The sequence below is a fragment of the Gasterosteus aculeatus genome, chromosome 9 (genome assembly GCF_964276395.1).
Source record: "Gasterosteus aculeatus chromosome 9, fGasAcu3.hap1.1, whole genome shotgun sequence".
Taxonomy (NCBI): Eukaryota; Metazoa; Chordata; class Actinopteri; order Perciformes; family Gasterosteidae; genus Gasterosteus; species Gasterosteus aculeatus.
Genome location: NC_135696.1, coordinates 11577674 through 11649762, shown reverse-complemented (window position 1 = coordinate 11649762; position 72089 = coordinate 11577674). Strand labels below are relative to the sequence as shown.

General features: G+C 44.0%; 2 long non-coding RNA genes across 2 annotated transcripts; both read left to right on the top strand.

Annotated features, from left to right (window-relative positions):
* The first annotated feature begins 32550 nt into the window (after positions 1-32550).
* Positions 32551-33707, top strand: LOC144383410 (uncharacterized). Its single transcript, XR_013450774.1, has 2 exons — positions 32551-33051; positions 33124-33707. It is a non-coding gene; the product is annotated as an uncharacterized LOC144383410 (long non-coding RNA).
* Positions 33708-39011: 5304 nt separating this feature from the next.
* LOC144383409 (uncharacterized) lies at positions 39012-40528 on the top strand. Its single transcript, XR_013450773.1, has 2 exons — positions 39012-39872; positions 39945-40528. It is a non-coding gene; the product is annotated as an uncharacterized LOC144383409 (long non-coding RNA).
* The last annotated feature ends 31561 nt before the right edge of the window (positions 40529-72089 follow it).

Genomic DNA, 72089 nt, shown 5'->3' with positions numbered 1-72089 from the left:
TTCATTTGAAGAGGCCTATTTTGTTGGCATGGCGTTTTGATTAAGTTTGTAATGCTTCCTTGGACTCTGAAAGGGTTCATTCCAAATGGCAGTTGGACACCATTGGCTTAGCTGGAGGCGAAAAGGCAGGAAACAAACTATACTGGAAGGGATAACTTCATTTTATGTGTATCTTTGAATTCAGATTACTTCCTTTTGATTGTTGCTATGGCTTTTTGTCCCATAATGTGTGAACATGTACTTTTAATAATGAACTCTTCCAACTGATGCAACGATTTGTAATTCTTACATAATCCCACAATTCTTTAACATTGGGTCATTTTTTTTCCTTCCTCTTAGTTTATCTTCATCAGACCCCTCTGCAATGCGGCAAATGTGATCCAAAACGCTGATTAACACAGCATAACATGAAATAAAAATTCTGTTGAAAGGGTTGTTTTTATTTATTTGATTAAATTAAATTGAATAATTTTGGCCTTCAGAGCTGGTCTGTGAAGTTATTTTGTACAACAGTAAACTGGGTTTAGGAGCCTAACACCTTACAGTATTTAATACTGAAAGCAACGAAAGCAAGAAAAGCTTAAAGTCAGGATGTTGAGTTTGGACACAGCCAAATACACCCGGGGAGGTGCGCACACACACACACACACACACACACAAACTGATATATTAGCATTTGAACATTCCTCCAAGTTTCAACTTGTAGGCACCTAAATACAATGCTGAATGCTGGCCCCTGGGTCACATCTATAAATAGGAGCACATCAAAGGAGTTCATCTTACTAGACAAATCGGTAAGGCCAGTGGGCTCCTTGTCTCTCTCTCTCTCTCTCTCTCTCTCTCTCTCACAGTCCCATTTTGAGTTTTAGTTACGTATTTTTTTTATGTTGGGATGCAATCATATGTCTGTGTGGGGATGTAGGTGTCAGTAACTTTCTCCATCTTGAAATAGGCAGAAAAACCCTGAAGCAAAGTGTTGCTCCTTGCTGCCTTGCTGATTTATGCTACTTAGTTAGTGACAACAGGAGGTGGTAAGTAAATCAATCATACAATCAGTCAGCCGTTTGGAGTCTTTCGGTCTGTCAGTCAATCATTCCCCCTGTCACGTGTTAAGTCTCTCTCACTCTCTCATGGTATCTTTCTCCACGTTTCTCTCTGTCTCACTACCCCATACTCACACCCATCCAGTCACCCAACATACACACACACACCGGGTGTAATAAACAGCAGGGATTTTTGATAGCAGCTATTTTTAACAGGCTGTATCGTGGGTTTAGCAATTTTCTCTCCTCGGTAACCGTTACCATGCAGAGACTCTTGTTGTGAGGAGCAGTCCATGGCGGCCAATCATCTGTCTCCCTGCATGACGGATAGGCAGGCAAGGCACTTGGCGTGTTGGCTTGACATAGAGAAAGTGCTTGTGGTCGAGATGTGGAGACAGGACACAAAAACAGTCTGCCATATTTGTTTGCCAATTAGAGCACGTGTGTATATTATCTACACAGACTTTGTGAATAGTACTAATGTACTGTATTTGTAAAGGAGAATCTATACAGTGGCTGTAAAACAAGAGATGATAGCTTTTGAGCTTTCTGCAGTGGTGACAAAAGGAGAGGTGAGAGAAAGGTTGGGACACAACTGGTCCCAACAAGCCTAAATGTGAAAAATCCATAAGAGATCCATAAGAGAACTCATGTATGAAGAAGGGCAAGAATAGCCACTAATTTGGGAGGGAATTTTTTTCGTATGATATGATATATATATGAAGGATGTTGATCAAATTTTGGAGGCCAGGCCAATGTGACAACGTGTCCAAGCAAGCCAGAATGGAAGAAAGCCAGAATATACAGTAATGTATGCTGTTCCTTACTGATAATAAATTACTTCATTTCCCGGGATGTGGACACATTTGCCCACCTGGTGTTGTTGCAACCTGGGCGAGCTTGGGACAGTAAAAGTTACGCTGAGGCTGTTCTGTCCGTCTGTCTCTCTCCCCCTCTCCAACATATTTCCGAAACTGACATTTAATCAAAGCAAACAAATCACTCTGGAGATACGCCATCCATCCATGAGCCCAAATGTATTTATGGCTGACACACACACATATGCATGCACACAGACATAGCAATATTGCGGAATATCTCTCAGAGCACATCGAGGCTGTCAGGGGAATATGCTTATTTGCGGCGTCGTCCATTTCCTATTATTGGCTCCATCTCACAGCCCCCTGGGGTAACTGGGATGGATGCACTTGCATGTGTGGGTGTGGTAGGGTCTGTCTCGTAGTTATGGGATCCTCCTATATCTCTTGAATGTATGGTGATATAATTTGACAGACAAATTGAAATGGGTCAGAATTACTGTAGTTATTTACATGTCCTTCATTAAGGCAAATGTTGGTGTAGGCATGTGTAGCTGTGTGTGTGCATGGGTGTTGGCCTGTGTGAAATGTGGGTGTGGGCATTAGATAAGGAAAGAGAGACTTAAAGCGAGAGAGTGAGTACAAGTCAACAAAATTTTATTTTTTTAAATGGAAGTTTTCTGACAAGTTAAGCCGACTTAAAATGCAAACCAGGGGCCATATTGAATAAAGATGACGGATTTAGCTAGGTGATGTGTGTGAGGGAGGTCTGAACCGCAGGCAGTGTGGGGAAAGGGTTACGCTGGGGACAAAGAGAAAAATATGGGGGTATACAAATCTTATGTGCTTTTGGCACCGTTATAGGCAGTTAAGAACTATAATGGAATGTATTTACTTTTTGTATTAGACACACAAATACACCTCATGATACCTTTTTAATAGTTTGACTAAGGGAGCTGGCTCGTCTGTAAGTGGATAATCTAAGTGTATTATGAATTACTTTTCTGAAAATTGATTAAGCTAGAATGTAATTCATTCTTTTTGTCAGTCATCATTATCGGCGTGAAAGGACGGAGCCAGTAGACACATAGCTGGAGGGACTCGGCGGACAAACAGCGAGGCTTCCTCCCTCTGTGTTCCCACCCTCTCGTTTCTTTCCATTCTCTCGGGGGGGATTGCTTTGGGCCATTATTATGGTGGGATTAGCTCTTACCACCGTCTCACCCTCTTTTTGCCTTCCCTCTCCTGTGCTGTATTTTCTTCCTGTCGTTGTTTCTGTTCTCCTTGTCTCTCCTATCCAATTCTTTTTTCTCCCTTATCTTTAATTTAGCTTTTCTTCCCTTATTCGTATTCTCTCCCACTACTCTCAAATGTTATTTTTTCTCTTGTTTTCCTTTAATTTAATTTTTCCGTTTGCCTTATTTCATTTTTCCTTTCTTACTTGCTCATCTCCCTCTTTTCTCATCTTGGTCCTCCCATTTATACCTTTACATTAATCCTCATCTTTACATTAATTTTCCCTTGTTTAAGTTTCTCCCGTGTTCTCTTCCCCTTGTGAACTTCCCTTCCCTCCATGCAGCAGACTGAGATATTCCTCTCTTCCAGACGCCACCCCACCTCATCTCTTCCCCCTGCCTCCATCTACTCCTCCTTCCCTGTGCGTCCAGAGGGTGTCAGCCACAAGCGGTTACTCCCGTCCGTCCTGCTGTCCACCCGAGCATACCGTGGCACAGACACTGATCTCATTTGACAGCTCACTCATTATTTAAAGTCAGAACTGCTTTGTGCGTGTGTGTGTGGGTTTGTGTGAATGTGTTCGGGTATTTGGGGGTTGACTGGGCAATGGGTGTTTGAAGTTTGTATTTGCACGTCTGACTGCCTGAGTGTGTCTATGCCCTTCTTTATCAAGGGCCAATGAGGAGAAGAGGTGTAATGAAGGGAGCATTTGATAGGAACTATAGAACTGTATCAGTGTTCTAAGGGAAAGAAAGACACGGAGACGTGGTGTTGTTTGGCCAGAAAACCATGATTCTCATTGAAGCGAATCGAAGTCAAGAAGGGCAAAACAAGAGAAAAACATTAGTTCCACTATGCTTGTATAATTCGTTTATTCCCATTGAGCCTCGAAGCCACTTATCTGCCGAACTGCTTTGCACAAATGATGACTTCTTTGTTAGGTAAGGACAACGATGTGCACATGGGCTGCAAATGGCCGGACAGTCCACAGGAAGAGAAGCTACTCTTCTACTGTGAAAAGCTCTAACGTAGCACCACTAATTGTTCATGTAAACACTGTTGTTTTGCAACATTTGGAATGTTGCCAAAATAGATATTCCAAACCCACCTTGTTGGATTTTAAGCCAGGATCCCCAAATAAGTTTGTTCAATGTAAGTGAGCACTTAATCAAGTGTGGCGAGAGGTTGATATTGTAGCTTGCGCGCCCTTCTCGTTCACACACACCCACATACTCTGTTGCTCTCCCTGACTGTCCATCCATTTCCTTTTGCACATATATTCTCACTGACAACTCAAACAAAGAGCATTTGACTTTTGACTTCTGTTGGGCTGCCCACCACCAACTCCAATATAACCTAATAAATATCGGCCACAAGCGCAGCTCTGCGTACACACACACACACACACACACACACACACACCTCTATCAAGGTAGTAGAACTGGCTAAATTTACCTCAGGAGTGTAGCTTTCAGAGGCCAATGGGTAAAAATCAAAATTGAAGTGACCCTGAGCCAGTTTAAACGGACCTGGGTGGGGTGTAGAGGAAGAGATGAGGCCAACATGTAGCCGTCAGATGAAGAACGTCAACAACGAGCGGAGATAGGGTTGGAACCTTGTGGTTGGAATCTTCTCCAGGATTTGCCCTTACTTGAAGGTTGTAGGAATGATGGTAGCGTGTTTGCAATCAAAGCTCACGGCACATGCTCTCTCGCCCTCGCTCTCTGACACACTTTGACCTTTCTGTCCCTGTGAATACAAGATACACTATATCCAGCTGTGGCTTGTGGATGTAACAAGGTTGGAGAGAGCCAAACTTCTCCTCTGGCTCTAATACCTCCTATATTTGTTGGTGTGTGTGCACATATGTGAGGTTGAATCCAGTGTTTTGTTGTGTGAATGTGCAAGTGTAGCTCTCTCCGGGCTGCAATACACGTTGGGATATTTCAGACCTTGAATCGGTCTCCATTCATTTTGGCTGCAGGCAGCCTGAGGGTTGCTGCGCTCCTTTGACCGATGTTAAAGGGAGGAAATCTGGGAGCAGCAACTCCACGAGGAAACACAATTGAAGCCATGACTTTATTGTCACAAACGTGAAGTTCAACCAAAAATTAAATGAAGAAACTGGTGGACAGTCACTTTTATTCCAAATCAAGTCAAGGAAAGAGGGACTGGCAGAATTAATTAAACAAAAAATTGAAAATTGAAAAAAAAATGAAAATTATTTGTTTTTATACATATCCGGGAGAGCAAAGAAAAAAGTCAAATGAAAACAGGGAAGAAGGTATCACTTTACAATGGTAAATCACAGAACATTGCTTCCGTGATCTAACATTTTAGATATAAACTACAGGTTTAACAAAAAAGAAAAAACTTTTCCTCAAAAGTTAACAAAGGAGAAATCACCTGCATGAGGTGCAAAATGTTACAATTGGGCGAGGTTGCAATCAAACTGATTTTTACTTCATCACATCAGAATGCGATGTCCGCACAGCAATGAGCCTCCCGTCCCCCCCGACACAGGTTCGATCTGCCCAAGGGTTAACAGGTTGGCTCATTGGTTCTATTCAGCAGGATTTCTTTCTATGGATACGAATATGAAGGTTTAAATGTGAATGTCATGTCGGGAATGCAAGAAGCAAAGCTTTTAACCCCAGCCAGAATCCCTTTTGATTACATTTTTCACTGGAAGCTTGACTGTAATGGTGATGGGGACTCATTTAGAATATCTCTACATGCTTTTTGTAGCCAATGAATGTTTTATACAAATGAATCCTATACAGAGAACTTTCACACCCTGGATTTTGCTGAAAAACATCCTCTACTAATCTGTCCAACGGCAATTTTCTGCTTCCTCTTCTCACACAACCTCTCAGTGGCTTGCAATGGTGAAATATTGATAATGTTGTAGTATCGGTTTTTCAAGAACACTACGGATTACAGTCTCTTTTGAGATGATGTGAAACTGGGTCAACTTTGTGAAACAATCTAACCCTTCACCCACTTGCTTCATCAATAACAGTCACAACACCTTTACTAACCATTCAAAAAGTATTTAGTGAGTCCTTCACCTCTCCATAGATCAAGGTTCAATTCACGTCTTGTCAGGAAAAATACATGTTCAAACTATTTTTTAGTTACTGGAAAAACCTAGACATGAATTGCATTAATGTACCTAACTGATTTTTCTTCTAAATTCATTTGACATTTTGAAACTTTCTTTTTTGAAAGTGATTTAGATAAATAGAGACACCTCTGCTGTTCAGGGTCATATTGATCCGCTCACATCAGTCAGTCAGTCATCTTCTATACCGCTTATCTTCAGAGGGTCGCTGGAGTCAATCCCAGCTAATATTGGGGAGAGACAGGGGACACCCTGGACCGCCGCCAGTCAATCACAGCACAGAGGACTTTCTTGCTGCGAGGCAATGGTGCTAAACACTGCATCACTAAATCATATTTATGTCTACTTATAGTGCTAAGAAACAATGGCAAGGATCCCCAATTATGCACGTAAATGCTTTTCATACTGCTCATTCTACTTCTCCCACAAAACATGCCTCCCTGCATCATTTTTTCAATTACTTTGTTTTGAGTTTGGAATGACGAGCTCAAAAGATGACTCAATGTCTGTGACACAAGTCAGTGGCACCCTGATGGGCACCGTCTTCATTATACCCTCAACCGTCTTGGTGAATTGGGTGAGGGTGAACACCGTATCCTGCTTGGAGGAACAGTTATATCAGTTCCTACATTTGACGGTTTATAATCAGTACCATTATAACCTGAAATTACCTCAAAATGGTAGTGCGTGACCTGAACATCATCTTGGTAATATAAACCTGAATTATACCGGATAGAGTAGCTTTTTTTTGTCGATAACACCAATTAAGGCAAGCAGAAGAAGTCACATACAGAAAACGTACTTAAAATGTTAATAGTCTAAATCAGCTTTCTGCTAATGAATGTCACCCATTCACCTGAGATTGGCTGGAATACTGCAATCCACAAACACACTCTCACGCGGAAAAACACACATGCAGTACAGAGAAAAAGTATGAAAGATTGATACTTACACACAAGTCTAATCCTCTACACAGAAACACACACACACATACTGTTTGAGTGATAAACTCGGACACTATGAAAATTACAAGTGAGATCCATCCCAAGCCCGGCAGCTAACGCTGAAATCAATAATAATTTATCGGTAACTTTCTTTCTTTGATTTTTTTTTCAGGTAGAGAGAGAAGACAGGATGAAGAAAAGTGTGTGTGGCCTCGGAAGTTGATTAAAAACAGGTGTGGTGACAATCACATCAAAGTGATGGAAGCCTTGTGTGGTTGTGTAGCTTTACTGTGCGTGTGTGTGGGTGTGTGTGTGTGTGTGTGTGTGAGTATATGTGTGTGTGGTGTGAGAGGTGTGTGCGTCAATAGCTATTGATTGTTGATCATAATTCTCTGGGTGCAGCTCGGGCCTCTTCATCACAACAATTCACTGGAGTCCGCGTTGACTTATGGGTTGCAAACTTCTGTCAGCACTAACATGCTCTAAATAACAGAACAGAGAGAATTGATGGATGGATATTGGGAGAGTTGGAGGAAAGAAGGTGTAGAGGGGAATAAAGGAAATCCATTCCATAGAAGTTCATTTCAATCTCCAGCAGATTCCAGCAGTAACAGTGTGCAAGCGCTGTAATGCTGCCCAGCCACCGCCAGGGACCCGTGGCTTGTTTTAGTGCCAACTCTCCCAAAACCTTGGATTCTAGCGCCCTCCAATGACCGCTTCAAGTACTGCGAGAATGAAACAGCAGAATTTAAACAGCATCGTTGACAGCCTTTCACTCTTTTCCTGCGAGGAATCAAACCAAAACGTTGCTAAGGAAACACAGAGGCATTATATTAACAGCCCAACAACGAGAACCCCCGAGGTGGTTGACAGACATTATGGCAGTTTGCTGCTAAGATTGGCAGGGAATTGAGGGAGGGGGAAAAAAGAGGCGCATGCCATATACCATGGCTGACTTCTATAAATGAAAAATACAGCCAACACAGAGAAATATTTAACAAAGATTGATAAACGAGCAACAGATAGGTAAGCAAAAGGTATTTTGACAGCGTGCTAGACAGATAAAAAAAAAAGACATAGAAGATATTGGGAGTAAATACATGTAAAAAGCCAATTGGAAGATAGACTTGGAATAGACAAGAGAACAAACAGAAGAAGACAGGCAGATGAACACACACAACAAACAAATAGATGGAAAGGCAAGCTGACAAATAGGCAGACTAAGAGGACAAAGTGAATCCATAACCCATAAAGTATTCTTCCACGGTCAACATACATCCAATCCTCTGGCCACCTGGTTGGATTACTGGCTGTCGGAAACAAGCACACACACACAAACACACACACACACACACACACTGATTTCTGTTTCTTCAAACTACACTATCACTCTTAAGAAGTTGTCTTCCCGGCTTCTTTTGACTTCCCATTCATCGCCTCATGCCGTCCTCTGATTGTGAAGAAGAAGAAGTATTATTATGTTGCACATACAGGAAATTGTTCTCTGTATTTAATTCATCCCACACAGTGCGAGCAGTGGGCTGCCGTAAAGACGGCCGGGGAGCAGTTAGGGGTCCGGGGTTCGGACCGCCAACCCTGCGGCTCCCGGCGGACCCTCTCTACTCCACACGCCACCGTCGCCACGGTGTGTACAGTATGTGTGTGATGAATACAGTATTAGGGCTGTGTGATTAGAGGAATATAAAACAAAAGGTCAAGCTGCCAGAAAAACAGCCAAGTTCACAGAGCTCACAGGGCTGCAGAATACCAAAAATCCTCTGCTGCCATTGTACATTTATTTTTGGGTGTATGAGAGACTATATGTGTGTGTGCGTGTGCGTGTTTGAAAGAGTGAAACCTACACGTCTTAATGTAGTTTAATGTCTAATGGTGAATATATTGTGCACAGCTTCTTTATACTGTATTTTCCATACATTTGTGCACCAAAAACACACATTTCCTGTCCACTTCTTTACCGCCTGTGTTTACTCACTCAAATCGATTAACATGCTCCACATGTAAACGGAGGGATGGTAAGGGAGAGGAGATGAAAATGCGGTTAACACAGCATCCCCTGATAAATGCATAGACCCTTCATTATTCCGTAAATGAAAAAGAATGATTCCTTTCGATCCCTCCCATCCACTTCCCTTCCTTTACTCTGCCCTCACTTACTCCCCGGCCTGATAAAAGTTGCAGCGCCTTTCCCTCCCGTCTGTTTTTTCTCTTTTCTCATCCCTCTTCTGCGGTTCATCCTACTCCTCTCCTCTCACTCTTCTTCCTTCCCTTTCCTTTCTTTTCCCTCTCTCTCTCTCTGTCTACCCCTTTCCTTTATTTCTTCTTTATTCATCACTCCTATCTTCCAGAACACCCGTCTTCTCTTTCCTTCTATTTTAGCTTTCGTTACCCTCCTCCCGTCCACCCTCTATGTCACAGGGTATCATGGATAATTAGCCAGAAGTGGATTTGAACTCTCATTAGATTTTCAGCAGGAGTAGGAGATGCCTTCGTTCTTATTCCGCCAGTGTACCCCCTGTCCCCCTCCATCACCACATTTACTCCTTCCCCTCTTACCCCATCTTCTCCTTGCCCATCCTCTCCAAAGACAGCATAAGCCAGTCCTTGATTGGTAGTCCTGATTTTTCACTTCTTTCCTTTCTGCTTTGGTAAAAGGTTCAGCTTTTTTCACACTTTTTTGTCTGCAACTGTGGATAAACATTTCAGCACTTTGTGCATTAATAAATGTGTCATTTTACATGCCGCACATTTGTTGTATGCAAAGCTAAAATGTGCAATTGTGCGACAGCAATTAACTCGCCATTTAAACCTTCCTCTTTGTGTTGCTTTGGATATATTTTTGCTCCATCTGCCACCATTTAGTCTCGTGGCTGTATTTGGTGCTGCTGAACTTAACGTAAATTGACTCTCTGACTGAGAATGCACCTGCATTAGTCGACCTGATAATTGTGATTAATTATAGCCCCACACATATAACCTACGCCACAGTGTGTGCACATATAGGCACACGCACACACCTTTGGCAAGAATAAAGCAGTGAGCATAGCTCCATTTTACATGGTAACTCTGTGCTGGGTTTTTGTGCTGAAAAAGAATTGCCAGCATGTGCACACGAGCATTAAAAAAACATCATTTGGCGACACTAAATTTATTCCATTTATTCTCTAATACAAGCAATTCCTTGCTGATGAAAGCTGGCATTTTGTAATGCCTATTATGCAGGAAGGGCATTGTTGTTCCTTTCACTGAAGAGAGAGGCTCATTTTATTCAGAAAATATGGTATTATACTGCTGGTGTTCCATCCAAGGACTTTTATTTTCAGCTGTGCATTGTTCAACTTTTTTGCGGCGCAGTGATACTTACAGTTCCCCAACATTATGTTGGGATGGTTTCATTGTAAGACCTTTTGCAACAAAGCATCTCTGTGGCAGGTGAGTGAGAATTATAGGATCGATGGAAGAATACACACACTCAGTGCTGCCTTGTCTCTGCTGAATGCAAGGGAACAAATAGAAAATGGCACAATCCATGCTGATATTCATGATGTAATGAGTATAAAATTGCACATTTCATATCTCAAATATAAGGCACAATCGCACATGGAGTCTGTATTCTTTGATCCAAAGCATTATGGGTGCGTTTGCTTTGTTGCATTTTGTGTTTGCTTTGAGTGGGTCCAAACTGGCCGATTACGGGCTCGTAAACATAAGTCCCATGGATTCAATTATCTTTGCTGAACGGCTCTGGCTACTTACCACTTAGGAGATCGGAGGAGCATTGTTGGGTAAAAAAGAACTGTAGTTGTACATCTCGGGGAAATATTTAGAAATCATGCATGCTATATATTTTCATGAGACACTTTGAGGTGCAATACATTACAACACATACAGCTACCTGAATGCAGTAGTTACTGTGCTGTATGAAAACATAATAACAAACCCCTAAAACATTTTCAATTCAAGCTTTTCTGGTTGTTTTTTTTGCTGCATTTTACACACACATTCAAATTGTCACTCCAAAAAATTGAAAAACACTAGTAGGGTCCTTTTAACAATACTTTCATTGTTCCCATTCATCGCAGAAAGTATAAGACTGTAACAGCTCCATGTCTATGGTGTTTCTAACAACAAGCTCGATTCAAGCCACTCAGCGGGGCAAAAGGACAGTAGGCACACACACACACACACACACACACACACACACACACACACACACACATTGTTCCGAGGTTGTCTTTAGGTGAACGGACGAGATCAGAGACACTAAGGAGAACAGTGCAGGCTAACTGTCTAACTTGGCGCATGTCCAAACAAAGAGAGAGATGGTGATAGCCTCACTGCAGTAAGTCCGATCTGGGCTGCATGCCAGATAGATCTCTCACATGTGATTCTGCAGTGTTAACCTCGGCTGCACAGCAGGACCCCGGGCACCTCTTGGTGTATCGGAAGCAAGTGTGCGCCTTCAACAGCACATGCGCGTACGTCGACGGGCCTGAACCTCTCGGTGTGTATGTGTGTGAATTTGTAGAGTGGTGGCTGTAGGCCAGGGGCCGTTTTCATTGCCAGGGTTATAGATGGTATTAAACGCAGTTGAAATGGCGCTACCTGCTAAATGCCGCAGCCCATGCTCCATCTTCACTCGGTCTCCACTTTCTTTTGTACTGGACTTCAGCATCCCTGCGTTACCTTCATCCCTCTACCTGGGGTTTGTTCCCCTCAGACTGTACAGGGAAAACCTGTTTTGATTGGCTCGAGGGGAAAAAGCTATATGAGAACTTATTGTTGAAATCCACAGCGCCGATCTCTGCCTACACTGCTTAAGTGTAACAAAGCAAGATGGTGAACACTTTTAAATAAGGGCTGAACTAAATCTTACGTAAAATGCTAAATGTAATATCCAGAAAGAAAAGCAAAAGGCAGATTGCATACACTGCCTCCAAATTAGTTAGCAAATGAATCTTCATCTTAATTTTCTCTCATGCTGTACATTATTTCCTTTCCTCATTTCCCTTACTCAAACTTCAATTTCCTCAATTAGCCTTCTACCCTGACTCTACCTCCCTCTTTCCCTCCTTGGTCACTTACTTGTGCGTCAGATCTGTGTGCCCCCCATTTAATCACGCTTCTTTTTCTCCATCTTTTCTCCTCTCCCTGGTGTCCCTGCATCATTACAGACCTTACAACCCCCATTCTAAATCCACCGTTCTTCTCTCCCTCAGCTATTAGTATTATCCCAAACTTCTTTGCCAAGCTTAGCTGACAGAGTGTGTGTCTGTGTGTGTGTGTTTGGTCAAGAATGTAACTCATATTTCTACTCAAGTGGTTTCTGGTACAGACAGGTCAGGTTCACACATACAGTGGACCTAATAAAACTCAGCTCATAGCACATCCTGGTGCCCAAACTTACCCTATAAACATGTTCCTGCTTTATAATATATATGTTTGTTGGCCTGTGTCCCCATCTATAGTTGTTATGGCCTGTTTTATTAAAGAATCCAGTGGCAACATGAGTGTTAAACTGAAAGTTTCTTATATATTTCGATTGATATTAATCTGCTGAGCCAATCGATCGGGTACAGTGCTGAGCTCCTCTTGGAATATCAATTGCTCGTTTCAAAAATGGAGAGAGGGAGGGAGGGAGAGAGGACGAGGGGACACGAGACGGATCACCTGGCATCCATCCAAGAATGTTTAGATTTATTCCGAGTGGTCCCTAGGTATAGAGTGACTGTACTCGCTAATGAAATGGGAATAAATAGATGCCTTATTAGTTATCTGGTGATTCTACACTGATTCTTCATAAACAAGAGCAATCCTGAGCTCCTGCTAAGTAGTTATCAGGACTACGGGTTTAAAAAGGAAATTACCGCTGCTGTAGATGGGCCCAATGTAAAGGAGAGTCTAATAAGCAAGCTGTTGACTTGTAGACATGTAGGACTGCGTCATGCATTTAATGTTGGCATCACAGTAAATACCGTTTTGAGATCTGCGATTTTCGAAACATCAAAATGCAAATCTTCAAGCTACAGTCGAAGGCCTACCTGATCTCCCAGGGACCGACTTTAATATTTACAGTGCCGGTTTCTAACCAAAGATGGCTTCAGCCCAAAAACATCCCTTCAATATGTTGGTTCTTTGTGATGACCTAAGGCTTGCAAGCTGTTTTGTGCTTCAATTCTTAAAATCTGACATTATTTTACAAGCTTTCTGTTGGCCATACATTAAAGATAAAGGTCTTGTGCTCTCTGAAGTACAACAAAGCTCTCACACATCAATGGGCAGGGAAGCGTATGAGCGTGTGAGCGTGTGTGCTCACACACAAGGAAACACTCGTTATTCCTCAGCTTCTTTGACCGCAGGACGGCCGTAAAAACAGAGTATTGATTGTAAGGGAAGCAGAGAACTTTCAAACGCAACTGAATTGTGCCTCTGATAATGGGATCTTTTTAAGTTCCACTCGAGTAGAATGGCTTCCAGCGGCGTTCTGCCCAGCTACCTTACACTCTATTTTGCTTTTGTCTCTTTAAAATGATCCAACAGGCCTCCAGGAAAACTGAGCAAGACCCACTGTTGAGTTAGAGCTCCTAACCTTTGAGGAGTAGACATAAAGAATTGATGGTTTTGGTAAGTTAGATGACACTGGTGTACACTTTTATCATTTGTGGTCCTCATAGGAGCCGATGTCAGTATTTGAACCTGGCTTGTTCGGGAGGGACTGCCATCTTGCAGGAGGAGGTGCTGGTCCTGTTCTACTCCGCCATCATCCAAACTGTTGCATGTTCTTCCATCACTGTGTGGTTTGGATTCGCCACAAAACAGGACGGAAACCGACTACAACGGATCATCCGGTCTGCAGAGAGAATCATTGGCTCAAGTCTGCTTTCCACCGGGGACATGTACATCTCCAGAGTCTGTAAACGGGCAAGAATAACATATAAATATATATTCTTTAAATGATATATTCTTTGAATTCTTTAAATTTCCTGTTGTAAAAAAATGACATTAAATTTAATTTCAGATGTGATCACACACACACACCTTTAGTATTGAATGTACAGTATGTGGAAAGCAATGGAAAACAAGAGTTTTAGTCCATGTTTGCTGAAGCCCTCTCCTGTAGCCCCCCTCCTTTATGTGTTTTTAGAGGGCCCAGGGGAAGCCGCAGAGAGCAACATCTCTTAAGCTTCAGGGCAGTTGGAATTGTGCTGGAGGTTCCCTACAACAGATTTAGACTAAATATCTCTGGGTTCTTTTCTAGGGTAAACACTGCGAGAAATAGACCATTGCAGTTGTCACACAACCTTGGAGCTGTCACACGCTCCAAGGTTGTTCAACAAATAAATAGAAGCAGTTCTGATCCCTTGGCAAACCAAAGGAATATCAATGTCCACAGTTTTAACATCGCAACTTCCATTTATGTTCGCCTGGATGAGACTTTGCACCTCATACTGGCTAACTTTTACCTCAGTATAGGGTCATGTTAACTGCATGCCAGCCATAGAGAGCGCTTGTGATGTCATAGGCTTTGGGTCATCCAATTTAGGAGTGGGCCGCATCTCCCTTAGTGAGAAATAGAGGAAGGCTTTGAACTGTTGAAGAAATACGGTTGAGAATGACGGACGGGCTGCGCGAGCCCAATGCCTATGAAGTTAAATGGCCTCTCTTCCATAGATGTGGTGTTTATAGGAGCTTCCATGATTGCTTGCGCTTGAATACTTCAACCATTTTTCTCTTAAGTGTACGGCTTTAATCAAGTCAATTTAATCAATATTACCCCAAACCTTTTTCCTAACAATGGCCCTACGAAGCTATAGCAGCTGACAGACTCATCACTCTTTAGGGTGGCGAGCAGTGCACGTCTACCAGACAGCAGGCAATGATATATTTGTTTCAATCCATAATGTTATGCAGGTTGAGGGTGAAGCAAAATCAGGTGTCAAAATAGTCCCGATATGCTGACAGCGACAGAAAACAATGTTTCACTTCATGGTCATTTATATTGTGAGTTGCAAGTTACAATCCATCCAACTTCTTTGCTTGCTAGCTGTTTTCAGTGATTCCATGTACTTCTCCCAGTTTTATGTGAAATAGAACATGTTTACAGTATGCATGTGTGACTTTAAAGTATATGAATAAAGAAGTGAGTAGAAAAACACATTTGTCCATATGCACCACATGAATAATCAAAACAATCAACCGCGTAAAATCCGCTCCAACTCTTCCTCTCCAATTAGCATTATCAAGTAATGAGGAGAGAAGATGGAAGCCGTGACCCTCAACCATCTACAAATCACACATCACAGCCCAGTTTGTTCAGAGGGTTTTCACCTGGGGACGTTTCCAGAGTGCTCTAACTTCTGTTCTTTTTATCTTACGCTCTGTCTTCTTCCTCTTTTACACTCTCTCTCTTATACATCTCATATATATATATATATATATATATATATATATATATATATATATATATATATATATAATTATTTACCAAACATAGCATTGAGACATCCAGCATGATGTGTTTATTCACTCAAAATGATTTCCCTGGACACCGCAGAGCAAGCGTGCTGGGTTAATTGAATCTGGGCTTAATCTGTGCTTATCTACCGTTCTGTTTCCCCCATTCCCGCAGTCTCTAGACAGTTCCGTGCTGAGGCCCGGTAGGGAGTTGTAAGTTTAAGTGGTGTTAAATATTTACATGGGAGAAGGTATTAATTCAAATTCTACTGAAAAAAAAGTATCTTACCTCTCTGCTCCCCGTCATGGCTCCTGGAGGGGAGGGGGTTGGGGGGGGCGAGTGGTAGTGAGGCAGTCACAGAGATAGAACCGTGTGGATGAGCATGCAGGGTTTAAGCTTCTGGTTTGTATGTGTTTATAGAAACACAACAACTCAACACAGGGTTTGTCCAACACTATAATCCTACCTGTGAGGAATCTTTTTAATCAGCTTTTGAGCGGAGAAAAATACTCAAATTACAGAAATTGACAGGAGATTTTCTATTAACCCTTAACATTAAGATTATTAAAAAAACGACGCTTAAAGACTTATTTTTTCAAATCGTTCAGGAATATAGCGAGACGGCAAGTTTACTCCTCACCACCAGTTTGGAAGACTATTCCCAAGTGCCATGTTGAATAACTTCCACTCATCCCTCCACTAATGATTATTTCAAATAATTTAACTGCAATTATTATTTAAAACATAAGCCAATGTGGAAACATTTGAGATGCTCAAATTACTGATACAGAATATCCAACTGGCTGTGAAATGAGAGTTAGTATATTGTGACCCTACCTGCTGGACCAAACTAGACTAAAGGTCAAACCAGTAAGCGAAGGTGCAGCCAGTGGGCTCAAAGAACAGCATATACTCTTTACATCACATTCCCATGGTGATCAAGGAGCACGGGGACATAATTTATACATATATTTAGCAGCCTGCGTATTGTAGGTTTGCACACTTGAGAGAATGCTTGTGAATCAAGGTGGTATGGGTGAAAATAAGTAATCAAATTTCTCTTCCTGGAAATATGCAACTACCAGTGCTCCTGCTTAAAAAACATTATCTGTACTGCACAGTGTGACTTTGCACTGGCTCATGTTAAAAAGTGGTACCTTGTCTTGGCATTGCCTCTTGGCTCATATGTTTCTCAGCAGGTGGCAATAGATAAGCAATGAAAATGACCTTGCTGTCTGTAGATCTGTCTTTAGGTCACAAATCTCAAATAAAGTTCGTTAAACATTAAAATTATCATGTCTTATTTTCAATTTGAAATAATTGAATTTTGTGTGAATAGTTCTCATTTTAGGAATATGCTTTTATGTTACCTGCAAAAAGGACTTCTCCCCTCTTCTCCTCTCATCTTCAGCAGTGCAAAACAATGCTAGAAAAATCGTTGTCGCCTACCCATATACTGTACACTTGTAAACAAGATCTGACCAAAGTTGGAAAAATAGTTTTAGATTTTTAATTAAAGACATGTTTTGTTCTTTTGATTAACAAGCAAAGTTAATCATCTTACTACCCTACACGTTTATCTTGCATCCCCATAGTTGTCCCCTACTAGCAACCAGTAGGCTGCTTTGTAACATAAACTTCTCAGCCCGGCTTTTAGACTGGACAAATAGGAGCGAGAGGTCAGTACGAAAACAATACGGTTATTTATTATCCTGAAAAGAATCCCAGTAAGCAAGGGCGTAGGTTTGCATAGGGTCCCTAGGGACTAGTCATGACCAAAGTATGGGAAAGACCCGATTATCCCCATCCATACTTTTTTAATTTGAATTGCTTGTTGTCCATTATCTTTACTATGTTCGTTGCGTAGTAAAAGTACAGTTAAAATAGATTTCCAAGTTTTCCAATAGGTCCTTGAGCCCGCCGGACAAGATGCTGTCATTTGATTGGCTGAAGCGGCGGAGTCAGAAACACTCTGTGAATCATCCCTCGTAGAAAGAGAGCTGGTAGTCATACTTATATTTTGTTTGGTGTCAGGACTGATATTGTTGACCCTTTTGTGCTTTGTAGAAAATGCCACCAAAGAAAAGAGATATCCAAAGTTTTTTCACCACCCGCAGAGTAACGTTAAGTAACGTTAGCTATCAGAGGACAGGTCGTTAGCTGACGTTAATAACCTGATAGCCTTACAATGTCGCCCATTCTACAATGGAAGTTGCTCGTGTCGAGTACCTTATATATCCGCCAAATTCTTCTGTCCGAGTGTTGGGTACCCACCCTCCTGTGTGGAGCAAGTCACTTTTACTTGTATTAAATCTCTGGCGTCTGCAACCTTTGGACCGGTGCATTAGCAGCAGCTGGCCTTGTTGAAGCCAGCTAACGTACCCACATAATGGGACTATGCTAGTTTAGCCTGCAAGTTAGCAGGCTAGAAACTCAAAAGTGATATTAGTTGGCTGAATTAACGCTGAATTGTCAATTTTGGTAAAGTTTGCATTAGATGGGTGTTCAGACAGTGTTAGCCATAAGTGTTATGATTTACACTGGCTATTTCAGAATAAATGTAGGTAGTAAAATGGTGCTATAAATTGGCATGCCCAAGTTTATGCATTATACAATTAATTAATTAATACATTATTTCACTGCTCAGAAATCCAGTACAGATCATTTAGGCCTAGTACAGCTCCATAAAACCTGAACCAAATACCTTCATATTAAACATTCATTTCAGAATAATCAAATGCATTGCATGTACTTCTTAAAACTCAGAAATCCAGTGCAGACGTAGTGCAGGGTGAGAAAGCAGCAGCTGGACCATCAGGGCTTCAGGTGAGGTCTTACTCCTGGCATTTTGTTAAGAATCACCACGCATTAGAAATGAAATTGAAGCACGTTTGGGGAAGTTGTTAGACTGCTTGCATTTGCAGTTTAGGGGAAAGTTTAACCAACCGGAATTGGAAAAATTTGGATGACGCCATTGAGCCATACTTTGAATTTGACAGGGAGATTCATACATGCAGGAGGAAAGCACTTTTATAGTCTATTAAGTGCTGCAGAATAGATTGTTTTAATATGTTTGGTCTTGTTTGGCTGCATAACTGGGAAAAGGTTTATTTCTACTATATTTTGGATGTATGTACTGTTAGTGTATATTGGAATTTCAGCAGAAGGTTTTTTTAATCAATTTATTTTGTTAGTCATTATTATTATTTATTTGGTGCAGAATGGTGTTTTGTATTTAAACTAAGGTTTTATCACTGTAATTATATTCAAATCAGTGCCAAGTTACACAAATGTCAATATATGTTAATAAAGTGTGACTGTTCAACAGAATATCAACAAAGTAGTTTTTAGTAGTGTCCCTACCAATGTTGAGACCAAACCTACGCCCTCGCCAGTAAGGCAAACAAGGAAATGAGAGGAATCTGACTGTAAGAGTGAACATGTCCTACATAGGAATTTTACAGTAAAATAAAGAGAATAGAACCAAAAGCCACATCAAAAGAAGTGTGCTGAGAAAAGCATGCCTAAAAAAAGGACTGGCTTCTGCTAAGGTTTTTATGCATGGTGCACAAAGGGCTCTGGTCTGTCCCAACATGCTGATTAATTAACAATCAGGTCCCTGCAGCCGTGAAGAGAAAAAAACACACAGCAACAGCAAAGCTACCAAGCAAAAGGGCTCTAACATCAATAAAAACAGAGCTATTTGACTATCAATCGTTACTTTGATCAGAACAGGAAACTGCAGGAGGCAAGTAAGCTGTTCTAATTATCTTAATAATATTAGCAATCATTCTTTTTCGTTACCTGGCAACAATAAAATTAAATTAAAAAAAGATGTAGCAAACTGCAAAACAATTAGTGTCTGATCAGGGATCTATAGCGATATAAACTACTAAACCCATTCCAATTTTAACACAGCGAAACAACAAAAAACAATAGGAACTTTGTTGGTGATGTTAATATTTCAAACTTTTCCGTCTTTCAAACCATAACAAGGCGTGGGTTTATCTATTGCATTGAAATGGGCAGCATTATGACATTATGTCCTGTGTGCTTTGTTGGCAACCACCTTTAGCATACCTCTCCTTTCATCTCTCTTCAATAATAGATACAAATATATTGTAATTACGTTAGCTTTGTGGCCTGAGCTGCTTTACCTGAGCAGGATGTAATCCTAACATTCAGCAGGCAAATGTGTTTGTCTTATCCAAGATTGCGGGCACTGAATATTCAATTTGAATTGTAGAAAACTGTCTTCCGCATAAGTAACACTGGAATTTGATTAAAATAGGCACAGCTTGTGAGAGTGGTGGAATCCATTTTTTCATGTGTTGGTTGGTTGTTTATGTGTGAGACGTTATGTACGTCGGGTATGTGCTTGGATGTCTGTGTGTCTGGTGTGCCTGATGATTGAACAGCTGTCACTGCCGGCTGAGTGTGTGTACCAACCAGATGGGGAACACAGGGGTCAATGGCACTGACACATTGCCACCAGATGAGCCTGTTGTAAGTTCCATACCACATAAACACACACATATACACACATACACACGCCATTGACATCCCCCGTGGACCGTAAACAGATGGAAGTGAAGTGCCAATAACATTTTAAAATAGGTGTTACGGCTTCATAAATTGCCTCTTTTGTGAAGCAACATACGAGGGAATAAATATTTACATTTAATAAATATTTGTCATAAATATTTACATTTAATTTAATATCATGTCACAAAAAGCAGACGTTGATAACATACAATTATAACAATTGTAAAAAATAAAGATTTTACTTCATAGGTTTATACAAGTTTTCCTGATATTAATTCATTTAATAATTAAATTAGAATAAATAAAAAAACTACAGCAGTACTTAATTTGATTCCTTATATTTATATATTTTACAAAAGCTACTTAGATGTAAATGCAGAACTAATGAACTTGAACCAAATTGATTATACATAAATGCTCATATGATGTGTGCATGCCAGTTAGTGTTGTGTGTAGGTGTTAGAATGGGTCCTAGTCAGATGGTGCTTTGCAGTCTGCTACCTGTCCCTTGTGACTCATACCAGTTTCTGCTGTGTTAGAAAGTGTTAGAAATTAGTTAGTTAGTTAGAAGTTAGTTAAAATGTGTCCACACATGTATTTGAACGTATATTTATGTGGATCTGCATATGCAATACATGTGTTTGTTGTTTTTGTTTCTTTTTTGGGTGTTTGTCAGGAATCAGGAAACATTTATTGCCATAATATGTTAGACATACAAGGAATTTGACTTAACAGCGTGTATGCAGTTGCTCATTTTATTCACGTCTGCGTATATCAATGTCTGTTCTGTTGGAGTGTGTGCATCTGAAAGGATGTATCAGCCAGCAGAAGAATAGGAATAAAATCAACACTTGCTCTTGGTCCTCAATTGAAGAGCAGAGCTCTGTGCCCGGGGCAACAGCAGCTCCTCCTCTGGCCAGGAGCGCAGCTAAACCTTGCAGCTCCGCCGGTCCCCTCCGGGAGCGTTTAACACAACACCACGCTGATGGAGACCCAGGCCATATTGTTAGAGGGCGGAGAAGCAAAGTAAAATCAGCAGCAGTACTAAGTGGGGAAACTCTGTCGGCCTTCTGCTGTCATAGAATGTTGTTTAAAAAAAAGTTTTGCCGAAACGTTTACCTCTCCATATTGTCTCGTATACCGAACACTGATTGGTCCATTCTTTGGCTTACCACATACAAACACATTGCTTGAAGGCAGCAGGACATGTGAGGTGAATACACAGTAATCAGGAAGGAGCCTGGAGGAGACCAAGTAGGGGCCGTGTCCACAACACACACGCACACACAGTTTTCCCAGCTGCTCAGTGGCACTGTGTGCTTTTCTGCTGGTGTCACTGTGACCAGCTTGGTACTGCCAGCTTTAGGGAATGAGTCTCTTCTGGTGTGACACACAGAAACACACACAGACATAACTAGCAGGAGACCTAATAAAGGGTTCAGACATCTTTTTGCCAAATCCTTGGCCCAAAGTTGGCCCTTTGGCATGGCATGAATAATTTATGAATGCACACGGGGTGCCATCAAATAATAACAGAGTACTCAGACCCGAGCACACATGCACACACCTCCGCCCACACATTTACATGAGAGCCCCCACCCGTGAACTCCTGCCACGAGTGCAAAATGCCAGAGTTGAATAATTCTGTTTCTTTAGCATTTTTTAATTTGGGTGGATAACCGCAGGAAATAAAAACAATAAGTCAATACGGATGGACAAGGCAAACAATGAGATAAATATGATAGTATTCACGTACTATATTTATTAAAAGGTGCAATTACGCTGTTGTTAAAATGTAAGTAAAGTAATGTTTTGGGGGTTTACTTTTTAACTATTCCTATGTTGTGTAGGCCTATATTTGTAAAATGCATGTGATGCGAAAACACCTGTTACCACCAGTGTTGTAATCTTAAGTCAATTGGTCAAACTCACTTTAAACCTGCGCCACATCAGCATTATGGTTTCCCTCTAAGGGCCAGTAAAAACTCACCCACTGCCTTGTATATTGTTAAATAACTGTGCAACTCAACTGAATTTGATTATTGTTTATTTTAATGTAAAAATATCAGACACAAATTTATATTTGTTATAATGTAACAATCAATGGAAGCACATTTTTCTGTTATTATGACATTGTTTTGAGAAAAGATACAACTTTTAAAGTGAATAACAAAGACAAATGTCATGAAACAAGTATTAACTTAAAATAGTTAGTAATAATAATGGTTTTTTTTGTGACATATAATAGGGACTATTGTAAAACAAAAATTGTGAGCTTCCAAGGACATGTGTGACGTGTGAATGTGGCATTTTACTAAAACAAAGCCTTGCTGAAGGTATGCAACCATCAATGTTTTTTCTCTCCACACATTGCAGGTGCGCTGTCGCTAGTTCAACCCAGAAACATCTCCCAGAGTAAAATGATTTTACTTACGGACCTCTTAACTGCATCAAAACTAATATCTCTTTCGCCTTCCCATCTTTCATTAAATAGCCCTCTACATCAAAGGAGGCCGGCATTTTATAGGCCACATGATCAACATGTATTGTGGGAGATGAATTGTATGGCCACCGTTCCCCAGAAAGGAACATAGACTTTTAATTTTACGACCATCACATGCCTTTCCACTTCTTGCGGGGCACAAAATGGCCTTGAGTCTGACGTGTGAGCTAAGGCAACATGGACACACTTATTTGGCTGTTTTTAAGTTGTGTCGTATAGAAGAAGTATAGAAGATCATGCTAACAAAAACAAAAGTCACAAGATATCTGTGTTGCTGCTCCACAAGGAACAGCGTAAAGCTTTGGCTATTAGAGTTAGACATATAGTAAATATAAGAAGTGTGAGGATGTGGACATGGATGGTTAAGGGAAATAAAAGAGCAAAGGGAATAGCACAAATGAACAAACAAGCCGGTCGTCCGTGTCATCATTTAGAAGGGGTTAACCACGACTGAATAGACGGATGATGGAAAAACAGCCTGCTACCGGCAGCCAGCGAACCAGCCGCAGAGCCAGGGGGTGCGAATGAGCCAAGCCCAGGAGCTACAGCACAGACCCGGGTCAGTTTGCTCCAACCTCTCCCACTGATCTCCACCCAATTAGAATGGAGCTCCATCTGCTGCCTGGAGTGACACACACTCATTGACATCAACACAAAAACACACCCTCCATCTCATAGAATGGCCAACTTGCTCACACACACGTACACACATGTTCACCGCTTCCATTACCCGTAACAATTGCTCAGTGACAAGATAAGTGATAGCCTCGGCCAGCCTCCTGCCAATTATAGCCTAATGTGAAAGAGACAGATTCACGACTGCTCTCTCACTGTTTGGAGGGTGCAGCCGTGTGTGAGTGTGTGTGTGTTTGTGACTTTTAGAGAGCTTTCTCTGTTGAACACATCTGTGTCCAGGCTCAGACAGAAGGTTGTTCCTTTCTGTGTTGGCTGCAGGCTAGCTATCTCTCTCATGCTCTCTCTTTTCTCTCTCTCTCTCTCTCCTTCAAGCCCCCCACAATCGCTCCAGCAATCAATATTTAACAATACACCCCTTACCGAGAGGCAAAGGTGGCAGGGACGGAAGGGAGAAGGACAAAAGAGTCAAGGAAGTTGTACGTGTCCACAACAGTTTGTGATACTGAACTTTGATCTGAACAGGAGGAATTATTCCTCAATTGGAGTTTCTGCGATTACGAAGATTAAAAAAATTGGTGACAAACTGATAAATGACAAGACTTCCTCCCTGAGCTGTTTACAGGTCAAATCTGTATTACAGGCGAAACAAGTGAGGGATCACCCTTTTAATTTAAATAACTAACATGATTAACTTTTCACTTCCAGCAGTCTCATGTGAATTTGTATCAATTTAGTACAAATTGCAGATTTACCAGATAAAGCTCTTTGTTTTGACTTGAAGGCACACATAAATGGTCCAATCTTAATCCAAAGTGTTTAAAATAATGTTTTTATTGCAGCTGGTATTTTGATATATTATTATAAAGGGCTCACTTGTGTTATGTGTAACATTTTTTTTCTTCATGCCATGGCTGTAAAACTAAACACAAATGGACGTGGACAACAAGATGACCCTGGCCGTCATTGCAATAAGCGAATAAGAAGTGTGATGGGTAGAGCTCCCCCTCCCTCTACCTGTTTGGCCACACCCCTCTAATTAGCGATTCGCAACAGGTGAGGCCAAATTACTTCCTGGTTTCCTTTAAATATAGGCTTTGCCCCAGGTTTTCCCAGCACACTGGTCTCAGGAATGACTACAGCTAGTCAAGGACTGAGCGCTAAAGGAGACTAGTCATAGAGCTCCCACCCCATCTGCGCAGTACTCGCCATGTGTGGCTGTACAGTGTGCAATTTCCATGTATGCCTGTTTTTGAAGTAGAGCAGGGTTTTTATTGGTTTTGTTTAAATATGCTTCCTAGCGGTGCCATGATGGTCAGTGGAATTTTACATTGTGTATGACATTGCTTCTTTTTTGTAATAGGAACGGGGAAGTGATGTCTGCTTTTGGTGGTAGCTGAGCTCTAGCCACTGCTGTTTTTGCCCCCCCTTTTAGCAGATCTGTTATGGTTACCTTGTTTATGCTAGTATTTTGATTATGAATTGTTAGTAAAAAGACAAGTTGGTGTTTAATTTTTTTCTTTTGTAAACCAACTGGACTAGGTCCTATACTGAGGTCCTCTCAATATCAGTACAGGTGGGCTGGTCATAGATCTATAGGTGGTGGTTCACTAGGTGGAGGGCTTCCTCAGTTTTTTTTTTAGTTTATTTGGCATGTTTTCTATTTGTTCTAATTTGTTTGGTTTTTTTTGTCTTTGCACTGTGTGTGACTTTTCCTTTCTGGTGCCTGGTGGTGGGCCTTCCCCTTCACTCTCCCACTCCTTTAGACCTCCTTGATACAGTCAACTTGTGCTGGTAAAAACACTTCAGTATAGTGCCATCATTTTTTATCACAAAGAAGATATTTTTGTAATAAAAGCCTTATTTTTAAACTAAGACCGTTATCTAACTAATCTGAAGCTTGAATAAAACTGGACATTGTTCAAGAAAACTAGAAATCCACCTCTGCTCCCTTTCTTAAACAATGAAGAACCCAATATTCATATGTGGTATTCTCTGGGTGAAAGTCCCAGAGTGGCGTTGTCTCATTGCGGCCAGGCACATCAGTTGCCCCGGTCACAGAAGCAGTGAATTTCATTTCATAAAGGAATAATGTAACACTATGGGAAATATGCATATCCTGTGTCACGACCGAACAATGGACCTGAACCCGAACGCACGACTCAAGTTCAAAATCAAAGTTTATTAAACTTAAAAATCCCAAATTAATATCACTCTCGAAGGAGGAAAACCCTGCACTATATTTAAGAAAGAAAAATGATCTAGAAAAACGCTAGACTGAAAAAGAACCAGCAGCAAACAATACACACAGGGTAAGGGGATAGGTGGAAATAATCAGTGGCGGACAATCGGACCAGCGGGGAAAGCACACACTGGGAAGAAGCAAGTTGCCTGAAACGGTAACTAAAAAAACAGGAAACGTTAACTTAACGATGTTTCGTGGACATGACATTCAACAAAAAGTTGAAGATTGATACCACCCGATATTTGTCATGTTATAATATATAGCATATATCTGTCCATATGTCATTAAACACAGCATTCTCTAGATTTGGACAACTACTTGCCAAAGTTTGGTTGAAATATAATCTTTGATAGGGCTGAAATGACTATAAAATTGATAGAAGACAAAAAAGCTTTTCTTGGCCAAGAATGATGCTTTGGCTTTCTTTCTATTACAATGAAGGTTTGTCATTGCTTGTCAAGCAGAAATACTGCAACACTATTTGTTAAGAGATGCTGTTTTCATGCAGTGATTGAAACATACAACTAAAATTTGAATGCTGGCACTCAAAGTTTGGAAAAACATTTTAACAAGTACTTTGCAAATGTATTACAGGCTATTGGCAATGTAAAAGACTTTTACACATGAACTTGCTTCTTTTGTGAGTTTGGCAGGGACAAAGAAGTTGAATACAAACAAGGAACCAGCTGTGAGCTGAATAATGCTCTAAGAATCATTGTTGTTGTAATGATTCTGCCACCACCACTTGAGGTTTTCTTATCTTTATTGTTGTATGTTCCATCTCATCTTTCTTCTATTTAAATGTAACGCTGAAAATAATTGGCATTTTCTACTTTCACAATTGTATTCTGTTCATTATACAAACAATAATAAGACTCATTCTTGAGGGGGATTTTAAAATGATGAATATTGTTGAAATTGTAAATATGGCCCCCTCCTTGGCCGCGAAGCTATCATCAACTCAAAGGGTACAGCAAGTCGTCACAGGGACTTTAGCCGTATGGTTATGTCAATGGAAATCAGTTAAAAAATGTATTTCTAAATCCAAATTCATAACTTCTTAGCTATAATAAAAAGTGCGACAACAACCTTTTATAAATCAAATACGACCTCATGTAGCACATCGCATTATGTACCTGAGAGGTTAGAAGTCAATGTCCCACCTTCTTTTATTAAGGTCAACTGCTGACATTTTTAATTTCTGTTAGCAAAGCTGAGCTCATGATAAAATTATGACATGCTGAGGTATCGCAGGGGTTGATGCTACATGTCTTAATAATTAACGCAGGTGGAGGATTAATTGTAGAATGTCTCCTCTCTGTGGTATTTAAGAAATATGAAGGATGTTTGTCAGTTAGAAGGAGGATGAATAAATAAATAGATGGCGGTAACACAGAGGGCAGTGTATGTGTGTTGTTTATTCTCTGACATTCTGTCAGAGCTTCCCTGAAGAGAAGGAACCTGAGAATTGCCAATTTGTTTCCACTTCCAAAATGAAATGTGCCCTTGAGTTTATTTCAATGGTAAAGGGAGGAGGGATTTAAAGAATCTATGTCATTGCTTAAGTTATGAAGGCTTCTGATTCTAAAGCCACATGTGTTCCTCTGTTGGCTTCACATCAAGTCATGCTGCGTCTCTGCTACCTCACTCTGCTTTCCAGCTTCTCAAATTAATGAAATGTGGAGATATATTTCCCTTTTTAAATGACTCAAAATTCCTTCCAAAATTCAGTGGCTCTCCTGCTACATCAATCGCAATTGCTGACCCTCTGACCATCCGGCTACTTTGATTTAAACACCTTGTGTATTTCTATGGCCTCCACACTTAATGCTGAGAGCTTGTTTGAGAACAACGTGTTCTCTCAGTCCACATGAATTGAGCTAAGAAATATGTTGATGTGGCAGCTTCGCAGTGGTGTCAAGTATTGTTGGGAAAACTTAAATAATGTTTAGTCTTAGTCCCAGTAAATATTGCGTTAGAACGCTAGTATAGTCTTTGACCTCCCAGCAGAGAAGCCTTGAAGTATAATTGATGTGTGTTACCTCAACTAGACTGAGAGCTCGGCTTAATGCATGCTTTATGTGTATATGTCATCATTTAGAAGATGCAGACCTTTGACCTTGATGCATACTTATGTGTCATCTCAACTGTTTATTTCGGAGGCTGAGACGCAACTCGGCTCCTACTTAAGTATTCTTAATGAATGTCCTGTTAATACCGGGGTTGGTATGAAATCAAGTGTAAAGTGAGATAATTACTATTTCAATAACTAATGGGTAAAGCATCACCTTTTCTAAATAACCAGCCCAACACTGTATGTGAAACATACATCTTTGTTTTAATCCATAAAAAGTAGTTAACAAATTGTTGGAACTACCACACGGTACAACTGACTTTGGATCAAAAATATTTGTTTGTGGTATATACATGTATATCCATATGACTAACACCCTAACCACAGCACACATGGAAATATCAGAAGCTAATTGTGTCAACAACCTAATTATAATATATATACTGATAAATATGGATGGATTCTGTTGGGGTAATGAACGAGTAGGCGGATTTAAACACCTTAAATGTTGGGGATTTCCCTGTTGACCAATTAGTACATTTAGCAAACTTTGTAAGTGGCATTGGTGGAAAATAAATGAACCTGCCTCCCAAAGGGCCGTGCTGCCTATTTTCACAAATTCTGTAATTAATCAAATACTTAACAGTAGTAAACGAGTGAGGATTTAGGGACATTGGTAAACTTGATTCAGTCTATTTGTATTATTTAAACATGCAAATACAGCATGTGGGCTTCAAGGTAGGCTACTTGGTTATTATTTAAACATAAGAAATTAGACTTTAGCCATATAAATAGGTGGTGATAAGAATATGGCAGCAGGGCATAATGAAGTAAGCTAGTGTAGGTTTTTCAGGGTTAGCATCTAATATATAATGCTAGTAAAGTGCTAATAACTTACAGCTCAGTTATGTTTAAATCTGGTATGTTTCATTATTTAGTTTACAATACGTATTAAGATTAATTAACGTGGCTGTATAGATTCAGCATATTGAATATTTTGTCGACATTTTTTATTCAACTCGTAGACTTTGTGATACTGTTGCATAGTATTCATTATAGGACCCTCTCAAGAATATTGAGATACTGTTTGATCCTAAACTGACCCCTTTTCATGTAGCTTTCCAATTAGTGGTGGACACATTTTGAATAGAAAGAAGGCAGAAAGTCAAGTGGAACCTGTGGATTATTTGTTGACTATTCGTCACAGAGAACATTTGTTTATACACTGTTTAAACACTGATGCTTATTTGTAATGAGATTATGAGAGAGTTGCAAATGATTAATCAATTGTTACCATACCAATTATTGAAATAATAATAACAACGAGAAAAATCTCCAGTTGCTTTTGGAAGCTAGATGTACGTATAATTACGATCATCAAAGTCATTTAAATGAATTCTGAGGGGAACATGAATGTAGACATCTAATTCCATGGCAATCCATTCAATCTATTGATTTTGAGAAAGTCTTGACCACAAAGAACAAACACAAGGTGGTTGATTGATAGTTGACACTATTCATCAGATTAATACGTGTTACGTCCTTTTTGTTTTTCCTCTCCTCCCTTCTCCCAGATTGACATCCACCTGTGCAGACCATTCATGCTGCTCTACACAGTCCTAGCCAGCCAATTGGGTTGGGGCTCCACCATGAAGCAAAACAAACAACCTCCTTAGCCACGGAGTCCGTCCAACTTAAACTGTGCTCGCGGAGGGCGCGCTGCATGGTTAGGGACACCCCACCCCCCTGTTATAATCTGTTTGCCCCCTTTCCCTATAGGAGGCGCTACAGGAGCCTCCGTTCCAGGACCAGCAGGCTCAAAAAGAGCTTCTTTTCCTCTGGTGGCATTCTATTAAACGCTGCACCACGCTGACAGCCGCCCACACTCCACCTACCACCACCATTTTAGATGTTTTTTGGTCTGCACGGTGACACCGATACGTTTGTAGGTTTGTGCCAGGAGGTTGAAGACAGTGTGGGGGTCAGGGGTGCGCTTTGCATTGGGCTGTGCATGTAGTCGTTTTTGTCTAAAGATACTAGGTTTATTACAAGGAGATACAATATCCGGGGACTATGAATAGGAGTAGAATCGTCGTCGCTACATTTAATCAAAAGAACAGATGTGAAATTCATCGGGAACATTAAAAGGAAATAATAATTGTAAATCTGTGTCCTGGATTATTTTAGATTATCTGGATTATTTTATCTAAATCAGTAAAGTAGAGCTGTAGCAAAACATCAGACTTGGTAGTTGAGCATACAAAATTTAAATATTGTGGAAGGCCACTAATCCCAGACAAGAAACCCAACTCTTCAATACTTAATACAATTTAAAAACGTGGTTACAAGCCATCACTTCAATTTCATCAGATTTATTAGCCGAGCATGAGTTTACACAGTACATGTGCTGCTGTTTTTGAAGTTTCAGTTTTTTATTGTGCATTTGGATGTGTCTGGATATGTGTATGTTTTGTACGAATATGTGGGTTTGCTTCACCGTTCTTTACCTCAAAACCTATATAACCTTTTGTAGACACTGATGACACTGACTATAATGTAGTGGTAAGATATGAGCCAGCCCCCACAGCCAGTGTTTGACAAGCTAACATACACGCGTCGATTCCCAGGCTGATAGAGTGCATCAGTGTGTGTATAACCTGCTGCTGTGTAGCGGATCCATGCGCCTCTAAATCCGGTCTGAATATGGAATAGCTGCTGAATATTTCACATCCTACTTCTGGCATCCTCCCTCATCTCATAAATCATTGTTTATGGATCATTTACTTTATGTATCCTCTAAGCGCCTCTGTACGTCTGTGTGTGTGTGTGAGAGAGAAAAAGACAAAAGCTCTTTTGTCTAGCTTGGTGTTTACACAATGGCAAGAAATACACTGATGTTTTGCAAGCATGCAACAATGATAAGAAGAAACACACACAAACACAAACACAAACACTAAGTGACATCATTCACTTCTGTCCTTCAGAAACAATGGGTGTCTTTTCAGGATCAATACGATGCTGACTGCACCAGCTTTATAGAACTACTCCAGACTGGAAAGCACCCAATAAATGAAAATACACTCTGCCAAACGAAGATCTCACACCTAAAGATTGCTAAGTAATACAAATGCTGTTTGGTAGTCTCATTCAGGATTTACTCTGTGTGGGTGTGAGTATGTGTGTGTGTGTGTGTGTGTGTGTGTGCGTCTGTGTGTGCGTGCGCGCGCATCCCAATGCGGATCACAAGGCCGTTCTGTTTAGTGAGCTGTCAGACATTTGGCCAGGGTCAGAGCCCGGGGGACTGACACGGGGGAGGAAAAGGAAGAGAGGGGTGAGAGGTCTGGAGGGAAACCGGTGAACTGTACAGATAGACACTGCGAAAGGACTCGCAATGGCCTTCGGCAGCGCAAAGAAAACAGAGAGAGGGAGTGAGAGCGAAGGAGAGGCTTTATAAGAGACCCAAATCCTGGAAGCGGTGAGCTGTTGAATACCAAGAAGAGGTTCCTTCCCCATAGAATTGCGCTGTCCGTACACACGGCCCCTAAGACACGTCTCCAAGCTCCCTTCATGATGTTGTTAAGGCCTTGATCCCCCATGTTTACTGCCCTAACCCAGTAACGCTCAACTTCCAGAACAGCTTTCTCTTTTGTCCAAACTGACTTTATTTTTATTTCATGGCGTCTCTGCATTGCTCCGTGTCCCTTGCTTGTCCTCCAAGAGGGAATAATAATAATGGTTTTTGATTGAATAGACAGAGGGGTAAATGTGAGCGAATAAAAAAAAAAAACATAGTCTTCAATCGGGGAGGGAAGAGGAGCTTGTGTGTTCTGTGCCGTACTTTTTGTGTCCGGGCCAAACTGAGGCCAGTGTAAGCATGCAAAATGGATATTGAAAAACAATAGATGTATATTGTCCACTGTCAGCGAGATTAGAAAAGCAATATCCCATTGTGGGATACATGCACTGCTGCTGGAGACAGAGGGAGAGAGAGTGTATTGGTGGTGGGAGAGGGGAGGAGGAGGAAACAGGGAGACGGAGGAGCAGAATGCAGGTAAGTGACTGCAAATGCCTGAGGGGCGATTGAATGGATGGGGGGGGGGGGGGGGGGGGTGGCAAGAACAATACAAAAAGATAGAGAAAATAGAGAAATAAACTGCATTCTTTCAAGCAAGGTTGAATAAATTTAACCCGAGCATCAGGAATAAGGCCTCCGTTCTTGCTGCTGCTCTGCAAACAATTCATCCCAGCTGTCCAGGAGGTCCGCCCGTGTGAAAGGAAATCACAGAGTCCAGGTGACTTCACACATTTCATCAATAAAACATTAGCCAGCTCAAAACTTCTCCAGGGACACACTGCCAAGTGAGCTTAATAAATGGAAATTCATTGTTTACCATTTGACATTTCCATTTAATTTCTCGCTAGCCCGTTGTGGTAAGCATAAAGCCACAACACCCGTGGTGAAATGGCAATCTGCACCAAAGAATGCAGTGTGGTGGTGAATCACTTGAAGAAAAGGTGGCGGCCTGAGGATATCCTCAAACATCATAGTCTGTGTGATTCACCAGCAAGAAAAATTAAATACTCTTGATGTGTTTTTGGAGGTGTGATTGTAATTTGTACGTAGGCCTCTTGGCTTCTTCATTAATTGAATAGGCTTCAAATAGTTTAATTCATTATTTTTGTTGTGTTCAAAAATGAAGAAACTCCGGATGAATAAAATACATTTTGGATCAACAAGTTATAAAGTTTAATGATGTAAACAGCATTCTGCTAAATGTGAACATCTCCGCTACGGATTTGCCCGTTTCTACAATCCACCGGAGACACTGATCACCAAGTAGCCGTTTCTCGTTTCCACTCACGTATCCCGATGCACACATGTATATATACACACATACATGTGTGTGTGACAGAGTGGCTCAGTCCACTTCAATTTACCTGTCTAGTGGGTTGGCTAACTCAGGTGGCTTGCCACCTATGCACCTCCAATCACGGTGGGATACCCAGCTGCAAACAATTATTCCCCGTCGTTGTGATCACAGGGCGGGGCTCTCCCCTGGAGAGTATATGTTTCAGTACACCTACCTGTGGTGGGTCTTCCTCTCCGCTTCTCGGGGGTATAATGGTTGCTTGGGGGCTCCTGTGAGACTCACCTGGTCGTGGCATTCGTGGGCTTTGGGTAAGTTAGGGTAATATCATTTGTTGGGCATTGTTTGGTGGTAGCTGATGCGCCTGTCTGCATAGTCAGCCGTGGTTTGGAGGTTGCGGCTGAGGGAGCGTGCCTGCAGGAAGCTGGTGTGGCAACTTCCCATTCTGTGCCATCAACGGTACTCACCAGCTTGTCGGCTGAGTTGGCTTGAAAGAGCGTGGTTCTCCAGCCTGGTGTATTCAAGTGTGACACCATATCCCGACGGTAGGCTGTCTCATCTGTACTGTGATTGCAGTTGCTCTGGCCAGCTGTTTTAAGCGATGTGTTAATTTGCAGCCAAGCGGCACTGGCCTGATGCACGGCTGACCAGCGGATCACCTGCGGAGGCAAGCCCCACAAGATATTGCGGAAACCCCCCTCCACTGCTGTTCTGTCTGAACTCGTTTTGTGAATTAATCATTCTTTTCTTTGTTTTTGTTTGAGTGTGTGGGCCCCGTGGCCGATATTTTGTGTTTATTAATTGTTTTCTTTCTTTATTTAAGGAACAGGAGTTTCTTGGGCTGCTGGTAAGAGTGGTTGACTGAGCCTGGTGGTGGCGGTCCCCTTCGTTTGATTGATATTACTTCATCATATATTCAGCTGTGTGGTTTTCTTTTATTTTGTTTGGTTTTCTTTGCTGTGACATTAGGGACCGTCCACCCCCACCTTTTTCTCAGAAGTCATCTCTGCCAGCGAGCCCTCAGTCTTCTGTCCCCTTTTCCTGGTTTGATTTATTTCTTTTTGTAACATGGATGACTTTTAAGCATTTTTCATTGTTTTGGTCTAATCGTGTATCAATTTATAGACCATATCACTAGTCTCGAGACTGTCTTTTAAGAACGATGTACTCATAAATAAACGTATAATTTTGTATAATGGAATCACGTCTAGTGCCGGTGTTGTTCGAATCTGTGTCCTGTTGCTGACCATAATTAGGTGCTCCATGTCATTAATTCCGGGGGTGAAATTCCCACGGTGGCGTTGCTCGTATATTAAGATTATTTGGTCGTCCTCCCGACATTGCTACAAACTTGGCGTTGCTGGCAGGACAACACTTTGAGCCGGACGTGTATTCCTTTTCTTGTTGTAAATAAATATATATATTATCATTTTTATTATTATTATTATTATTTTTTTTGTTATTTGTGTGAGTGGTTGTAGAGACAGAACAGCAGTGGATTAATTTGGCTTAACTATTGGATTTCTAAAATTTGCCTAGCAGGTTCTGCTCCTGTCCCTCTCTGGTACCATGGAAGAGGAACTGCAACAGCTCAGAGACCTTGTTATACAGCTGAAGGCAGACAATGAGCAGCTGCGCCGGGAAACGGATGCTTCGCAGGCTGGCCCAAGCTCAATCACACCAACCCTTTCAGCTCCGGTGAGTGGTGCTCCCTTAGCCGAGACTAGTGCTACCATAACCGAGCGACTGGTCGTGGTGCCACGAGACCGGCGGTGTCCAATATTTAATGGAAAAACCGGTATAGGTGTGGATGACTGGGCAGAGGAAATTCAAGCCTGCATGCGCACTCGCCGCTTGACAGCTGCTGATCAGGCCCACTTCATATTTGATCATTTAGAGGGAGAGGCAAGGAACGAGATCAAATATCGTACTAGCACTGAACAAGCGGACCCGGTCCAGATTCTTGCCGTCCTGAGAGAATTGTATGGTTGCACTCGGTCATATATAGTTTTACAGCAAGCCTTCTTCGCTAGGACACAACAGCAAGGAGAAACCTTGCAGGAGTTCTCCTTGGCCCTGATGGCCCTGATGGAGCAGGTTAAGCAGAGGGCACCTGATGGTCTGCTTAATTCGGCCGTTCTTCTTCGAGACCAATTTGTGGAACATGTCCTTGACGGGGCCCTTCGTAGGGAACTGAAACAGTTGGTCCGTCGTCAGCCGTACGTCACCCTGATAGAAGTGCGTGCAGAAGCTATCCGCTGGGAACGAGAGGGACTCCCAGGTGGCGTTAGAGAGCGAAGTCATTCTCTTCCAGCCGTGTACGGTCTACAGTATGGAGTACAGAGTAGTCCTCGTCTACCGCTGGTTCCTGCAACAAGCTCAGAATTGGGAGAGCTGAAGGAACTGTTGAAACAACAGCAGCAACAACTCAACCAGCTCACCCAGACGGTGGCCTCCCTGCAGACTTCCTCTTTTCCGCCTCACCCTCGTCGTACGGGCCCTGTAATATGTCGTAGGTGTCAGCGGCCAGGCCATTTTGCCAGGGAGTGTCATAGCCGACAAGCTCCCGCTCATGCTGGTTCGGCACTTGGTTTAAGTACAAGTATGCCAAGACCTTCCGCTCCTGCTTCCCATTCGGAAAACTGAAACCCTCTGAGTTCACGAGTCACAGCTCAGGTGGGGAGTCAATCGACTCAACGGGAGAGGCCGTGGGTAAACTAGTGTCATCTTGTCCCCAACTCAATCTTTTGATGGGAGGCATTAAGGTCCCATGCTTGGTGGATACTGGATCCATGGTATCCACTATAATAGAGAGTTTCTTTTTGGCGCATTTTTCATCTTGGGGCCAGGAGCGCCTACAATCTTGTCATTGGCTTCAACTTCGAGCGGCCAATGGCTTGGCAATTCCATACATCGGCTACCTTGAGCTGGATGTGACGTTGTGTGACCAGGTGTTTCAGGGTTGCGGGATACTGGTGGTGCGAGACCCTCCTGGGGGGTCGTCTTCAGTCCCCGGAATCCTGGGGATGAACGTCATCCGACGCTGTTACCAAGAGCTCTTTGGAGCACATGGCACTGGGCTCTTCACGTTGCCGGTAGTTAACCAGGCCCCTGATTCAGTTCTTGAAGCCCTACAGCAATGCCACCAGTCAACCACCCAACAATCCAGGGACCTCTCTGGAATGGTGAGAGTTCGAGGCCCACAGGCAGTACGCCTGCCTGGTGGGGTCATGCAGTTCATCGCGAGCACCTGTCCAGAACAGCCCTCGAGTCCAGTGGTGCTATTTGAGCCCAGGGCATCTGGGCTTCCGGCAGGGCTCCTTGCATCCCCCTGCCTTATCAAAGTTGTCCGAGGTACAGTGTACATCCCTGTAGTTAACGTAGGGACTACTGAAGTCCTCCTCTACCCACGCACCACACTGGGCAGTCTTGGTAGTGCCAAAGTAGTCAGTTTACCCACTGGGGTTACTGAAGTGAGATCAACCATGGCTACAGTTTCCTCTTGCACGGCTGGTGGCCCTGTGCAGAGTGGTATAGAGGAGGTAGACTTAACAGCTTTGGTTGACCAAGACGAAGTTGATGCTCGGCACCTTCTGCGCCAGTATAGCTCTGTCTTTTCGGCACATGTGGGTGACTTGGGGTGCACCGAGCTTATTTCTCATAACATACCATTGCTTGACGATGTCCCGGTGCGACAACGATACAGGCGCATCCCTCCATCGGAGTATGAGGAGGCAAAGGCCCATATTAATCAACTTCTGGAGGCCAAGGTGATTAAGGAGAGCAGCAGCCCCTATGCTTCACCTATTGTTCTGGTTAGGAAAAAGGATGGCAGTCTACGCCTGTGCGTGGACTACCGGCTCCTTAATAGTAAGACCAGGAAGGATGCTTTTCCCCTCCCTCGTATAGAGGAGAGTCTTGATGCCCTCTCTGGTGCCTGTTGGTTCTCAACTTTGGATTTGGCCAGTGGGTATAACCAAGTTCCAGTGGCGGAACAGGATAAGCCTAAAACGGCCTTCTGCACACCCTTTGGCCTTTTTGAATGGAACCGGATGCCTTTTGGGCTGTGTAACGCCCCAAGTACATTTCAACGGCTAATGCAGAGGATGTTCGGAGCTCAACATTGCCAGTCCCTTCTCTTATATCTCGACGACATTGTTGTGTTCTCGTCTTCCTTCACTCAACATCTCCAACGTCTGGACGTTGTTTTGAGTCGCCTACAGAAGGAAGGATTAAAGGTCAATTTGGGGAAGTGCTCATTCTTTCAGAAAGAAGTTCGCTATCTTGGGCATGTTATTTCGGCGAATGGTGTTTCCACCGACCCGACAAAGATTGAGGCAGTTTCTAAGTGGCAGCGTCCCCGCCATGTTTCAGAGCTGCGTTCTTTTCTGGGGTTTGCAAGCTATTACAGACGCTTTGTAGAGGGATTTGCCCAGTTGGCAGCCCCTCTTCATAAGCTAGTGGCAGAAAAAGCGGGTACCAAGTCCAAACGACGCCAGAAACAAGATCTTGGTTCGGAATGGACATCTCTGTGTGATGAGAGCTTTGAGGCTTTGAAGGCCAAGTTGGTTTCAGCCCCAGTTTTGGCATATGCAGACTTTTCTTGCCCTTTTATTCTGGAGATTGACGCAAGTCACAATGGCCTAGGGGCTGTCCTGTCCCAAGAGCAAGAAGGTAGCATTAGGCCAGTGGCCTATGCCAGTCGAGGCCTTCGGCCCACTGAAAGAAATATGGACAATTATAGTTCAATGAAATTGGAGTTTCTCGCCCTGAAATGGGCTATGACCGAGAAGTTTCGGGAATACCTGTTGGGCCACAAGTGTGTTATCTTCACTGATAACAACCCGTTAAGTCACCTGCAATCTGCCAAATTGGGGGCCACAGAACATCGGTGGGCTGCACAACTGGCTGCTTTCAATTTTGAAATTAAATATCGATCTGGCCGGAGCAATAGAAATGCTGATGCACTTTCTCGGCAGTACGTTTCGGACCATGGCTTATTTGAACAGGCTCTACCAGGCACATCAGTCCCAGCTGTACTTCAGCAAGCTACTCATTCGGACTCGCTACCCTCAGCATCTCAGGCGGTGATATCTGCTCTTCCGTCCTACTCGTGTGTGGACATTCATGCGATGCAGAATGGTGATCCCCTCTTAGAGGAGGTTATGGTTTTTTGGAGGCGGCAGGTTCCACCGACCCTGGAGGAAAGGCGAGAGTTGTCCAAGCCAGCCTTGGCATTGTTGCGACAGTGGGACCGCCTGGTTGAGACAGATGGTATTCTGTACCGCAGAGTGTTCCGATCAAATGGTGGAGAAGAGAACCTCCAGCTGATCTTGCCAGCTTGTCTAAAGCAGGAGACACTGAGGCAGCTCCACCAAGCGCACGGACATCAAGGAATCGATCGAACAACTGAATTGGTTCGAGAACGGTGCTACTGGCCAGGGATGTGCTCGGACATAAAGCAGTGGGTCCAAGAATGTGAGCGGTGTCAGGTCGCAAAGGATTCTGGACCAGTCATTCACAGCTTTATGGGGCACCTGTTGGCAGCCCGTCCAAACCAGATTGTTGCCATGGACTTCACGATCTTGGAGTCTTCCAGCACTGGCATGGAAAATGTCCTCGTAATGACTGACGTGTTCAGTAAGTACACAGTGGCTGTCCCAACTCGGGATCAGCGTGCTTCCACCGCGGCTCAAGTCTTGTTGAACGAATGGTTTTTTAAGTTTGGGGTACCGAGCCGCATCCACTCCGACCAAGGCCGCAGTTTTGAGAGTGCCTTGATACGGCAACTTTGTTGTTTGTATGGGGTAGAGAAATCCCGCACTACCCCATACCATCCTGCAGGGAACGGACAGTGTGAGCGGTTCAATCGAACCCTACACAACCTCCTGCGCACGCTTCCAGTTTCACGAAAGCATGACTGGACGTCATGTCTTCCGCAGGTCCTGTTCTGTTATAACACCACGCCCTACCAGGTAACAGGGGAATCTCCGTTCTTCCTGATGTTCGGCCGCGACCCTGGGCTTCCTGTTGACTTTTTGTTGGGTCGGGTCCGCGACCCTGTACCCGGGAAAGTACAGGATTGGGTGGTCGAGCATCAGGCCAGACTTAGAATGGCTTTTGAGGGGGCGCATGATCGTCTGTTGGCAGCGGCTGGTCGCCGCAAGGAGCGGTATGACCAGCGGGTCCATGATGAACCATTGCGGGTGGGACAGCTTGTCTATATGAGAGACAACAGTGTCAGGGGCCGTCATAAAATCCACAACATTTGGAGTTCTGTGGTATATCAGGTGCTTAGAGCGCCTCATGGCGAGGGTCCGGTGTATACTATTGCACCGGTAGACAATTTGGAGAGATTGAGGAATGTGCACCGCAACATGTTGAAGGCTCAAGTGGGGCCTGCTACGGTGGCCCTTCCCGTTCCTTCACCACCGTTACCAACAGTAACGGAGGGTAACTCCTCCAGCGATGATGATCTGTGGGTCATGGTCTCAAACCACTGGAACCGGCTACCCAACTACTAGGGGACCCGCTGTGGCGAAGGACTTGCCTGTCCTTGATGCGCCTCTGGCAAAGGGCCCGGCCGACACACTAGTTACTTGTCCATCTCCATCAGAACCGGTCGGTGTCTGTCAACCCGCTGTTCGTCGGACTGGTCGGTCCACTGCTGGCAGGCACCCTAACGTCCATCATCTTCCACGGCCTGCTGGTTGCTTTGACAATAACCCTGTTGAACCGCCGAGGGCTGTGTCCAATGTTCAGGTGGCCTTCCATCGGCCTTGGTGTTAACCTCTAGACCTTTCCCCCCCCGTCCCGTAGGTTCATCGCCGGGGCGACGATGCAAAAGCTGGGGGTAAATGTGACAGAGTGGCTCAGTCCACTTCAATTTACCTGTCTAGTGGGTTGGCTAACTCAGGTGGCTTGCCACCTATGCACCTCCAATCACGGTGGGATACCCAGCTGCAAACAATTATTCCCCGTCGTTGTGATCACAGGGCGGGGCTCTCCCCTGGAGAGTATATGTTTCAGTACACCTACCTGTGGTGGGTCTTCCTCTCCGCTTCTCGGGGGTATAATGGTTGCTTGGGGGCTCCTGTGAGACTCACCTGGTCGTGGCATTCGTGGGCTTTGGGTAAGTTAGGGTAATATCATTTGTTGGGCATTGTTTGGTGGTAGCTGATGCGCCTGTCTGCATAGTCAGCCGTGGTTTGGAGGTTGCGGCTGAGGGAGCGTGCCTGCAGGAAGCTGGTGTGGCAACTTCCCATTCTGTGCCATCAACGGTACTCACCAGCTTGTCGGCTGAGTTGGCTTGAAAGAGCGTGGTTCTCCAGCCTGGTGTATTCAAGTGTGACACCATATCCCGACGGTAGGCTGTCTCATCTGTACTGTGATTGCAGTTGCTCTGGCCAGCTGTTTTAAGCGATGTGTTAATTTGCAGCCAAGCGGCACTGGCCTGATGCACGGCTGACCAGCGGATCACCTGCGGAGGCAAGCCCCACAAGATATTGCGGAAACCCCCCTCCACTGCTGTTCTGTCTGAACTCGTTTTGTGAATTAATCATTCTTTTCTTTGTTTTTGTTTGAGTGTGTGGGCCCCGTGGCCGATATTTTGTGTTTATTAATTGTTTTCTTTCTTTATTTAAGGAACAGGAGTTTCTTGGGCTGCTGGTAAGAGTGGTTGACTGAGCCTGGTGGTGGCGGTCCCCTTCGTTTGATTGATATTACTTCATCATATATTCAGCTGTGTGGTTTTCTTTTATTTTGTTTGGTTTTCTTTGCTGTGACATTAGGGACCGTCCACCCCCACCTTTTTCTCAGAAGTCATCTCTGCCAGCGAGCCCTCAGTCTTCTGTCCCCTTTTCCTGGTTTGATTTATTTCTTTTTGTAACATGGATGACTTTTAAGCATTTTTCATTGTTTTGGTCTAATCGTGTATCAATTTATAGACCATATCACTAGTCTCGAGACTGTCTTTTAAGAACGATGTACTCATAAATAAACGTATAATTTTGTATAATGGAATCACGTCTAGTGCCGGTGTTGTTCGAATCTGTGTCCTGTTGCTGACCATAATTAGGTGCTCCATGTCATTAATTCCGGGGGTGAAATTCCCACGGTGGCGTTGCTCGTATATTAAGATTATTTGGTCGTCCTCCCGACATTGCTACAAACTTGGCGTTGCTGGCAGGACAACACTTTGAGCCGGACGTGTATTCCTTTTCTTGTTGTAAATAAATATATATATTATCATTTTTATTATTATTATTATTATTTTTTTTGTTATTTGTGTGAGTGGTTGTAGAGACAGAACAGCAGTGGATTAATTTGGCTTAACTATTGGATTTCTAAAATTTGCCTAGCAGGTTCTGCTCCTGTCCCTCTCTGGTACCATGGAAGAGGAACTGCAACAGCTCAGAGACCTTGTTATACAGCTGAAGGCAGACAATGAGCAGCTGCGCCGGGAAACGGATGCTTCGCAGGCTGGCCCAAGCTCAATCACACCAACCCTTTCAGCTCCGGTGAGTGGTGCTCCCTTAGCCGAGACTAGTGCTACCATAACCGAGCGACTGGTCGTGGTGCCACGAGACCGGCGGTGTCCAATATTTAATGGAAAAACCGGTATAGGTGTGGATGACTGGGCAGAGGAAATTCAAGCCTGCATGCGCACTCGCCGCTTGACAGCTGCTGATCAGGCCCACTTCATATTTGATCATTTAGAGGGAGAGGCAAGGAACGAGATCAAATATCGTACTAGCACTGAACAAGCGGACCCGGTCAGATTCTTGCCGTCCTGAGAGAATTGTATGGTTGCACTCGGTCATATATAGTTTTACAGCAAGCCTTCTTCGCTAGGACACAACAGCAAGGAGAAACCTTGCAGGAGTTCTCCTTGGCCCTGATGGCCCTGATGGAGCAGGTTAAGCAGAGGGCACCTGATGGTCTGCTTAATTCGGCCGTTCTTCTTCGAGACCAATTTGTGGAACATGTCCTTGACGGGGCCCTTCGTAGGGAACTGAAACAGTTGGTCCGTCGTCAGCCGTACGTCACCCTGATAGAAGTGCGTGCAGAAGCTATCCGCTGGGAACGAGAGGGACTCCCAGGTGGCGTTAGAGAGCGAAGTCATTCTCTTCCAGCCGTGTACGGTCTACAGTATGGAGTACAGAGTAGTCCTCGTCTACCGCTGGTTCCTGCAACAAGCTCAGAATTGGGAGAGCTGAAGGAACTGTTGAAACAACAGCAGCAACAACTCAACCAGCTCACCCAGACGGTGGCCTCCCTGCAGACTTCCTCTTTTCCGCCTCACCCTCGTCGTACGGGCCCTGTAATATGTCGTAGGTGTCAGCGGCCAGGCCATTTTGCCAGGGAGTGTCATAGCCGACAAGCTCCCGCTCATGCTGGTTCGGCACTTGGTTTAAGTACAAGTATGCCAAGACCTTCCGCTCCTGCTTCCCATTCGGAAAACTGAAACCCTCTGAGTTCACGAGTCACAGCTCAGGTGGGGAGTCAATCGACTCAACGGGAGAGGCCGTGGGTAAACTAGTGTCATCTTGTCCCCAACTCAATCTTTTGATGGGAGGCATTAAGGTCCCATGCTTGGTGGATACTGGATCCATGGTATCCACTATAATAGAGAGTTTCTTTTTGGCGCATTTTTCATCTTGGGGCCAGGAGCGCCTACAATCTTGTCATTGGCTTCAACTTCGAGCGGCCAATGGCTTGGCAATTCCATACATCGGCTACCTTGAGCTGGATGTGACGTTGTGTGACCAGGTGTTTCAGGGTTGCGGGATACTGGTGGTGCGAGACCCTCCTGGGGGGTCGTCTTCAGTCCCCGGAATCCTGGGGATGAACGTCATCCGACGCTGTTACCAAGAGCTCTTTGGAGCACATGGCACTGGGCTCTTCACGTTGCCGGTAGTTAACCAGGCCCCTGATTCAGTTCTTGAAGCCCTACAGCAATGCCACCAGTCAACCACCCAACAATCCAGGGACCTCTCTGGAATGGTGAGAGTTCGAGGCCCACAGGCAGTACGCCTGCCTGGTGGGGTCATGCAGTTCATCGCGAGCACCTGTCCAGAACAGCCCTCGAGTCCAGTGGTGCTATTTGAGCCCAGGGCATCTGGGCTTCCGGCAGGGCTCCTTGCATCCCCCTGCCTTATCAAAGTTGTCCGAGGTACAGTGTACATCCCTGTAGTTAACGTAGGGACTACTGAAGTCCTCCTCTACCCACGCACCACACTGGGCAGTCTTGGTAGTGCCAAAGTAGTCAGTTTACCCACTGGGGTTACTGAAGTGAGATCAACCATGGCTACAGTTTCCTCTTGCACGGCTGGTGGCCCTGTGCAGAGTGGTATAGAGGAGGTAGACTTAACAGCTTTGGTTGACCAAGACGAAGTTGATGCTCGGCACCTTCTGCGCCAGTATAGCTCTGTCTTTTCGGCACATGTGGGTGACTTGGGGTGCACCGAGCTTATTTCTCATAACATACCATTGCTTGACGATGTCCCGGTGCGACAACGATACAGGCGCATCCCTCCATCGGAGTATGAGGAGGCAAAGGCCCATATTAATCAACTTCTGGAGGCCAAGGTGATTAAGGAGAGCAGCAGCCCCTATGCTTCACCTATTGTTCTGGTTAGGAAAAAGGATGGCAGTCTACGCCTGTGCGTGGACTACCGGCTCCTTAATAGTAAGACCAGGAAGGATGCTTTTCCCCTCCCTCGTATAGAGGAGAGTCTTGATGCCCTCTCTGGTGCCTGTTGGTTCTCAACTTTGGATTTGGCCAGTGGGTATAACCAAGTTCCAGTGGCGGAACAGGATAAGCCTAAAACGGCCTTCTGCACACCCTTTGGCCTTTTTGAATGGAACCGGATGCCTTTTGGGCTGTGTAACGCCCCAAGTACATTTCAACGGCTAATGCAGAGGATGTTCGGAGCTCAACATTGCCAGTCCCTTCTCTTATATCTCGACGACATTGTTGTGTTCTCGTCTTCCTTCACTCAACATCTCCAACGTCTGGACGTTGTTTTGAGTCGCCTACAGAAGGAAGGATTAAAGGTCAATTTGGGGAAGTGCTCATTCTTTCAGAAAGAAGTTCGCTATCTTGGGCATGTTATTTCGGCGAATGGTGTTTCCACCGACCCGACAAAGATTGAGGCAGTTTCTAAGTGGCAGCGTCCCCGCCATGTTTCAGAGCTGCGTTCTTTTCTGGGGTTTGCAAGCTATTACAGACGCTTTGTAGAGGGATTTGCCCAGTTGGCAGCCCCTCTTCATAAGCTAGTGGCAGAAAAAGCGGGTACCAAGTCCAAACGACGCCAGAAACAAGATCTTGGTTCGGAATGGACATCTCTGTGTGATGAGAGCTTTGAGGCTTTGAAGGCCAAGTTGGTTTCAGCCCCAGTTTTGGCATATGCAGACTTTTCTTGCCCTTTTATTCTGGAGATTGACGCAAGTCACAATGGCCTAGGGGCTGTCCTGTCCCAAGAGCAAGAAGGTAGCATTAGGCCAGTGGCCTATGCCAGTCGAGGCCTTCGGCCCACTGAAAGAAATATGGACAATTATAGTTCAATGAAATTGGAGTTTCTCGCCCTGAAATGGGCTATGACCGAGAAGTTTCGGGAATACCTGTTGGGCCACAAGTGTGTTATCTTCACTGATAACAACCCGTTAAGTCACCTGCAATCTGCCAAATTGGGGGCCACAGAACATCGGTGGGCTGCACAACTGGCTGCTTTCAATTTTGAAATTAAATATCGATCTGGCCGGAGCAATAGAAATGCTGATGCACTTTCTCGGCAGTACGTTTCGGACCATGGCTTATTTGAACAGGCTCTACCAGGCACATCAGTCCCAGCTGTACTTCAGCAAGCTACTCATTCGGACTCGCTACCCTCAGCATCTCAGGCGGTGATATCTGCTCTTCCGTCCTACTCGTGTGTGGACATTCATGCGATGCAGAATGGTGATCCCCTCTTAGAGGAGGTTATGGTTTTTTGGAGGCGGCAGGTTCCACCGACCCTGGAGGAAAGGCGAGAGTTGTCCAAGCCAGCCTTGGCATTGTTGCGACAGTGGGACCGCCTGGTTGAGACAGATGGTATTCTGTACCGCAGAGTGTTCCGATCAAATGGTGGAGAAGAGAACCTCCAGCTGATCTTGCCAGCTTGTCTAAAGCAGGAGACACTGAGGCAGCTCCACCAAGCGCACGGACATCAAGGAATCGATCGAACAACTGAATTGGTTCGAGAACGGTGCTACTGGCCAGGGATGTGCTCGGACATAAAGCAGTGGGTCCAAGAATGTGAGCGGTGTCAGGTCGCAAAGGATTCTGGACCAGTCATTCACAGCTTTATGGGGCACCTGTTGGCAGCCCGTCCAAACCAGATTGTTGCCATGGACTTCACGATCTTGGAGTCTTCCAGCACTGGCATGGAAAATGTCCTCGTAATGACTGACGTGTTCAGTAAGTACACAGTGGCTGTCCCAACTCGGGATCAGCGTGCTTCCACCGCGGCTCAAGTCTTGTTGAACGAATGGTTTTTTAAGTTTGGGGTACCGAGCCGCATCCACTCCGACCAAGGCCGCAGTTTTGAGAGTGCCTTGATACGGCAACTTTGTTGTTTGTATGGGGTAGAGAAATCCCGCACTACCCCATACCATCCTGCAGGGAACGGACAGTGTGAGCGGTTCAATCGAACCCTACACAACCTCCTGCGCACGCTTCCAGTTTCACGAAAGCATGACTGGACGTCATGTCTTCCGCAGGTCCTGTTCTGTTATAACACCACGCCCCACCAGGTAACAGGGGAATCTCCGTTCTTCCTGATGTTCGGCCGCGACCCTGGGCTTCCTGTTGACTTTTTGTTGGGTCGGGTCCGCGACCCTGTACCCGGGAAAGTACAGGATTGGGTGGTCGAGCATCAGGCCAGACTTAGAATGGCTTTTGAGGGGGCGCATGATCGTCTGTTGGCAGCGGCTGGTCGCCGCAAGGAGCGGTATGACCAGCGGGTCCATGATGAACCATTGCGGGTGGGACAGCTTGTCTATATGAGAGACAACAGTGTCAGGGGCCGTCATAAAATCCACAACATTTGGAGTTCTGTGGTATATCAGGTGCTTAGAGCGCCTCATGGCGAGGGTCCGGTGTATACTATTGCACCGGTAGACAATTTGGAGAGATTGAGGAATGTGCACCGCAACATGTTGAAGGCTCAAGTGGGGCCTGCTACGGTGGCCCTTCCCGTTCCTTCACCACCGTTACCAACAGTAACGGAGGGTAACTCCTCCAGCGATGATGATCTGTGGGTCATGGTCTCTGAAACCACTGGAACCGGCTACCCAACTACTAGGGGACCCGCTGTGGCGAAGGACTTGCCTGTCCTTGATGCGCCTCTGGCAAAGGGCCCGGCCGACACACTAGTTACTTGTCCATCTCCATCAGAACCGGTCGGTGTCTGTCAACCCGCTGTTCGTCGGACTGGTCGGTCCACTGCTGGCAGGCACCCTAACGTCCATCATCTTCCACGGCCTGCTGGTTGCTTTGACAATAACCCTGTTGAACCGCCGAGGGCTGTGTCCAATGTTCAGGTGGCCTTCCATCGGCCTTGGTGTTAACCTCTAGACCTTTCCCCCCCCGTCCCGTAGGTTCATCGCCGGGGCGACGATGCAAAAGCTGGGGGTAAATGTGACAGAGTGGCTCAGTCCACTTCAATTTACCTGTCTAGTGGGTTGGCTAACTCAGGTGGCTTGCCACCTATGCACCTCCAATCACGGTGGGATACCCAGCTGCAAACAATTATTCCCCGTCGTTGTGATCACAGGGCGGGGCTCTCCCCTGGAGAGTATATGTTTCAGTACACCTACCTGTGGTGGGTCTTCCTCTCCGCTTCTCGGGGGTATAATGGTTGCTTGGGGGCTCCTGTGAGACTCACCTGGTCGTGGCATTCGTGGGCTTTGGGTAAGTTAGGGTAATATCATTTGTTGGGCATTGTTTGGTGGTAGCTGATGCGCCTGTCTGCATAGTCAGCCGTGGTTTGGAGGTTGCGGCTGAGGGAGCGTGCCTGCAGGAAGCTGGTGTGGCAACTTCCCATTCTGTGCCATCAACGGTACTCACCAGCTTGTCGGCTGAGTTGGCTTGAAAGAGCGTGGTTCTCCAGCCTGGTGTATTCAAGTGTGACACCATATCCCGACGGTAGGCTGTCTCATCTGTACTGTGATTGCAGTTGCTCTGGCCAGCTGTTTTAAGCGATGTGTTAATTTGCAGCCAAGCGGCACTGGCCTGATGCACGGCTGACCAGCGGATCACCTGCGGAGGCAAGCCCCACAAGATATTGCGGAAACCCCCCTCCACTGCTGTTCTGTCTGAACTCGTTTTGTGAATTAATCATTCTTTTCTTTGTTTTTGTTTGAGTGTGTGGGCCCCGTGGCCGATATTTTGTGTTTATTAATTGTTTTCTTTCTTTATTTAAGGAACAGGAGTTTCTTGGGCTGCTGGTAAGAGTGGTTGACTGAGCCTGGTGGTGGCGGTCCCCTTCGTTTGATTGATATTACTTCATCATATATTCAGCTGTGTGGTTTTCTTTTATTTTGTTTGGTTTTCTTTGCTGTGACATTAGGGACCGTCCACCCCCACCTTTTTCTCAGAAGTCATCTCTGCCAGCGAGCCCTCAGTCTTCTGTCCCCTTTTCCTGGTTTGATTTATTTCTTTTTGTAACATGGATGACTTTTAAGCATTTTTCATTGTTTTGGTCTAATCGTGTATCAATTTATAGACCATATCACTAGTCTCGAGACTGTCTTTTAAGAACGATGTACTCATAAATAAACGTATAATTTTGTATAATGGAATCACGTCTAGTGCCGGTGTTGTTCGAATCTGTGTCCTGTTGCTGACCATAATTAGGTGCTCCATGTCATTAATTCCGGGGGTGAAATTCCCACGGTGGCGTTGCTCGTATATTAAGATTATTTGGTCGTCCTCCCGACATTGCTACAAACTTGGCGTTGCTGGCAGGACAACACTTTGAGCCGGACGTGTATTCCTTTTCTTGTTGTAAATAAATATATATATTATCATTTTTATTATTATTATTATTATTTTTTTTGTTATTTGTGTGAGTGGTTGTAGAGACAGAACAGCAGTGGATTAATTTGGCTTAACTATTGGATTTCTAAAATTTGCCTAGCAGGTTCTGCTCCTGTCCCTCTCTGGTACCATGGAAGAGGAACTGCAACAGCTCAGAGACCTTGTTATACAGCTGAAGGCAGACAATGAGCAGCTGCGCCGGGAAACGGATGCTTCGCAGGCTGGCCCAAGCTCAATCACACCAACCCTTTCAGCTCCGGTGAGTGGTGCTCCCTTAGCCGAGACTAGTGCTACCATAACCGAGCGACTGGTCGTGGTGCCACGAGACCGGCGGTGTCCAATATTTAATGGAAAAACCGGTATAGGTGTGGATGACTGGGCAGAGGAAATTCAAGCCTGCATGCGCACTCGCCGCTTGACAGCTGCTGATCAGGCCCACTTCATATTTGATCATTTAGAGGGAGAGGCAAGGAACGAGATCAAATATCGTACTAGCACTGAACAAGCGGACCCGGTCCAGATTCTTGCCGTCCTGAGAGAATTGTATGGTTGCACTCGGTCATATATAGTTTTACAGCAAGCCTTCTTCGCTAGGACACAACAGCAAGGAGAAACCTTGCAGGAGTTCTCCTTGGCCCTGATGGCCCTGATGGAGCAGGTTAAGCAGAGGGCACCTGATGGTCTGCTTAATTCGGCCGTTCTTCTTCGAGACCAATTTGTGGAACATGTCCTTGACGGGGCCCTTCGTAGGGAACTGAAACAGTTGGTCCGTCGTCAGCCGTACGTCACCCTGATAGAAGTGCGTGCAGAAGCTATCCGCTGGGAACGAGAGGGACTCCCAGGTGGCGTTAGAGAGCGAAGTCATTCTCTTCCAGCCGTGTACGGTCTACAGTATGGAGTACAGAGTAGTCCTCGTCTACCGCTGGTTCCTGCAACAAGCTCAGAATTGGGAGAGCTGAAGGAACTGTTGAAACAACAGCAGCAACAACTCAACCAGCTCACCCAGACGGTGGCCTCCCTGCAGACTTCCTCTTTTCCGCCTCACCCTCGTCGTACGGGCCCTGTAATATGTCGTAGGTGTCAGCGGCCAGGCCATTTTGCCAGGGAGTGTCATAGCCGACAAGCTCCCGCTCATGCTGGTTCGGCACTTGGTTTAAGTACAAGTATGCCAAGACCTTCCGCTCCTGCTTCCCATTCGGAAAACTGAAACCCTCTGAGTTCACGAGTCACAGCTCAGGTGGGGAGTCAATCGACTCAACGGGAGAGGCCGTGGGTAAACTAGTGTCATCTTGTCCCCAACTCAATCTTTTGATGGGAGGCATTAAGGTCCCATGCTTGGTGGATACTGGATCCATGGTATCCACTATAATAGAGAGTTTCTTTTTGGCGCATTTTTCATCTTGGGGCCAGGAGCGCCTACAATCTTGTCATTGGCTTCAACTTCGAGCGGCCAATGGCTTGGCAATTCCATACATCGGCTACCTTGAGCTGGATGTGACGTTGTGTGACCAGGTGTTTCAGGGTTGCGGGATACTGGTGGTGCGAGACCCTCCTGGGGGGTCGTCTTCAGTCCCCGGAATCCTGGGGATGAACGTCATCCGACGCTGTTACCAAGAGCTCTTTGGAGCACATGGCACTGGGCTCTTCACGTTGCCGGTAGTTAACCAGGCCCCTGATTCAGTTCTTGAAGCCCTACAGCAATGCCACCAGTCAACCACCCAACAATCCAGGGACCTCTCTGGAATGGTGAGAGTTCGAGGCCCACAGGCAGTACGCCTGCCTGGTGGGGTCATGCAGTTCATCGCGAGCACCTGTCCAGAACAGCCCTCGAGTCCAGTGGTGCTATTTGAGCCCAGGGCATCTGGGCTTCCGGCAGGGCTCCTTGCATCCCCCTGCCTTATCAAAGTTGTCCGAGGTACAGTGTACATCCCTGTAGTTAACGTAGGGACTACTGAAGTCCTCCTCTACCCACGCACCACACTGGGCAGTCTTGGTAGTGCCAAAGTAGTCAGTTTACCCACTGGGGTTACTGAAGTGAGATCAACCATGGCTACAGTTTCCTCTTGCACGGCTGGTGGCCCTGTGCAGAGTGGTATAGAGGAGGTAGACTTAACAGCTTTGGTTGACCAAGACGAAGTTGATGCTCGGCACCTTCTGCGCCAGTATAGCTCTGTCTTTTCGGCACATGTGGGTGACTTGGGGTGCACCGAGCTTATTTCTCATAACATACCATTGCTTGACGATGTCCCGGTGCGACAACGATACAGGCGCATCCCTCCATCGGAGTATGAGGAGGCAAAGGCCCATATTAATCAACTTCTGGAGGCCAAGGTGATTAAGGAGAGCAGCAGCCCCTATGCTTCACCTATTGTTCTGGTTAGGAAAAAGGATGGCAGTCTACGCCTGTGCGTGGACTACCGGCTCCTTAATAGTAAGACCAGGAAGGATGCTTTTCCCCTCCCTCGTATAGAGGAGAGTCTTGATGCCCTCTCTGGTGCCTGTTGGTTCTCAACTTTGGATTTGGCCAGTGGGTATAACCAAGTTCCAGTGGCGGAACAGGATAAGCCTAAAACGGCCTTCTGCACACCCTTTGGCCTTTTTGAATGGAACCGGATGCCTTTTGGGCTGTGTAACGCCCCAAGTACATTTCAACGGCTAATGCAGAGGATGTTCGGAGCTCAACATTGCCAGTCCCTTCTCTTATATCTCGACGACATTGTTGTGTTCTCGTCTTCCTTCACTCAACATCTCCAACGTCTGGACGTTGTTTTGAGTCGCCTACAGAAGGAAGGATTAAAGGTCAATTTGGGGAAGTGCTCATTCTTTCAGAAAGAAGTTCGCTATCTTGGGCATGTTATTTCGGCGAATGGTGTTTCCACCGACCCGACAAAGATTGAGGCAGTTTCTAAGTGGCAGCGTCCCCGCCATGTTTCAGAGCTGCGTTCTTTTCTGGGGTTTGCAAGCTATTACAGACGCTTTGTAGAGGGATTTGCCCAGTTGGCAGCCCCTCTTCATAAGCTAGTGGCAGAAAAAGCGGGTACCAAGTCCAAACGACGCCAGAAACAAGATCTTGGTTCGGAATGGACATCTCTGTGTGATGAGAGCTTTGAGGCTTTGAAGGCCAAGTTGGTTTCAGCCCCAGTTTTGGCATATGCAGACTTTTCTTGCCCTTTTATTCTGGAGATTGACGCAAGTCACAATGGCCTAGGGGCTGTCCTGTCCCAAGAGCAAGAAGGTAGCATTAGGCCAGTGGCCTATGCCAGTCGAGGCCTTCGGCCCACTGAAAGAAATATGGACAATTATAGTTCAATGAAATTGGAGTTTCTCGCCCTGAAATGGGCTATGACCGAGAAGTTTCGGGAATACCTGTTGGGCCACAAGTGTGTTATCTTCACTGATAACAACCCGTTAAGTCACCTGCAATCTGCCAAATTGGGGGCCACAGAACATCGGTGGGCTGCACAACTGGCTGCTTTCAATTTTGAAATTAAATATCGATCTGGCCGGAGCAATAGAAATGCTGATGCACTTTCTCGGCAGTACGTTTCGGACCATGGCTTATTTGAACAGGCTCTACCAGGCACATCAGTCCCAGCTGTACTTCAGCAAGCTACTCATTCGGACTCGCTACCCTCAGCATCTCAGGCGGTGATATCTGCTCTTCCGTCCTACTCGTGTGTGGACATTCATGCGATGCAGAATGGTGATCCCCTCTTAGAGGAGGTTATGGTTTTTTGGAGGCGGCAGGTTCCACCGACCCTGGAGGAAAGGCGAGAGTTGTCCAAGCCAGCCTTGGCATTGTTGCGACAGTGGGACCGCCTGGTTGAGACAGATGGTATTCTGTACCGCAGAGTGTTCCGATCAAATGGTGGAGAAGAGAACCTCCAGCTGATCTTGCCAGCTTGTCTAAAGCAGGAGACACTGAGGCAGCTCCACCAAGCGCACGGACATCAAGGAATCGATCGAACAACTGAATTGGTTCGAGAACGGTGCTACTGGCCAGGGATGTGCTCGGACATAAAGCAGTGGGTCCAAGAATGTGAGCGGTGTCAGGTCGCAAAGGATTCTGGACCAGTCATTCACAGCTTTATGGGGCACCTGTTGGCAGCCCGTCCAAACCAGATTGTTGCCATGGACTTCACGATCTTGGAGTCTTCCAGCACTGGCATGGAAAATGTCCTCGTAATGACTGACGTGTTCAGTAAGTACACAGTGGCTGTCCCAACTCGGGATCAGCGTGCTTCCACCGCGGCTCAAGTCTTGTTGAACGAATGGTTTTTTAAGTTTGGGGTACCGAGCCGCATCCACTCCGACCAAGGCCGCAGTTTTGAGAGTGCCTTGATACGGCAACTTTGTTGTTTGTATGGGGTAGAGAAATCCCGCACTACCCCATACCATCCTGCAGGGAACGGACAGTGTGAGCGGTTCAATCGAACCCTACACAACCTCCTGCGCACGCTTCCAGTTTCACGAAAGCATGACTGGACGTCATGTCTTCCGCAGGTCCTGTTCTGTTATAACACCACGCCCCACCAGGTAACAGGGGAATCTCCGTTCTTCCTGATGTTCGGCCGCGACCCTGGGCTTCCTGTTGACTTTTTGTTGGGTCGGGTCCGCGACCCTGTACCCGGGAAAGTACAGGATTGGGTGGTCGAGCATCAGGCCAGACTTAGAATGGCTTTTGAGGGGGCGCATGATCGTCTGTTGGCAGCGGCTGGTCGCCGCAAGGAGCGGTATGACCAGCGGGTCCATGATGAACCATTGCGGGTGGGACAGCTTGTCTATATGAGAGACAACAGTGTCAGGGGCCGTCATAAAATCCACAACATTTGGAGTTCTGTGGTATATCAGGTGCTTAGAGCGCCTCATGGCGAGGGTCCGGTGTATACTATTGCACCGGTAGACAATTTGGAGAGATTGAGGAATGTGCACCGCAACATGTTGAAGGCTCAAGTGGGGCCTGCTACGGTGGCCCTTCCCGTTCCTTCACCACCGTTACCAACAGTAACGGAGGGTAACTCCTCCAGCGATGATGATCTGTGGGTCATGGTCTCTGAAACCACTGGAACCGGCTACCCAACTACTAGGGGACCCGCTGTGGCGAAGGACTTGCCTGTCCTTGATGCGCCTCTGGCAAAGGGCCCGGCCGACACACTAGTTACTTGTCCATCTCCATCAGAACCGGTCGGTGTCTGTCAACCCGCTGTTCGTCGGACTGGTCGGTCCACTGCTGGCAGGCACCCTAACGTCCATCATCTTCCACGGCCTGCTGGTTGCTTTGACAATAACCCTGTTGAACCGCCGAGGGCTGTGTCCAATGTTCAGGTGGCCTTCCATCGGCCTTGGTGTTAACCTCTAGACCTTTCCCCCCCCGTCCCGTAGGTTCATCGCCGGGGCGACGATGCAAAAGCTGGGGGTAAATGTGACAGAGTGGCTCAGTCCACTTCAATTTACCTGTCTAGTGGGTTGGCTAACTCAGGTGGCTTGCCACCTATGCACCTCCAATCACGGTGGGATACCCAGCTGCAAACAATTATTCCCCGTCGTTGTGATCACAGGGCGGGGCTCTCCCCTGGAGAGTATATGTTTCAGTACACCTACCTGTGGTGGGTCTTCCTCTCCGCTTCTCGGGGGTATAATGGTTGCTTGGGGGCTCCTGTGAGACTCACCTGGTCGTGGCATTCGTGGGCTTTGGGTAAGTTAGGGTAATATCATTTGTTGGGCATTGTTTGGTGGTAGCTGATGCGCCTGTCTGCATAGTCAGCCGTGGTTTGGAGGTTGCGGCTGAGGGAGCGTGCCTGCAGGAAGCTGGTGTGGCAACTTCCCATTCTGTGCCATCAACGGTACTCACCAGCTTGTCGGCTGAGTTGGCTTGAAAGAGCGTGGTTCTCCAGCCTGGTGTATTCAAGTGTGACACCATATCCCGACGGTAGGCTGTCTCATCTGTACTGTGATTGCAGTTGCTCTGGCCAGCTGTTTTAAGCGATGTGTTAATTTGCAGCCAAGCGGCACTGGCCTGATGCACGGCTGACCAGCGGATCACCTGCGGAGGCAAGCCCCACAAGATATTGCGGAAACCCCCCTCCACTGCTGTTCTGTCTGAACTCGTTTTGTGAATTAATCATTCTTTTCTTTGTTTTTGTTTGAGTGTGTGGGCCCCGTGGCCGATATTTTGTGTTTATTAATTGTTTTCTTTCTTTATTTAAGGAACAGGAGTTTCTTGGGCTGCTGGTAAGAGTGGTTGACTGAGCCTGGTGGTGGCGGTCCCCTTCGTTTGATTGATATTACTTCATCATATATTCAGCTGTGTGGTTTTCTTTTATTTTGTTTGGTTTTCTTTGCTGTGACATTAGGGACCGTCCACCCCCACCTTTTTCTCAGAAGTCATCTCTGCCAGCGAGCCCTCAGTCTTCTGTCCCCTTTTCCTGGTTTGATTTATTTCTTTTTGTAACATGGATGACTTTTAAGCATTTTTCATTGTTTTGGTCTAATCGTGTATCAATTTATAGACCATATCACTAGTCTCGAGACTGTCTTTTAAGAACGATGTACTCATAAATAAACGTATAATTTTGTATAATGGAATCACGTCTAGTGCCGGTGTTGTTCGAATCTGTGTCCTGTTGCTGACCATAATTAGGTGCTCCATGTCATTAATTCCGGGGGTGAAATTCCCACGGTGGCGTTGCTCGTATATTAAGATTATTTGGTCGTCCTCCCGACATTGCTACATGTGCACACAGGTGTATATATACACACGTACACACATACATGTATACAGATCAGAAAAGGTGTGTATTCATCCCATTGCCCTAAAAGCAGAGCTCTTCACAGTTGGGTACTGACGTTGCCTGGTGTGTTCAATGTGACCAGTTATTTTGACTGAGGTATTACACTCGATGGTGTGTTCAATGTAACTCGTCATTTTGAATGTCTCTCCACCAGAGGAGGTGGTGGTGCCATCCATTACTACAATGCATGCCTTTGTTTATTAATGACATTGTTTTATAACACAGTGTAATAACACTGCATGCATTCTGTTAATTATAAGATTCATGAGCCAGGTTATAAGTTTGTTTTTAATGTTCTTCATTGTTTGCGACAGCATCAAAAGTATGAGCCATCCATCACGTCGCCATCTTTTTTTTTGCCTAAGTCTAATAACTTAGTTTTACCAGAAATATCAGATCCCAACCACAAAATACATCACTAAATAACTCGCTGGAAGTATTTTTATGTAAGCCATGTTTTCAATGTCATAGAATATGTCAAAGAACATCACAGGTGATTTGTCCATTTATTCTGTCCTAAAGTATTCTTCACAAATGTTTAAAGCTGAACAAACGTTTAACAAAACAAACATTATTTGCGCAACACTTGTGTAACAAGTGCAGAAGTTTCATTGTGGAAACACCCCTTTGTTCTATGGAACATTATATTAAGATATTGTGTCCAAAAAATTATTCAAAAAGTTATTCAAAGATGGAACACTTTTAAGGTGTTTTCAAAAGCACCAGCATCTCCCACTGTTTGTTATGAGTGTAAATTGTACAACACTTCACGTCAAGTGGTGTCCTATTCAGGCATGAAGCCCAATTTCTGTAATTATTTCCTTAACTGGGAGTGTGACAATTGAATGTGTTTTCATAAGCACTTGCATGTCCTGGCATCATCTTCATGTGGACTTCCGAGGCTTCATCATCCAATCAATGCCTTCCCTTTGATCTGACAAGCTCTCCTTTATCCTTTCATTTCACCTTCCTTTACCCTCCAATCGCTCCATCTCCCAAATGTCCCTGATATTTGGGTGACGAACAGTTATCTGCATGCTGTGCACACCCTGGATTTCCTCTTTAAACTTCTCTCTGATTTGATATGCAGTAAGTAGATTACCTGTTTTCCGATGTAATCAATACATGTAGGGAAGTTCTCTTCTTTTATATTTCCATATCTCTTACAAACACACACTAAGAGATTTTCCAAGAATTGTACATAAGTAGCCTTCAATGCAGCAGCCCTCCGTCTGACAGATGATAATGAAGTCTTCTTTAAATGTGAAAGAAATCAAAATCTAGGAATGTCGTCAGTGTGATAAGACAGAGGAGTGGGATGCTGCGGTGGTTGTCATGGTGACAACTTTTAACTTTGATTGGCTGGAGGCATGGCCTGAGGCGTTTGGAAGGTCTTTTCCGGCCTGTGACATAAAGAGTGACAGGAAGCTGACCAGCACACACTCGTGCGCACACATGCACTCTCTGCATTTAAAAGTACAGTAAACACTTTGAACTTGTTGATGCATGCATTGGAAAGCAATATTTCAATCTAACCATTTTCCAAAATTGTCCAATGATGTTCATGAGCATTTGCATTTAGTTTAGTTTAGTAGGTGTTTTCTTCATGAGCTTTACTAAGTTAAATTACTTACAAACTTTAAATATTTCCATTAATGACAGTTTTGTGAACACGAGTTAAAACATCCGTCAACATAACTGTGTTTAGATAAATGTGACAGGTTGGTCTTTGGCTGTTGATTTTGTGGTGGGCACGCGTGCATGAGTGTGTGAATCACTGCGACTGGATGAGTGACTGAGCGTAGAGCTGTGACAGCCAGGCAGACAACCACACAGATATGGATTTTAGCTTGAGGGCTGCTGTAGGGTGTCACGATTCAGTCTGTTCCTCTCATCCTCTTCTTCTCTTCTCACAGGAACTTCAGTGACTGTTTTTTTCAAATCATAACTCCCCTTCAACCGTGCCGACAAATGCTTTGGATAACTTCTGATGCACCTCACTCAGCGTTTGCCTGTAAAAGTTTATCAAGGTTGCATGTGATCGGGCGAGAAAAAGTTTACGCCGTGGAATGTTTCTCTCCAGAGCCTCGGGGACTGTTGATGTAACCACTTGTAAATTTGATTAATTTTTAACTAAGATGAGCACGCGTTCAGAATGAAAAGGCAAAAGAAGGAATGTTGTTACAAAATGTGTTTTAATAAAAAAGCAAAGGGAACTTTTAAACTCTGCAAAGGAGAAAGATACAGAACCAGTAACAGGTGCAACAAAAAAACCTTTTTCAGAGTAACTACAACAGGGACGCGCTGTCAAAGTCGACAAGGTGGGCAAAGCTCGACATGACCTGCTATATAAGACACATCTCCTAAAAATCCCTCTTAAATAGGTGTGGTGCTGTCTGTCAGGAGGAATTGTTATGGAAATGCATATATTCAATTGGCCGGCTCTGGGCAGCTCTTGCCACGAAGAAATTTGAGTATCCAGGAAAGCACAAAAAAAATGTAAACACGTGTCACCCAGTTCCAGCAAGTTTCGGTGTTGACTGTTCCATGTCAGTGAGTCGACATGTTTGTGTTTTTCTTCTGGTTGTCTCTTGTTTTGTATTTCCCTCTGCTATCTCTTTTTTTTGCGAGGATGTGTTTTTAGAATATAGTCATTTGGCTGCTTTTATATATGAGGCAATGTTATTGTCTGGTTATACCATTACATCCGAATTGTAGTCATTTCCATGATATAAGCTCTTTACAACATCAAAAATAGTAACATGAGTTTGAGGGTATAGTGTTCTTCTGATGAACAATAATAAGACGGATTTCCACATTCCACCTTTTTATGGGCTTTAACGTACATATACTGGAATACAACAGCCTGTTATTTTCACGGCCATTGGTCTATGCACCGCAGTTGTAAATGGAATATTTCCAAAGCTGTCACCGTTTTTTGTGCCATACGGTAAAGGTGTGAGGAATGAAACTACTGCCCTCGTGTCTTGACAGGCTAATAGGTTGGAATGACAACACCTCAGCTGCAAGCTGCCACTCAGGTTAACAGAAATCTGGTGACAGTTCCAAAAAAAAAGCATCACGTCTTCAACTTTCCTGTAATACACTTGTGGCCAAATTCACTTTCGGAATTCATGAAAGGCGTTGTGTGTGGCATTTTAAACATGAACTACCAATAATGTTATTTTTCCCCACATAACGCTTTTTGATTTTCTTTAAAGAGTTAAATAGAGAAGCCCTTTTTTAGCGGATAATAACAGCAACCAAAGAGTGATAATGATAATGCTATTGGCTGTAGACGTGCACAGTGTCTTTAACCCTTAAAACAATCGTTGGTGCCACTTAAGTTTACACAACACATGCAAAGCCACTTCACAAGTAGAGCAACACCTTCATTAACACGAGTGTTACCAAGCAAACACTACTGTTCAAAAGGAGAATAAACTGAAGAGGAATAATCAATCACAGCCAGTAGATACTTTTCCTTTCTTTCTCAAACGTCAGTCCATATTATATTCATTATTTTAGACTTGGAACTTTACCATCAATCTCTTGGACAATGGTTTAATTGTAAAAAAGTATTACGTGTTTTTTTGGTCGCTTAGCAAACTGCCTCAGCACACTTGAAAGTTTAGCAGAGTAGACGCCCAGCGCCTCACCAACACAGCTACCGTTAGGGCCCAGGCCACATGCAGCGCCGCTAATAGATGTGTTGCCGGGGAAAATGTTTTTTCTTTTGCTACCAACATCCCAACTCTGATTAGCCACTGGGTCAAAAGAAATTAGCTGTCAGAGAAGGCTTCAGAGAAGCCTTGCAAAACAAACCCCTTATAAATTAAATCCTTCCGTTTTTTGTTTTTTTGTCACAGTATTTCCCCTGATCATACTGTGGCTTAATTAGTGATTTTTGCCTTAATCCATCATCAATAATGTTTTTACACTGTGAAAGCACATTTTCCTCCATTAAATCCATACCGGATTCTGAGGGGCGCTGGACATTTATAAATCTGTGTTCCATCTGCTGTCTCCAATGTCAAAGCACAAAAAACACAAAACAGCCCCTCTGTAGGTAGCATGAGTACCTCCATCAAAAATAACATCAGACTTTTATAAAATACACAGACAAACTACAAACAGTAGTCAGGACATTAGGACAGTTTTATTGCACAGCTTTTGGCTTACATCAAGACACCAAAAAAATAACTTGTATTTTCAGTAAAAAATAGTTAAACAGGATGATTGTTGTGAAGTGTTCAAAATTCTGAGAGAGACAGCGGCTGGTGATGAGTGCTGGTGACTAAATTACCTTCAACTGAAGCCCAAAGGAGGTGGGAAAAAAGTGCTTGTCAGGGAAAACTGTTTTTATTTTCACACTGAAGGATCCAGATTTCATTGGAAACTGTTTGGAAAGTGCCGGCTAAACTCTTGCCCAAACCAGTCAGGAAAAAAGCAGAAACACTGGTGGTGGAAACACACAAACAATTTGTATACTATTGAAAAATGAATGCTATACATAATTGACACAGCATGCAATGAGCTGAGAGTTTAATGTCCTTCTGCTGGGACTAAGGGATATCAGATGGGGTATTCTGATATCGTGGCTATTCAGCAAAATTAAACTTTGAAATAAATATGTTCTATCTCTATTTGAACGTCTGCATGCATCAGCCTGGTTCTGATTGTTCAACATCCCTCAAAATGCAGTTTAGTACAAAATAAATGTAAGAAAGAGCGAAAGAGAGTGGAAAAGTTCTGTATCCGGATGTTGAAATATGAATGATTAAATAGCGTTATTAAATCAATTTGATGCTTTGAATGCACAAAAATGATCCGATCAAGAAAATCTAGTGTGCACAGAGAAATCAATGCAGTTTAGTTTTTAACACTTAACTTTGTTAATTAGTCTGGAGGCTCAGTGATGACAGGGCTCGTACTGTTCTATGGCAATCACAGCTTTAAATAAGTTAAATGCAGCATCAGTAAGGAGCCAGAGGCAGTATGTCCCCACTTCTATTCAACCCATTTCTGACAGCTTCATGCTCACTGACTCTGGTTGCCGTTCAGAAATTGATATCCCCCCGAAAATAGCCTCCCCTCGTCCCACCTGACGGCAAATAAGGACGCTCACATACACACACCGCGTGGACTTAACACGTGATGACATCACACACGAGAACCCACAGATTAAAGTTGGACCCCTACCTGTTTGCCTGAATCTTGAGAGGGATCTCTAATGAGGGTGCAAGCGCTCATGAATTCATTTAAATTTCAAATGCATGAGGTGATTATTCCAGTGAATTAGCCCAGTGACTTACTGTGGAATAATTTAGCTCAGTCAGGCACAATGGAGACAGCTAATGGCTACAAGGCCTCTTTGTCGATACTGGGTGGTGTGGCAGGTTTCAGTGGGTTCACGGGTGGGAGGGCCAGAGGGAGGTGAAAAATGGAAGCTGGCAAGAGGACGAGATGAAAAAGGAACAACAATGAGTGGTTATTGTGTACACAGACCCCACAAAAGACATTGAAACATGAAGAAAGGGAAAACCCACAAGAAAGCAAGGCATAAAGAAGGATGTTAGAGAGGGGATAAAGGAGATGAACAGGAGGATAGGGGGAAATCAATGGCGAGAAGGAATGGAGGTGGTAATTGACTTACAGACATGCATGGATAAAAGAGCGGAAGAGGTCCAGCATCCCGGAGCAGAAATGATAAGAGGAGAGAGAAATCAGAGGGCTCAAGATCACATTTGCAGGGGGATTCTAAGAGTTCAATATTCATTCAGACTTAACTCTGCTTTTGTCTCCACCCTCCAGCAAGTTGTAGGTGAGTTATTGTTACATTTGGGACGATTTTGCTGACAAAGCGTAATGTTGATTTTCTCACCTAGTACATTATTAAACAATTTTCCGTGGTTTTGTCAAGCCATTTAAAAAGGTTATGCGACACCACCAATAAATGCATTGTAAGTAGTTTGAGGGCCGGTGTATCAGCATGCCATTGTAGCCATCATTCACTTTTTCTGGGAAAGGACCTAGCAACAAATCTGGCAATGGTTACTATGTGTATCTCTGAACTCTTGCGTCCAATGAGTGGGACACAGCCGCCCCACGTTCAATCAACTTGTCCTCAGCCAGGAAGAAATGAGAATCAACATTGAATTGACATGCAAGAAAAGTAATTGTTTGGATATACTGTATGATTGATAAAGATAGGGCTGCATGCAGCAGCTAATTCGTGCCGGATTTAAATCATCCGAATTGAGAAAAAAAAACTGATTATTGGCTTCTGACACTTGGCTGGTGAGAAACTGCCCCGTATGTAATCCCTGTAACTTGAAGACAGTAGTATCATATGTAGTCATACTGATGAATCCCATAGGGCATACTGACAATTTGCTGTGAGTTTGTCAATATGAGCATTTTTTCTTTTTTAGCGGAATGTGGAAATGTATTGGAAAAAAAAACAATGGTGAAAAAAAACCTGTAATCTTTTTTTATAACCAGAAAAGGTCATTGCCTGACATAATGAATGTATTAAAATGTGTAAGCAACAGGAGTGGATGCACAATGATATACTGTAAGATTTTGTTGAAAATACTTTGTCTGTAAGGGTCATGAGTAAAGAACAGAATAAATAAAGCCTGTTTTTCTCTCTATTGCATCCCACATAACCCCACACATAGTGTATTATGTTCACTTGTCAAAGCAATTATTTGTGATTAATCATTTGATTGATGTGGCAAACATGTTTCTGCTTACGACCAAATAATGGATCAATCAAGGACAGGAGAAAGATCATTTAGAAACACAGCAGAAGCCATAAATTATCTGTGATTGCCTAACACATGATTAATGTTCCAGTGTATATTGCCCTAATGGGATTCATCAGTGTTTTATATGTAATTGATGTACATCAGGGGGAATAAATTAGATGGGTGCAACTCGCAGTGAAACACGCTCGGTGCGGTTTTGCGTGTCTGTTATTGTTTCAAGAGTGGATCTTTAATAGCAATGCTCTTCTCAAGTGAGCAGGGTTTGTCACAAATATTTCATTCAGATGTGTCATTTAAATGGTTTATGTTTAAGTTTTACAATTTAAGCATTCAATTCTTTTACTTCCGCAATTACCATTGGGCCTCTCGTTCAGTTAAAACAATATGTGATGCCTGTTTTTTAGTTAAAGGGATGTTTTTCAACAGTTTCCTTATAATTGTTTTCAAAACATGAACAATGAATATTTTAGTGCAAATCAATTTCTATCAATGAAGGTATATCCTGCCTTTTAATGTGCACATTCATGCTGTTATGCTGGATGACTTCAGAATCTTTATTAATTCTCAAGTCAAAATGTTTTTTTTAAACCAGTTCACGCAGTAAGTAGGCAATTGTTTATATGTAAGATAGAATTATAAATCCATAGGTTAAGTGCTAAACTTTTTTTCCTGAGTCAGCAAAGACTTGTTTCATTTTTTTTTTTATGTGGTGTCTTTCTTATGACAGTATTTAGCCAGAGGCTAAACCACTACATGAGGGTTGGGCTGCTGTCGATTTCTCTGCACTATGACCTGTTTTAATACTGTTAGCCTTTAACTTCCAACACCAGCTGAGGAGCCGGTCAGGAAACAAGAGGCCAGTCCTCAGGGTCAGTGTGTCCTCTGGTCACTGCAGCCAGAAGTTTTTTTCTGTCACATTTTCAGCCAAATCGTCTCTGAAAACCTTTGGAAGCTCTAGAATAAATTTTGCTTTGGACAAGCAGAGGAGGCTAAATATTAGTACTTGCATTGCTAAGGTAAAGGAAATCTGAAAAGTGTGAAAAGACCTCATCATCAATACAACCTGCTTCCCAGCCAAACAGCGACTGGACTTCCCTGCAAACGACGATAGTTCACACTTGTGCGTGTGGTTGGGGCAACTATGTAGAACTACTGCGAGGAAAAATAAAAAATTAGCAAGACATTTGGAGACATCCACTCGTTTTCTAGCTTATCAAACAGACTACAGAACTTAATTTAATTAAAGGATTTGATTGAAGCAATCGGCGCGGGGAATATAAAGGATGAAAAGGGAGATTAGTGCAGCGCTATTTGCCGCTGCAGAGGTAGATGAGGATGTCGCGAACAAAGCCCAGATATCTGTCATTCTGCGTTACGTGTCTAACAGTGAGGTGGCCCGTGAAGTCAGGGATGCGTTTGGAGGATTCGATGACGTGAGTGACGACATATGAGGCCCTCGCTGAGGCCGAATACGTCCTGGGAGCGTTGCAATACGAGTGGGTCGAAGAGCGAATGTGACGTCATCAGATCTTCATGGGGTGCAGGCCAGGACTAAAGACAAGGTGCCCGAGGCCACGTCCACTCACTGTCAGGCGCACAAAGTGAACGTGGAGCTCCTGAATTCAGCAAAAAGGCATTCCTCAGTGCAGAGCCTTCTGTAAAACAGCCAAGGGACCGGCAAAATCTTTCAGTACATCCACGGAGCGATGATGTCACGAAGCGACGTTTACCGAGAGCAGCATCCGCGAGATGGAGCTCAAACTCAAGGCGGTCAGGATAGTTGGGATGAACGGCAGCGTAATGACAGCTGCTGGATGTGATGGGTGGCTGTCAAAAGCATCCACATCTTCTACATTATGGCACACAAGGACATCTTCAGTGTACGCGATGCACTCTCCGGACTGCTGGAGAAGTCATGTACGGTAAATTTTGTTGGGCACGAATTTGTGACACAATTGGCTTTGTGGGATGGCAGACGCAGGACAGTTGTGTGCAAGGTTAAAGGTCAAAAGTTAGTCAGGGATGAGAGGAAACGAGGGTTTTAAAATCATTCTAACCTGGTTTTAATTAGGATTTGGTCATTTTTATTGCAAGGTAAATCATTCACTGATCCAATATGTTTCACCAGTTTAAAAGTTAAGGGATCACTTAAAATAGTTGGCTTTGGCCTCCCCTCTGGTGCAACACATTGTGAATTGTCTTGTACAATTTAAAAAAACGGTAACTAGCTGCATAGCTAACAACTTACAGAGGTTTGATGTTTTAAGTAACACTTTTAGGTTTACCATCTTTCTGCTATCGATCATGTTTTATAAGGCATCTTCTGGTCTTGTTTGTTCCTCGTAACATGTTTCTTGTCTTTTGTGCTCTGTGGAATGTATTGTTTTAAATTTTTGGTGGCAAATGAGTTTCCCTACTGGGGATTAATAAAGATTTATAATTGAATCTAAATTCAAAAGAAGCATCAATGAAGACAAAGAACACAGCTAAAGGAAAACAAATATTGGTGACCAGAAATGCTTCTCTAAATTAATGCTAAGGTTGCTTTGTATCTCCCAATAGTTTTGTCACGGGTCAACGACATTATACAGTGAAGATACGTCATGGTTCAGATCCCATGTTCTTGTGTTGGGGATACTTGAAAGGTCCTTCCTGTATGAGTTTTGTGCATAAAGCAATTTAATCTACTAAATTGGTCATTTAAATTGGTGGAGTAAATGGACCCCCCCCCCAACAATAAAAACTGCTGCCACTTGAGCAAATGAAGTTAGCTGCTTCTCTCAACTGCCCCGCTACCATTTAAGAATACTGTAAATGCTGTTGGGTCAGCAGTATACTCATACACATGTGAGTTTGAATTTGCATACCAAAAAAGGGAGCGTCAGAACTTTCTACAGATGAATGCGGACCAAAAATATGCAAAAAGTCGAATACCCTCTTTTTTCTCATAAAATCCTGCTCACACAATAAGTATTAATGTGGGATTATTTTCGCTATTTTCAGTCCCTTTAGAATAGGGACACAGAAGGAATGACAGCTAATTGCGGGGCACCACATCTAAAAATCTGCCGAAAAAAAGGAAGCTTTAGTAGATTCTTTTATTCTGCAATAACTGCCATAAAAGCACAACCTCTTATTAGAGACTTGGCATTTTGAAAGCAGCGGGTAGTTATGGTTATGTGCTGCTGTTATGTTCTACTACCCATGGTTTCTGCATCCCATGTACTGTAAAAACAGGCAGTGAGGCTTACTCATGGAAATGAGGGTTGGGCCATGTTGCAAAATGTCTTTCCATTTTTTCTCTCTTTGTGTTTCTCTGGATATGTCAGAGCGTTGAATACCTGAAATCCCCATTTCTCAATTTTTCATCCCGCCTCAATTTTACTGTCTTTGCCCCTCGTTTTTCTGGTCCCTTCCACACCACCCACTAATATTGTGCCCCTTCATTAAAACTACAAAAAAAGAAAAGAAATGAAAAAAAATACAGAGAAAATTGCTGGTTGTCTGACTCCAAATACCACAGTGCCACCAAGTGTTCCACAATATCATGACAACCTTTGAAACAGCATACTGTCTAATACTTATTCTATATGCTCACACAGCGCAGGAGTGATGATGGATCTGTGGTGTTGGAGAAGGAAGGTTAACCGTTAAGGGTGCTCTGAGTGAAACCGTGCAACAGACTCGTGTAATGAAAGACACAGAGGTCGGGGCAAGGCTGGATCGATGAGAAATGAAAAATGATTGCGACAAAAGGAAAATTAAAAAGCACGACAAAGATATTCTCCGTCAATTTTCCATCATTTTGTTTAGATCTGTCTTTTTCTTCTGTGAGGGTGTGTGTGGTGAAATGCAGCCATGACTTTGCTTAGAAAAGGCCGCTGCTTAGGCAACTACGGGGCAACAAGGCCACGCCAAAAAAGACACACGCATACAGCAGTTCTCTTTTGATAATTTGGCAGACTTCAGTAATTTTTTATCGCATAGCTCAACATCGTAGTGTAGGTTTTTCCTTTCTCTTCTTTATCTTCATCCATCGGTCGCAACCTCAAAGCTAAGTTTTAACTCTAAAAGCAACCGGAACTTACAAAGTCGCTCACCTCAAAGACAAAGAAAATGGTTCTTGGATCAGATCAGATTCAGAATGAAGAAATGAAAGGCAGTACTCTTGTTATCTAACCATTGCTTTAAACAGTGTCCTTCAAAACTGTGCGATGGCATGTTCTTTTTGTAAATACAAAAGCTTTTAATCAAATTCAAATTAATTGCAAGAAATTACATAAAAAATAAGAAATTACATTTACTTTGATTATTTGATGTTGTCACCAAGACAAACAAGAAAAACAAGGAAGAAAGGCAACACTGCATTTAAGCGGAAGCCATCACAGCCTAATCAAAGATGAATGTCTCCTTCTAAATCCAAACAAAAACCGAAGCTACAGTAAATGCAAACAAATTGGTAAATTATGTCTAGGTATTAGAAAAATAACAGTTTTGAAAGGTTCATTGCTGATGGAAAGAAAACCCTTCATTTAGAAGTGTGCTTCCCCTCTTTGCCATTTCCACCAATCCAACTAAAGAAATATCAACATGGATGTCAACATTCTTTCTATCAATGTGGCCTCAAGAAAACCCTTGTATTTATACATTTATATGTGCTCACATGTCTCAAGTTCAATTTCCATGGTTACCTTTTTTATGCTTTGTTGTCCTGGATGTTAAGTCCATTATTTTTACCACTATGGCAGCTATAAAGCATAATGTTTCAAGCCTGTTGAGAAACTAGAATGCAGAAATCGTTTGGAAAAAAGACTTGAAGACAAATAAAGTTTCACTCCTCGCACCTCAATAATTTCTAGATCAATAATCTAGAAACCTTTCATAAATGAAGTGACATTTGTGCAGCACCTTCAGCCTAATTGGAGTTATTTCAGCTGCTGCTAAATGCTTTTTTAAATTGTATAGACCCATTACATAAAATGTGTCTGTAGTTTAAAGTGTTTCATTGATATATCATTGTATCTTGTAGGGCTGTCCCTTAGTTCTTTCCCCACGGATGTTTCTGGGGTCGCAGCTCACAAGTTTAACACAGCACCCTCCTCTACCGAGGCGTCCGCCAGGACCAAGTTCCTAGCCCTGGCATGTTCCCTTGTTAGAGTATTAAGGGGTGAGATCACAATGTAACTGCAAGCAAAAAATACCTTGAAAATAATAATAATATTTATTACTAGTGTCATATGTGTTTGGATGGCGTCGTCTGCACAAAGTATGTTCAGGTTTAAGCAGCCGTAGTTATATCCCAAAAATAAAACATGCTACATTTCCACCAAACCAATCTCACAGTTAATTTGTTCCAGTGGTTAACAAATGTGGAGGATGATTCCGTGAATGGCTTAATTCCTTGGGATAAGATGGATGTAAATAAAGCCTATTTTGGTATCCAGCAGATGCATTTTAATATTAAACTAAAACCATCTAAAACCTCAAGAACTGAAGAGGTAAAGACTGCAATGATTAATCATTGGCATACGAAGTGCTATTTGCTCTCAAAAGACATTTTAGCTGATATCAGACCGAATTGTCAATTTGTTAAACTTATTGCCTCTACTCTAATTGATTTCAACAAAGGGTTTGACTTTTGCTAATCGAGACCAAATGCACACCTATTAGTCAGCAGCTCTAGCAGGGGGTGATAGAATTAGGACTGAAAGTTATGTTTAAAACTCCAAAAAACAAGCACACACACACACACACACAGTGCCTACAAAACAAACACATTTTGAGCGGTGCAGGGCGCCCAGCAGCCAAGTCTTAATGATGCTGTTCTCTTGTTAATTGATTTCGAGAAGCAATTACCTATAAAACACAAAAGTCTGCAAGGAGTCTTAATTTGGAGGAAACAATTTTAAATGCTGAATTTGTGTGCTAAATTGATTGCCTGTTTGCGACAAGCTAAGTGATGTTGACTTATACATCTTTGTCATGGTTCATTAATCCTCAGTTTAACCTTTAGGTCTGCAATGGGTTAGTTCCCAGATTTCATGTAAAAGCTCATGTTGAAGTGGCTTGTTTCCCCAGACTGCACAAAAACCATCAACAAATGGGGGGAGTCTGATTCTCTGCATGGTGCATCATTACTGCATCATTACCATGAGTGCAGGAAGACAGAAGAAAGCCATTTGAGCTAACAGAGATGTGATGCAGACAGTGAAAAAGCACAGTAACTTCCAACTCACTTTGTCTTAACTTTGTCTTTATTTCCTTTTTTTCCCCAGTGCTGGCTGATACGGTCATACAATATGAGTGAGCATGATTGTAATAAACTGGAAAAGAGACAACACTTCCACTGATGAGGGGAAGGGCACCTCCCTCTGAGGATCAAACCACTTGGTGCGTTGGCTTTGCGATGGCAGTGCTGGGGTTTCTGATACATGGACGCGCGCAAGCATCTGTGCGGACGCGCTCATTCTCTCAGACTCTCGCTCATTGTCTTTTCTCTCCAATCTCACCCCTCGCTCTTTTTTTCTCCTCCCTCCGTCTGTTTGTTGTGCTCCACCTCCCTGGGCTCTTCGAGTGCATTAATCAGTCAAGCCACAGCACCACGGCTATTACTCATCTGGTCAGAATAAGAGAGGGAGAGAGAGCAGAAACAATGATAGATTGAGAGAGACCAAGAATAGGAGACAGAGGGCTGAGGGAAAGGAAAAGAGGTAAAGAAGATGGAGATATGCAGATAGGTAGCTGCTCTGCCTTCATTCATCTTCTGATATTTCTCCTTACCTCAAGGCTTTTCATCTCGCTTTTCAACCATCCATTCATCCATCCATCCGCTCATTCAGCCAACAAGCAGCCCTGCACCCATTCATTCACCCATTTATGGATGTCACTAACTCCCCAGACTCCCACCTAATCATGCATCCATCTTTCCATTTCCACTTTCACCTCGCTCCCGATCTGATATCCATCTCTCCATCTTTCCATCTACACCTGTCTTTGTCTTAATTTCCTTCCTTGTTTATCCAAGTTGTATTTTGGCTCCCTTTCGGAGAACAGGGTGGATCCTTAAAGAAAAGTTGTGGAGGGAAAAAGTGAGAGATATAGAGCTGCTTTGCTGTTCAACAACAGCGTAAGGCAGATGAAGGGAGGAGGTTTTTATTTCAAACTCAAGGACAAGGAATAGCTCAGTCTCCTACTTCATATTACTTCTCCATAACAACAACTAGTGGCTGGGAATGGGCCACATCCCTAAACCAACTTTTTGATAAAATACTTTTTGTTACTATTCAAAGTTGGATATTGCTGTTTTTTTTTAAAGAAAATTTTGAGGAAAGAAGTTATTAGAATTTAAATGAAATGACACAAACAGGGCATTAATAACGTAAAATTAATAATTAATTACATAACAAAAAGAGTACAAGGTATAAACAATAGGAGCCACTAGTTGTAAAGATTTGTCCTATATTTTACAGAAACACTAATATTTATAGTAAGAATTTGACAATTTGAATCCAGCCCATATTTTAGTGATGGCTCTTTGTCCTTTTCACTGCCTCAGTCCTCTCCCTCTGTTTAATTTTAATACCATCTGTTTCTATGAATGTTCACTTTATGTTCAATTCCATCTACCTGCCTTGATTCCTCTATTTGGGTCCTCGTTTGAACTGACAATCCTGACAGAATGACCTAACCAAGCACGGACCCAGCAGAATTGTTTCAGCAGGAACGTTACGAGCTATCATACTCCCTCCTCTGCGTCTATGGAGAATGGAAGAGAGCTCCTGGCTGCGAATACAAATAGGCTGCTTTGAAATTGGCACACCCAGAAGCTACATCTAAAGCTGGCTGAGGAGTTCTTTTGTTGAGTGGAAACACAATTTCTGAAACACCATTACCAGTTTGCAAGCTCTTAGCCTGCTCCCGATCCCAGCCGACTCCAGCCTCTAACTCACTACATGAGGGGAGGGTGCCTCATGTGGTGAGTCAGCTGGCCATCGGCCGGGTAGCTTCCTGTCTGTCCCTGGACCAAAGTAAAGGTCGACGTCACTTTAGTTTGCTGAAAAAGACAGCATGGTGTATGTCTTGAAATAACGGTTTTTCCAGAGATGAAAATAAAAACTGGCAAGACACTGTTTAAGATATATCTCACTCGACACTGGTGTAGTATGTCACGGTGTGGTTTATTTCCTGTCTTATTTTGTAGTTTCTGCTTCTTGTCTCCCTGGGTAACTTCACTTCCTGCCTTGTCCTGTCATCCCCTGTGATTGTCTGATCATTTCCACCTGTGTCCAATCACCTGCACCTCCCTAGTGTATTTAAGCAGTGTGTCTCTTGTGTCACTTGTCGCGTCATTGTCGAATGTCCTGGATTTCCCTAGTTTCTGCTTGGCTTTTTGCCATGTTTCCTGTGCTCGTTTTTTCCCCTTGGCCTTTTGTTTCTGCCTTTTGACTGTTAAAGTCTTTTGTTTTCTTAAACGTCTACATTTGAGTCCTGCCTTCCCGCGCATCCCTGACAGAATGACGCGGCCACGAAGGGACTCAGCGGACCCGCTGTCAGATTACGGGCCCGACTATATGGATTTAAGGAGCCCGTTCTGGCAGCGTAAGACGAACTTTGTATTTGGTTCCAGGAGCTATCAGCTTGCCTGCCTCGAGCTCCAGGACCTCCTAAATCCCAGGAGGAGCCCTGCCAAGCGGAAGCGGGGATCTCCCATACCCGCTGGGCCGCTGCGACCTCCAGTCCCCGCTCCCCGACTCAGGCTCCCTTCCTCCCATCCCGTGGTCCTCTCCCACCCTCCCGTTGGTGATTTGAGGGCCGTCTGGGATCCGCCCCTTGAGGGGGGGGCTATGGCGGGGGCTATGGCGGGGGCTGAGCCGGCGACGACTCCGGAGCTGTTCCGTGTCCCCGAGCTGGCGGCCATTCCGAAGGTGTTCCGTGTCTCCCAGCCGGCTATTCCAGAGGCGTCCAGTGCCCTGCAGTTGGCTGTTGACCGTCTGCCGGGCCGACCCCCGGAAGGTCCCCGGCCAACTGACCGTCTGCTGGGCCGACCCCCGGAAGCTCCCCGGTTGTCTGGCCGCCCGCCGAGCCGCCCGCCAGAGTTCCCCGAGCGGCCCACCATCGTCTGGTTTCCCGCCCCTTGTCTGTTCCTGGTCTGGTTAGGGCCATCTGGAATTTGGCCCTTGAGGGGGGAATACTGTCACGGTGTGGTTTATTTCCTGTCTTATTTTGTTGTTTCTGCTTCTTGTCTTCCTGGGTAACTTCACTTCCTGCCTTGTCCTTTCATCCCCTGTGATTGTCTGATCGTTTCCACCTGTGTCCAATCACCTGCACCTCCCTAGTGTATTTAAGCAGTGTGTCTCTTGTGTCACCTGCGCGTCATTGTCAAATGTCCTGGATGTCCCTAGTTTCTACCTGCCTTTTTGCCGTGGTTCCTGTGCGCGTTTTTGCCCCTTGGCCTTTTTGTTTCTGCCTTTTGACTATTAAAGTCTTTTGTTTTCTAAAATGTCTGCATTTGAGTCCCGCCTTCCCACACATCCCTGACATAGTATGTCAAATGTAAGGTGGCAAAACAACCAACAACTTTGGGACACAAACAACAAGTCATCATACTCCAAGAGCATTTTTGCTAAGTGTCTACTGACGCCGTGCATAGGTCTATATTTCGGGTACTTAAAAAGTCTGACACTGAAAGTTTGTGGAAAAAAAAACGATGTGTGGAATGGCGGCAAACAAAGGCAACTGTACTTCTTCGTATGGGGTGAACAGTCGTTTCTTTAATGTCTGCTTTTAGTACGAAATGCAGATGCTCCTCTTCAAACAGGAAAAACAGTAAGACCGATATTTGCCTCCCTCCCCTTGCTACCTTTTTAACCATACGGTGCCACCTTTTGTAGCAGATCTTTTGCATAATAGTTTTGCATTATATATACATAAACACAATGTGTCTATATATATGAATATATACATACATACAAGTGCAGTACATACATATATCTAAATACATACTCACATATTCATGTCCAAAAATTTGGAGAAACCAAAGATTCACATGTGTTGTGGAAGAAACTGCACATGCTTTGGGGCAGATGGCTCCAAGATGTTAAATATTCCTTGCCAACTATCTAAAGGTCATTGTGCAGCCTTCCCAGGTTTTATGGTCACCTTCTCTTGCTTCGATCCACACCGTGCTGTGTGCTTAATTCATGCACGTACACACACACCTAACAAGCCTTTATGTAGGCTCCCCACACAGGTTCAATGGGTTAATGCAAGAGACTTGAAACTGGACACACATGTAAACCACATTCTGGGTCACACAATTACCACCATGCATGCTTATTGAGCTCAGAGTTTGATATTCAGATGTACTCTCTGTGCTGCCACAACCCGCTCTATATTCACCAACAAGAGGGGAAAGAATGAAAGAAAAAAAAACAGCAGGCAGAAAGACATTTACATTTCATTAATTTGTCTGACGCACTCATTCCGGGCAACTTAATTGGAGTGCAACAATAGAATTTGCGAAATCCCACCAAGAGGCCAAATACATACTTATGAAACACAAACAAGATACTAAAGGAGAAATTGTAGTATTGGGGGAGGGGGCCCGAAGTGCCATCAAGAGAAAGCCAGTGGGAACCTGCCGTAAACCACAGCCAGACGGAGTGAATTTAAAGTGGCATGCATGATGGTCCAGTGGTGGCTTAAAAATCAAGCATAGTGGTGTGTGTCTACCTGGACAGTGTCCCAGCGGGCATTTGTGGCTCTCTTTCTCTGCCGTGTTCGCCAACACCACCATTTCGTATTCACCACAAGCAGCCAGCGATGGGACTGCGTGAGGGGGATAAAGTGGGAGGGTGTGGGACAGTTGAGGACAAATCTTGCCTCTGTGTTCTGGAGGAGGGACCATGAAGGGGTGAGTCCACAAAGGAGAGTTGTTG